Source organism: Nylanderia fulva, unplaced genomic scaffold (genome assembly GCF_048542155.1).
Source record: "Nylanderia fulva isolate GAGA-0341 unplaced genomic scaffold, ASM4854215v1 Scaffold47, whole genome shotgun sequence".
Taxonomy (NCBI): Eukaryota; Metazoa; Arthropoda; class Insecta; order Hymenoptera; family Formicidae; genus Nylanderia; species Nylanderia fulva.
The window spans coordinates 1,500,663-1,572,751 of NW_028190554.1; the positions used below are offsets into that span (position 1 = coordinate 1,500,663).

General features: G+C 34.1%; 4 protein-coding genes and 1 long non-coding RNA gene across 5 annotated transcripts; 1 reads left to right on the forward strand and 4 right to left on the reverse strand.

Moving 5' to 3' along the window:
* Window positions 1-10,855: 10,855 nt before the first annotated feature.
* LOC146721473 (dynein light chain roadblock-type 2-like) lies at window positions 10,856-12,773 on the reverse strand. The gene is made up of 4 exons (XM_085486698.1): window positions 12,337-12,773; window positions 11,955-12,110; window positions 11,496-11,830; window positions 10,856-11,422 (listed from the first exon to the last, which is right to left on the reverse strand). Exons 3-4 carry the CDS (start codon window positions 11,551-11,553, stop codon window positions 11,211-11,213), a joined length of 270 nt encoding a protein of 89 aa, XP_085342824.1. The 5' UTR covers window positions 11,554-11,830; window positions 11,955-12,110; window positions 12,337-12,773; the 3' UTR covers window positions 10,856-11,210.
* Window positions 12,774-39,921: 27,148 nt separating this feature from the next.
* Window positions 39,922-40,434, reverse strand: LOC114945792 (uncharacterized). Its single transcript, XM_029322098.1, has one exon. It carries the CDS (start codon window positions 40,432-40,434, stop codon window positions 39,922-39,924), a length of 513 nt encoding a protein of 170 aa, XP_029177931.1.
* Window positions 40,435-42,286: 1,852 nt separating this feature from the next.
* On the reverse strand, window positions 42,287-43,147 carry LOC114945793 (uncharacterized). The gene has a single exon (XM_029322099.1). The coding sequence runs from the start codon at window positions 43,145-43,147 to the stop codon at window positions 42,287-42,289; it is 861 nt and encodes a 286-aa protein (XP_029177932.1).
* A 16,612-nt stretch (window positions 43,148-59,759) lies between these two features.
* LOC114930328 (uncharacterized) lies at window positions 59,760-63,325 on the reverse strand. The gene is made up of 5 exons (XM_085486695.1): window positions 62,444-63,325; window positions 62,018-62,050; window positions 61,852-61,942; window positions 61,019-61,087; window positions 59,760-59,959 (listed from the first exon to the last, which is right to left on the reverse strand). The coding sequence occupies exons 2-5, from the start codon at window positions 62,048-62,050 to the stop codon at window positions 59,808-59,810; spliced, it is 345 nt and encodes a 114-aa protein (XP_085342821.1). The 5' UTR covers window positions 62,444-63,325; the 3' UTR covers window positions 59,760-59,807.
* LOC146721474 (uncharacterized) lies at window positions 62,438-66,536 on the forward strand. The gene is made up of 3 exons (XR_014925649.1): window positions 62,438-62,653; window positions 63,464-63,545; window positions 66,484-66,536. It is a non-coding gene; the product is annotated as an uncharacterized LOC146721474 (long non-coding RNA).
* The last annotated feature ends 5,553 nt before the right edge of the window (window positions 66,537-72,089 follow it).

Genomic DNA, 72,089 nt, shown 5'->3' on the forward strand with positions numbered 1-72,089 from the left:
TCGCCACTCACCAATATCGATGCGTAACAGTGGAATTTTATAGTACGATATTGATCAGTAAAATATAAATAAATTCAAATTAAAATAATGTTAAAAGTAATTAATATTTTCAATTTAATTACACGCAGTTTTTTTATTTGTTTAAAATCAGATCTTTTCTGTTCTTAAATTAGATATTTGAAAAATTCTGGAAAAAATATTCTTAGATATAAATTAAAAAATTTTAATCTAATACAAGTAATACATAATTATACATGAAGCTATCTTTCTAAAAATCACGAGATGATGTTTCTTCCAAATTGTTCCGTTTAGTATGCATCATTTGATCACGAGATAATAATTGTATTAATCAATGTGATTTGACATTTTATGTCATGTCTTTGCTAATAATCGACATCATGTTAATTGTTACCGAAACGTTCCACGTGGTGCAATGAAATTCAGTCGGACGTGAAATGAGCCCTAACGTCTCTTCGTGAGTCTACCGTCCGCGAACGGTGTTTCCCGCTCGCACGAGCTCGTTAAGAGAGGAAAAACGCGGCGGAAGAAACTGGTCTCGGGCATTACTAAACACCTCACGGCGCAACACGACTTCTTTGGCGCTGACACGCGGTTAGGCGTTTTACCGCGCGCGCTCTCCTCTCGTCATTACGTAAAATTAAATAAACATAAATCGTCGAGAGCGAGCGAGTTGGAGAGCGAAACGCCGCACACGTCGACCGTAATCGAGCCGTCCAAAGAGAGTTTCGTAAAATAAGCAAATCAAGTATTTTAATCGCTAGTCTCTTTACCTAGGGAGAGAGAACTGAAATTTTCAAAAAATGCTGTACTTTGACAATTTAGAAATAAATTGTGACATTTTCACGGAAAATTAATTTTTTTAATTCTACAGAAATTTTATAGTCTCGATATATTAATCGATATGCGATATAATTAAAAAGGATCCATTTTCAAACTTTATATATTGCATCTTGTATAATAGGATTTATATTCCTTAATTAAATTATGTATTTTAAAAATATATAAATAAATTTTAAACAATCGAAAAGACATTTGGATAAAAGAGTCAGATATTTTCTAAGATATGTTTTGCGAACAATATTAAAAGTTTGAAATCATATCTCAAAGCATGACGAACATGAAGAACGCTAAACGGTTTGAAAACTACATTTCACAACAACAATAAATTAAATGTATGCATCGCAGATGAAAGAAAAAAGTATTGCGCATTCATGATCGGGAATGCTGAAAGCGAAAGGGTTAAATAATCCGGCTTATTCGGCTGGTCGCGAAATTCGCACGGCGATTTACTCTCGCTAGATGCTTGGGAATGATTAATGCTACGTGCGCGATAAATGCTCGTGCGATTACGCGAGATCGTCGCCGGTAGCGAGCGAGTTCCGACGCAGGTATATCGCGGTTCGATCGTATACGTCGCGTATATACGTATGCAATTAGGCTTGACGGACCGAACAATGGTGAACGCCGTCTGCAAACGTCAGGGATCGGTAATAACGGGAACAACCGGGTCGCGAAACCCACGCAAGGATTAGAATTTTTCAGCCACCAATCGTGATTTCGCTTTGATCGGATGATGGGACCGATTTTGCCCGATCGAGAGATCGGCGATCGAACGTGCGATCGGATATGTGACGCGTGGGATTAATAAGTTGCGGTATAATTGAATTGTTAAGTGATATTTACAGAGAATCTACATCGTGTTAGTGTCCGATGCTATCTCGTTCTATTAATAAATTATTTTCAATTATTGTGAGTCATCTAACAATAAGGAGCGACAAGAAATGTCTGTATTCGTCGCGAGACGATTGTAAAATTCTTTTAATGGTGAAGCGTTTAACTGTCATGAAATTAAAAAAAATAATAATTATTGAATTTTGAGATATATTCGCTAATATTTTACATTACAAAAATGTAAAGTTTCCGGATATCACGACTTACACATTAATTGCGATTTTTTCTTTTGAAAATCGATTTAAAATTTATTGGAAAGATCGGGAATTAAAAATACAAGTATATGAAATATCATGTATACATGGTACATAGATAACGATCAATACATTAATTAATAATAATGAAGACTTTTATTCGTATGCTCGTTCAAGGCGCACTTGAAGAGCCACGAAAAGCAGTCGACTTCCTACTGGGCTGCAGTATTCGTCGATTGCTTATTAACGATATAAACTCGATAGCCGTATATGGCAATGCATTTAATTATGCCGCAGCCGCGTTGCAACGGTTTGATTGACGATGAATGCAGCGCGGCGCGCCTCGATTTTATGACGCGATATTTATTCCCCGGATATATTCCGGATATATAAATACAGTCGCGGCTATCTTTCTATATACTTGCATACGGAACAACCGTATCGCGCAATGGCATTTCCGTTTTGCATCCTGGTCGTTTATTGTTCGGAACACTCTGGTTCTCGTGGGCGACACTTGTACGACGTCGATTTAGTGATATCCCGGCACGTTTGTCTCGACAACTCTTTATATATTCCATTGATAAGAAATGCGATAGTTTGTCTAAGTAAATACAATAGAAAAAGATTGATTTGTTCCTTTTACCCGATCAAAACTTTCAGCACCACAGTATCTGATGATAAAGCATTTTCTCTTTACATAGTGATTTTATTTTTGAGAGATATATTAAATAAAATGTCTTATTATTATTATATTAAATGGTTCATTTTTATATTTATATTTATAGAATATATAGACTTGGAATATTTTATTCGAAGAAATGAATATTATTTTAAAATTTAAAGAAGGAAATATACTTATTTCTCATAATTGGAAAAAATGATTTATTACAAGGCTTCACATTTAAAATGTTTGAACGACAATCTCGACTTTTGAACCAATTTTTGGAGCTAATAAATTTAAATTTTATTTTTGTTACATAAATTATATTTTGAAAATAAAAAAATCATCTTTCTATTAATAATACGCTCACTCTCTGTGGATACGCAGAAATCGCAGATGCGGAAGAATGAGCAGATCGGTGCGAGCAGAGCCAAGTAATAATAATGAGAAAAAGAAAAGAGAAGAGACACACGAGATGCGGAAATGAGGAGCCTTGAGGCTACCCTTTTTGGGACGAGTCCTCGTATCGCTCCGTATAAAGCGCGCCACTCCATCGATCGAATTTGCGCGCGATCGATCGATGCATGCGCGCGTAAACACGGCTCTGTCAAAGCTACAATTGCGAGTAATTTGATAGCGAGCCATAAATCGTCGGCGTCGGCGTACGAGAACGACGCGAGTCATGAATAAACATTATCGCGATGCAACATGAAAAAAATCGTTTGCGAATAATATAGAAAAATTCGATGTAACTCAAACGCGAACGCGGGACAAATCGCGAATTTTGATTTTCTGGATCTCACTTTGCGATTTTGCGATTCGATCGATTCAATCGCACGTCTACCGTTAAGTTTCGCTTTAAACGTCCGGCGATTTCTATGCAGATTCGATATTGTCTCGCCATAAACGGATACGACTCCTTGCATTGAGCGATCTATACACGATGACAAATAATCTTTGACGTGATTTGTAAAAGCTATGTTTCTTTTGGGATCCTTTCTATAAAAGGAAAAATGATAATAAATTTTATTTTATTTTTATCCATTGATTTTAATTTAGCGTTTATATTTATTTATAAAAAAAAATACACTTGAGATATTAATTTTGCAAACTATAATTTAACGTCATACTTGAATATTGTCTGAGAAGACACGCGGGACAAATATCTTTTATGTTGCTTTGAAAAAAAAATGTATCTGATGTGCTTTGATAATGATTCTTCACGGAATATAACGGAGTAATAATGCGAATGTAAGTCTGAATCGTGCGTTATTCTGTCGCAAACCGCACGATCCGCGAGCGTGACTAGCATTTCGGCGGTGGTGAACACTTTTAGAATCGGCTGATTTACGCAGACACGCGAGGGAGCAGATACCTATGCTTTCTCAAGAGCGAGAGATGTGACTCATGCTGGGATAGACGCGCGCCGCTTTTAGAATGAGGATGAATGAAGTCTGGGATCGTGAAAGAATCATATTATATTATCCTGGGAATAAGGGTAAAGCGAGCGCATTATTGAGTCTTAGTCCGAAGCGAGTATCGACGTGCCACTTTTTTAAAATGGTCCAACAACCTTGCGGAAACATATAAGGCCCGACACGCGTATCGACGCATATAACCCAGCAGAAATCGATAATAATGGTTATTTTGTGTGCTGCCAGTACTGGGAATAAAACTCCTTTATAATGACGGAATTTATTTCAAGAGAGAAAAATATATACTGTCATCATAGATTCATTTCTTCAAATAAATGTCTTCCTTTTATAATAATTATCTATTTAAGTGTGTCCTATCTTTTTTGATAATTATAATATTTTAATTTTTACAAGAAATAGCATATATGCTTCCTCAGAGTTAAATGAGTAAATAGAATTAGAGCGCATGAAAGCTAAGGACTGCGAAGGCTCCGCAAGCTTTCGTGGAATGTAAAGAGTCACGCTTTGGCCTGCTTTCGCGATTCTCTCTCTCTCTGATTTTAGTTGCTCCGCATACGCCGCAGGTCGAAAGTTCGTACGATCGACGTCGATTATTTTCAACCCGGAACAAACACAGTTTTAGCATACCGAGGTGGATAATCGTGTGTAATGTGTGACATATCCATCCTAATAATAGAACGTTAGATGTTTAGTCAAGTCAAATCATTTCGTATATTATTAATTCTCAAATAAAATCGTGTAGTCTGTATGTTTATTAAGCATTTGATAGCTCAATGACAAACGTCAATTCTTGAGAATAAGTTTAAAAAAATTTCGAAGCCGTTTTTTTAAATTTACATTGACAATAAGAAAAAGTTGTCGTATATAATATTAATAAGAGACGAGACAATAATGATCGAAATAATTAAAATAATAATATAACGGAAATAAAAAAATAATGGGAGATACATATATGAGAACACTTAATGATATATACACACCTCGTGTGTAGGGTAGAGGGAAAAAGCAAAGGTCGCCGTATAAATAGCCGTAATATCTGCATGAAATAGTAAAACCGGGTTTACCGTAATGGCGTTGTTATTCGCATTCATACATAAGGACATACCGAGGATTTTTGTCCAACGGATTCTGACAAGTCGCGCCTAACATTAAGGATATGTTCGGAGATCGTGCATTTCCGGTTACGAGCGTTGTCACCTTCGCGCACGACCCGACGATGTAAGGTGTCGGATTTTTGCGGATAATCGAGAAGGCGCGACGACGGTGTCACGAACCGCTTCTGAATGTTACTGGTGAGAAATTAATGATGCGCGATGCACGACGCGGCGTTTTCAGCTTCCTGCTGCTGCTCGCAAGAAGGGAAATTGAGATTGCGCGCGTTAAATGTGAAAGACATTTCCAGGAAAAGAGAGAGAGAGAGAGAGAGATGTCAAGTATTGATTATCTTGGACGATTTCATATAGAAATGCTTTTAATTATCGTGGTCTCAAGGATCTGCGGTTGACATAATGATTTAAACAGCTCATTTCTTTCAATCTATTTGCATTTGCTTACCATAATTATCGCAAGATGATCGCAATCTTCCTCTCTCTCCAGAACCTTCAACGTATAACGCTCGTATTTTTTTCACTTTTCAGCATATTAATTTGAAAGTCATTCGAGATCAAAGGAGGCTTGAAAATTATCTCAATTCATCATTGAATTAGAGAGAGAAAGAAATAGATATAAATTCACAAAGGAGCCAAAGTTGTCGTTCAATCGGCCGAGTCATCAGCATTGTCCTTCGTTGTCGAGTGCATGACTAATTTTAAGGTTCGCGCGGCGACTCTTTTGGGCCGAGAACGTTATAATACGACTTTATGCAGAACGCCGTGAACCCGTAGATGCGGCCGATCGCAGGGGTCCTTAGGACTCCCTTAGATGGCAAAACTTTTTATTCGGAATTATTCGACGGAGGCCGCGCGAGAACGGATCACCCGGGCAAGGATACACTTCCTATTAGCGCCACCGTGACTCGCCGTATATGGCTTACCGGTCGCAACGAGATTCGCAGCATCCCAAGGTCACTTCCGAAATATCTGGCTTGTTGATTTCGAAACGGAAAAAAAAGCAAACCACTTCGATTCGCGAGTTCTCGTATCCCTGAAGGGCTTTCGAACACGTTCGTTTATATCAAGAGTCTTGTAATGTTGCAGATTATTAAATAGTTGCTGCCTATTTTACGAGTCTCTCTAATTCGAGTAATTTGGACGCCACATATTTAATTCTTTACATTAAATTTACTTGAGTTTTACATTAGAGACGCCCACATAATTTCTTAATTATATAATTAATTATTATTAAAGAAGCGAAAAAATTGTTCTTATATTATATTATATTAAATATTTTTCTTATATTGTCTCGTTTAGGAATAAAGATGAAAACATAATGTATTTTGTATTTCTTAAAATCATTCGTTCTTTCTAATATACATAATTGAACAGCTTTCATAGAAAAGAAATCAAATTCGCCCTTTAATATTGTCGAAGCTAAGAGATTGATGGAATTCTTTGTTTACCTTTTCACAAGCTGTACTTTCGCCGATACCAATCATATGTCGCTGATCATCATTGATTATTGGCACTTTGATTTTCATCGTAGTGCTCGTCTTCGGGTATCATTCATTCGCGCGTAACGCCATGATTATCCGCTCGCTCTGTTATTATCTCTTCGCTAAACTCTGCAATTTCGACTGGAACAGTCCACCATAATCGCTTTAAATAAGAATAAGAATACAAAACTGCATATATGCGGCTGCGAAATACTCGCTGCAAGTGATTACTGTACAAATGGCTGAGCGCACCATGTATTTGTCCTTCGTTGCATCGGTTTTTCCTATCAAGTCGAAAAATTTCGATATTATAATATTCGAGTAGTAGAAAAAGCATTTTCAAAGAATAAATAAAAAAATTCGGCAAAAGTTTCTGAGACAAATTGTGTGATTGAGCTAATTTCTGTTTCCGAATAATACTTTTTATAGTACGAATATATATATATATATATATATATATATATATATATATATTACATCAAAAGAATTTACCTACAAATTTTAGAATGAAAAAAATCATTAAATATATAGTTAAAAATATTATTAGACATTTAAGATTTAGTTAATCAACTCGGCATCAAAAATTGGAATTACAAGAAATAATCTTTTGCAATAAAATTTCTGTAGAGAAACGACAATTATATTGTCAGTTTGTAAAAAATATATGATATCGTGCGTCTCTTCTTCCGCCTTTGCGGATGAGCGCGCGCAATTTTGTGGCTTTCTTTCGAACTTTTCCACCGGAAGCTATTAGAATTTCTTCTTCGTCACGAGAGGAAAATTGCTGTAAAAACGTCGCGATGTATTTTTCATACGCGTGCCTGGAAGTAGCGTTACATTTTCCTCGGAGGGCCTCCACCGACTCGAACGTAATCGCGCGGCCCGAGCATCGCAACGAATCGATGCACTCGATTATTACGATAAACCGCGTCATCCGGCAGAGAGCCGGAAGCGGCACGAAACTGACTGCCACGTGCGTGTCACCGTGCTGTTGGCGTGCGAGTAAGATTGTCTTCCGCGTGCGTGTTATAAGGCCAATTAACTCGCCACTCGACGGAAGATCATCCGCTTTAATCCCGTATCGGTGGCTCTCGGAAAGGTGCGCGCCAGCTTCTTCGGCCACCATTCGTGGGAGGTCCTGAGATCGCACCCTTCAATCACGCTTGTGGGTTTCAACTCTTTGTAATTACTGCAGTGAACCGTACGTGTATTTTTAAAACATGTATGCATCTATATTTTGGAATACATTACACATTTCTGCGCACGAGCGTAAATTCAAGAGGATTTAACGAGATTTTTTGAAAGCCAAGCTCATATTTTTAGAATAAATTAGCTCAAGTTCAATTTTGATAGTTTTACATATTTTTTAATAAATTATATCATATATATTTTTTCTACAATTATTTCACAATGAAAAATAAATATAATTAACTTGTATATTTTGAAAATAAGTTTCCCTAATACAACACAATCTTTAACATTGTAAAATTATAAGTCAAGGGTGTGTTTTATGAAATATGAAAATATGAAAATATGAATGTACGAAACATTAGCAGATTTTTTAATTCACAAGTCCATTTCTCATTTATAATCTACACAGAAAGAATTTTCTCTTAGAATTTACCCTAAAAATTATCGGTAATCGTGGGACAATATGGAAGAATTTTATAAAAGTTTCTTTGTGTGTGATTAATGTTAACTACAATAAAAACATTAATATGTACATAGTAAATAGTAAAATTAATCGAACATATTTTATATCTTATTGTGGTAGATATTAATACTAAAAACTCACCTTTAAAAAAAGGTAAAAAAAGGCGACCAGTTAAGGGCACGCCATTAACAAAAATTATCCATTGCAAACCCATGTACAATAGAATTGTATGAAAAATTATCGATTATAAACCTATGTACAATCGTAACAAAAGTAATGAAATAAAAAAAAAATTGCGCCAAGTGAAAGTAGAAACTTGTACCAGTGGAAAATTAAAGTTGCAGACATATACAGTATAGAGTCGTATAATGAATCAATAAAAATTTAAATTTGCAAATGTAGAATTGTACCATAAAAAAACTTATCTTATAAAAAAAAAGATAAACAAGAAGCCAAGTCCATGCGTCATGTGAAAAAGTGTTAAACAAAAAAGTATTTTTAAATAAAAAAATCTATCAATTGACAAAAATTTATGTTCTAAAATTAATATCTCTACAAAAAGTAATGTCCAATTATTGCGCGAATAAATAAACATTTTTATAAAAAATTAAAATTTAAAAACTTATGCAAATTTAAAATTAATATAAAATAAAAAGAAATAAAAAAATTTTAGTTAAAAAAACTGGGCGCGCTGCTAAATAATATTCTAATGATATTAAAATTAAATTGTTACTTTTAAACTCATTGCAGCGCGCCCAGTTTTTTTAACTAAAATTTTTTTATTTCTTTTTATTTTATGTTAATTTTAAATTTGCATAAGTTTTTAAATTTTAATTTTTTATAAAAATGTTTATTTATTCGCGCAATAATTGGACATTACTTTTTGTAGAGATATTAATTTTAGAACATAAATTTTTGTCAATTGATAGATTTTTTTACTTAAAAATACTTTTTTGTTTAACACTTTTTCACATGACGCATGGACTTGGCATCTTGTTTATCTTTTTTTTTATAAGATAAGTTTTTTTATGGTACAATTCTACATTTGCAAATTTAAATTTTTATTGATTCATTATACGACTCTATATATGTCTGCAACTTTAATTTTCCACTGGTACAAGTTTCTACTTTCACTTGGCGCAATTTTTTTTTTATTTCATTACTTTTGTTACGATTGTACATGGCTTTATAATCGATAATTTTTCATACAATTCTATTGTACATGGGTTTGCAATGGATAATTTTTGTTAATGGCGTGCCCTTAACTGGTCGCCTTTTTTTACCTTTTTTTAAAGGTGAGTTTTTAGAGATTATATCATTCATTTTTGTATATGATAAGCATCTTTAAATAAATAAGCAAATTCAATTTTTCTAGCATTTTCTTATTTTAGGTACATATATATCCAATAATTAATATACAAAATTAAATATTATTCATCACACAATTTGTATCAAAATAATATATTTTTAAAAATTTATTTTAAATTTATTTAATCATTTTTATCATTGTGATTGTAGTGGCAAGGATTTTATTGCTCAGTGTCATTGCAAGCATCTGGCCTGTATATATCATAATATATTGTGTAATACATTGGCTAAGTATGACAATATGGATTTTGATAGATTCCCATGGAATATTGGAATTTTGTCGGACTTGCAGTCATCCACCACATATGCAGCCTACAATTAAAGAACGCATTTATTCCATATTATTTGCTTCCGTTATTGGCATAGTGCACATTTTTATATATCTCAATGCTGTAGATAGCAAAACATTTTGAAAACATCTATCTTTCAATGTTATCTGCTTTTTTGAAAATATTGCAGCAAATTTATTATGGCAATATGCTTGTCCTCCTGCAGTTAAAGAGGCTTAGTACTTTAATATAATCTTTATTATTTGTATCATTTCCTTTTTCTTGGGAATTACAGCAATGCTTTTGTACTATATTGTCTTGCATCCCTCAAAAAGACAACATACTTCAAACGCACCAGTTCAAGCAATGTAACTTTGATATTTATTTACTTTAAAAAATGAGAGATAAACTATACAATATGCAATTAACCTTATCTTATGACTTTTATAAATCTTATGATAAAATCTAACTCTCTCTTAATCTTTATTATGAAAAGAATCTCGGTATTATATGAAATAATTTCATTGTAATTAATAGTTTAACTTTCAAAAATTTTGCAAAATAAAATAACTCATACATTGTATTTCTACCATATATATAAAAAAAAGATAGGTAAATATAAATAAATAAATATATATTTATGATATACAATAAATAAATATATATTTATATATATATATATATATATAAAATGTTGGATTTTTATTATATATATATAATTTTAAAAAATCTTTTTTATATGCTATTGAATTTTAATACATACAATTTTGATTATATGTATTTTAATTGATTATATTTATAAGTATTTTTATATTATCTTAAAAAGACTGCATAGAATTATTTGTGCGACACTCTTATATGTATGTATAATTAATAGGGACCAACTACACATTTTTTTTCCACTGAATAAAAACAATCCCAATATTAAAATTAAATTATAAAAAAGATACTGTGATATTTTATTGATGAGAAATGTACATTTATAATTGTATTAAATACAAAAATAAACATGCCATGAATTACTATATATACATATTTTCATAATTATCAAACTTAAAAATATAATATTGTTACCAAAGAAGAAAGCACTATTTAAAAACTCTAAAAGTTCATAATTTGTTAAATTAGTAATTAAATACTGCATTTTGTATAATTTTTAAGCTTTATTCTTTTATTTTTCTTTATTTAATTGAATAGATATTAACATCCAATGTAGCATACAGATTAAATTAACAATCAAAAAAATAAATCTTAACTTTGAAATATATTTTTGTTTCTTTTAAATATCAATCAACTGGATTTTGTACTACTATTAATATGAATTCTTTATCTGGTGCCATCATAATTTTATGTTTTTTGCTACGTATGCGCAAGAAAGTTAAATCATTTGTTGGATTCAAGTCACGTACGACAGAACGAGCTTTATCTGACAATTGACTTATCAAACCTGCGTATTGAACTGTTGTCGTATTATCTAATGTTGACTTTATAGGAATACCTAAAACAAATATAATTTTATAAATTTTTGTTTACAACTACAAGTAAATCATGTCAATGATCTCATGTAATACCTTCTGCATTCACCACTATTGTTCCAACTACCCTTTTATGAGACTGAATTTGTTTCATAGTTTCTTCAACCTCTTATAAATTATTTCATCGAAATTTATTAATAAAATTTTTATTTTAAATATTCCAATAACGGAAGCAAATCATATGGAATAAATGCGTTCTTTAATTGTAGGCTGCATATGTGGTGGATGACTGTAAGTCCGACAAAATTCCAATATTCCATGGGAATCCATCAAAATCTATATTGTCATACTTATCCAATGTATTACACAATATATTATGGTATATATAGGCCAGATGCTTGCAATGACACTGAGCAATAAGATCCTTGCCACTACAATCACAATGATAAAAATGATTAAATAAATTTAAATAATTTAAAAAATATATTATTTTGATACAAAGTGTGTGATGAATAATATTTAATTTTGTATATTAATTATTGGATATATATGTACCTGCAATAAGAAAATGCCAGAAAAATTGTAAAATGGTTCCTATAGCACTGATATTAGATTTATCTTGTTAAGCTAATCGAATGCGGCGATGATAACTAGCCATTGCCCAACCCATGCTCACAAGTGAGCTGATAATGCTACCTGCTTGATGTACAACTGAAAAAAATATAGAAGCTAATTAAGAAAATTATTAAAAATATATGCATACTCATACATAGGCATTTATATATAATAATTGAAATATTATTGAAATAATAGCAAAATATCTGATTTTGTATCACAGACTGTAAACTTGCACATAAATTATTATGACAATAAATTTGCAAATAATAACATTAAAATTGAATGTAAAAATTGAAATTGAAAATTGAAAATATCTAACCCCGCACGCTGTCAATATAGCGGAGGGCAACTATCGCCGTCTGTTGTAAAACGTGCGAGATGGACATTTCCAATACATGCATCTATTCATGTGTTGTGTACGTGTAATACAGGTATATGTGTGCGCATGTGTTGTATACGTGTGAATACGTGTAGCACGATACTACTATGTTTGCGTGGTCGATGATGATAATAATGATGACGGGGACGTTTCTTAAAAGAAATTTTTCATATTTCGACTTTGCAATTATATATCTCTGCTTACAAATCACGTAGAGCAGAAATAAAGACACTTTTATTATATAATTCAAACTCAATCTATCGATTAAGTCTAGTATAAACTCGATTGCTTCAGCCGTTATTGAGAATTCGAAATATTATAAAGACTCAAATGTCCGACTCGCGTTAAGATACACGGTGTCTCGGCTACGCCCTTAACTGGTCGCGAGACACTACCGTGTCTCTTGATATTTTTATTGTGGTAAAAATATTAATTAGAGAACACTCATAAAATTTTACCAATACCATATTGTCCCACGGTTACTCTGAAAATCATGATAATCGTGGGACAATATGGTATTGGAAGAATTTTATAAGAGTTGCTTTGTGATTAATATTCACTACAACAAAAAATTTTAATAATGTACATAGTAAATTTTACTATACACATACTAAAATTAATTAAACATATCAATGTTTTTTACCGTGATAAAAATTAATCGAAGAAACTCATAAAATTCTTTCAACATTATCCCATAATTTTCCGAGTAAATTTGGCGAGGAAATTCTCTCTGTGCATGCATAGATATTTTCGGAATACAAGAGGGGATTAAGAAACTGGTCATCCTGCCTTTTCCGGAGCGCGCGATGCAACAGTACTGCGGACGGATTAATGGATACACACGGTCGTCATCATGACGCAGACAGACTATGCTGTACGGTCGAAAAATAAAAAAGGGAACATAAAAGAAGGGTGGATTGTATGTGCGCCTTCATGGGCAGGCTTCTCGTCGGGAGGATGCACAGCGATAATTGGCGATGCCTTTAAGCATCGCAATAGCTCCAGGGGTACTTATTATACCTACCGCGGCGCGTGCATTATGACGAATGAACGTGCACACGAGGAGGACTCGTCTGTCTCGGTCCTCTCTTTTCTCCCGTCTCTTTTCCTACGCTATCCCCCTGGTACAAGTCTACTTTCGTACTACTATTGTATACGCAAAGTTATATGTCTAGATGGTTACATCGCGCGAGCGCACTCTCTCTGTCGAATCTTTCACGGGGATTAAAAGTAACGCTTGTCTGATCAACTATTCTTTCTTGGAATTTTTATCTTTTTAGCTAATGATTGAAGAAATAGTACTAATTTCTTCAACTCCAGCTTTTTTGTATACTAGAAAGTTGAGTCTCTATTCTCTCTTTTTCGTCTTTATTTAAAATAAATATTTGCGTTATAAATGATATTCCTGATTTATGATTACATTATATTGCAATTGTAATTATTGTATTATTTTAATAACTTTGTTGCCAAGAGAAAACTATGTGTTTCGTTCTTGGACGATATATAGGACAGATTGCAGCAGAATAATCCTCGACTGTTGATACAATGCACATAACCGTGTGTTTAGTGTCAAATGTTAAAATGCCATCGATCGTCATCTCGACTTGATCGCAACGTCTACCGACTTGTTACCTTGAAGTCCGGGACTTGGAGGTAGAATTTCAGAAGGACGACTCTTCCGGATGGGACTACCACTAAGTTTTTGATCCCTCCCTAAAGGGTTAAACGTATCGCGAGAAAAACAAGACCTCCGCGCACGCGATGATGTTGGGACGAATGCAGGCAGGATGCCGATAAGCGAAACCGGAGTGTTTGCACGAATAAACTTTCCGATGCGTCCTCATTTAATTAATCTCATTTAGCTCGCTCGTTAGCGGTACAAGCGAGAACTCGGGAACAGGCGCAAGTTCGCTCGCGGCGCGTTGCTCTCGCCGGCGAGCGAGAAATTTTTCCAGGCCCGATAGCGGCGTGTTTTTTTTTTAAAGATAGATTATTTCTTTTTCACATGGCGCATGGACTTGGCATCTTGTTTATCTTTTTTTTTAAAGATAAGTTTTTTTATGGTACGATTCTACATTTGCAAATTTAAATTTTTACTGATTCATTATACGACTCTATATATGTCTGCAACTTTAATTTTCCACTGGTACAAGTTTCTACTTTCACTTGGCGCAATTTTTTTTTTTTCATTACTTTTGTTACGATTGTACATGGGTTTATAATCGATAATTTTTCATACAATTCTATTGTACATGGGTTTGCAATGTAGGATTCTACATAAGTTTGCAATGGATAATTTTTAATACAATTCTACATGGGTTTGCAATGGTTAATTTTTCATAGGATTCTACATGAGTTTGCAATGGTTAATTTTTCATAGGATTCTACATAGGTTTGCAATGGGTACGATTCTACATGAGTTTGCAATGGTTAATTTTGCCTAGGATTCTACATGGGTTTGCAATGATTAATTTTTCATAGGATTCTACATGGGTTTGCAATAGGATAGGATTCTACATGGGTTTGCAATGGATAATTTTTGTTAATGGCGTGCCCTTAACTGGTCGCCTTTTTTTACCTTTTTTTAAAGGTGAGTTTTTAGAGTATATTTTACATGTATAATAAGTTCTGTCTTTCCAAATTATTTAATTTATTGACATGTTAGCAAAGCGATATTTGTATTGATAAAGACTGTCGTACAGTTGAAACGTTTACTAATTATCATTTGTATTATTTCATGACGTAGAATAAAAAAATTTTTAACACCTAATTAATTAGCTCGTTAAGTTGGCCTTTTAATTTATTACTTATTTTATTTTAATTTTTGTCAGGTATGTTTTAATGTTTATACACGGTTTAATGAGCGTTTGTGTTATGCGGTTTATGTAATATTTTAAATGACTATTATATAAATTGTCGCTCTATGATTTATATTATTTCGTAAATATAATACATATTTTTTTTGTAATTTTTATACTTGAGAAGGACCCAAACCAAGGGTCGAAACGTCGTCCTTAATTTTAATTGATGTCTAATTAACAATAAAGATATTTTTTATGCTACTTGGGTCGTTAAAAATTATTTGATCTATTTTTTATTGTTATGTTATTTACATTCATTAGAGGACATTAGGATATACGTACGTAGAAGGAGACGATGGTATGCGACTTGGTTTTTTGTTGCATGTTTTGTAAAATATATAGTAATATTATTAATAAAAATGTTAACTTCATGATGTAGAAATAATTGGATGGAGCATATAAAAGAGGAAGTGAAACCAGAGACATGAAACGGGAATTGCCAACCAATGGGAGCTACAAAGATTAAACGAGTAAATGGTTTTTGAATGCCGTTATACATATATTTCAATAAAAACGCAGATACTTGAGAACCGCCAGACAGAACCTAAAAAAAGGTAAGAATCTTCTCTCGACCGTACTGGCAAATATTATTTATTCAATCACGTTTCGACCCTTCTTTGAGTCCTTATCAAGTGATCTAGATATACATAGACAGAGATTAATACAATAAAAAACAATATTACAAAATGATAAAAAAAAGCGAAACATACTTGTAAAAATAAAAATAAAATTATAATTTTAAGATGTCAACAGAGGCGTAGCGAGAGAGTGTGGCGCCCGGGGACATTTCAATGTATTTGCGCCCTCTATCCGTTAGACCTCTATAGCTAATTCCAAAGATTTTTGGCATGCTGATTCGCTGAATTCAAGTCCAACCGTGACCTAAATCGCTCCATTACCATTATCAGGTTCCCGAGATATTCTAACTTAAATGTGTCCAGAAAGATGAAATGAAAAAATCTATCAAAATCAATTGGTACATCCAATAAATTAAAAAAAGCTGCGTACTCTCGTGCTAAACTTTTTCATCTTAGTATGTTTTACAGTTAATACATAATATTACTTTCAATTATTGAACAATATACAATATAACCGCTCTCAGCTAAACCCAGAGTCACGAATCGAGGACGTGGCGGTTATCGACTCCATTTTTCGTTTTTTGTATTTTTCTTTTTTTAAGTTTTTTTTGCATTTTTCTTTTTTTAATTTTTTTGTGTTTTTCTTTTTTAAGTTTTTTTTGCATTTTTTTAATTTTTATAGAAGCGAGCTTTCTCGAAATATTAAATATTAATTTTTCTGGCCTTCGTAATCGCAAATTTATCAATTACTTCATTGAAATCCACCAGATCTAATGTTTCTTTCTCTATGCTGAGTAGAGCAAGATCACTTAAGCGATTTTGTCCCATTGATGTACGTAGATACGAAAGAATTAATTTTAATTTGCTGAAAGAGCGTTCACAACTGGCAATTGAAACAGCAATTGTGAGAAGAATTTGCAAGGCAACGCACAAGTTGGGAAACACGTCATCACCGTATGATATTATAAATGAAAGAAGCTTCATCGGAGTATCTGGTAATGTATCGCCGCAAGTATGAAGTAACATCTTGGCGTCACAGATCTCACTATAGAGTTCATTTCCGTCAACATCAATGTTAAAAAATTCACCGAAATTAGAACAATGTTGACGAAGATTATTCGTGTTTTTTTCATGAAGTAACTCTGTAACATTAAGTAAAAACCCAAATTTTGAATTTAAATCTTCCAGGCGAGTAAATCTCGTGATTATTTCTTGTTGAAGCCGATCTAAAACGCTTTTCATAACGCGCATTATCTCTTCACTTGCTGATAATCCTACATCTGTTGTTACTTTCCCAGGCATCTTTCGCCGTCTTCTTATGCGTCGTTCAATATCTATATCCCAACTTTCACATTTCATCTTCCCATATTCAACAGCATCTTGACAAAATTCATCTCTCAAATTATTGATGTCAATTTTTAGGGATTTCAAATCACAAGCTGCATCCCAGAAGTTCATCGTGTGATCTTGAAGACGTTTCTGTACGCGATCAAATCGTCTTAGGATGTTATTCCAGAAATGCAACAGAACTAAGAAGTTGAAATTTAAAATATTTTCTAGTAAACATTCTGCCTCACTTCTTGTCTCATTTGTATTATTCGAGTCACCTGACATTTTCTCCAATAGGTTCACTAGTGCATCGAGCCCATCAAAAAGAGCATTAACAGCTTCATACCTCGCACTCCATCGGGTTTCGGATTTACGCTTTACTGTTTTCTTCACGGCTTTCTTTAATTCTTCCCATCGCAGAGTCGATCGCGAAAAAAACAAATAAATATTCTCCAATTTACCAAAAAATGTAACGACAAGTGGATCTTGCTTAGCTGAATGTACACCTACTAAATTTAAACTGTGGTTATTACAATTAACAAACAAAGCTCGATGATTTCTCTCACAGATCCTTTGTTGAACTCCAGATATATATCCAGCCATCACAGCCGCGTTATCATAGCATTGTGACCTGCAAGTATCTAAAGATATGTTGTCAGAATTCAATTTCTCCACAATCACTTTTTCTATAGAAGCTGCATTTTTAGCGTGCAACTCTATAAATCCTAAAAAGGATTCTTTAATGACAACTGTTTTATTAACAAAATCGATATCTACGTATCTGATAACTTCAGACAGTTGCTCTCGATGTGCGAGATCTGGAGTCGAGTCAAGCAAAATGCCATAATATTTATTTTTTTTTTATGTCGTTTACCAATTTGTTCCTGACAGCAGAGGAAAGAAGATGAATAAATTCATTCTGAATTTGCGGAGATAAGTAGGATGTAGAGTGTGGATTCTCGATAGCATAGTTGAGATGGTTTTTTAAAAGTGGGTCGTACCGAGCTATTAGTTTTAGAAGAGATAGGAAGTTTCCCAAATTTTTACCATCGTCATGACTTAAGCTTTCTGAATGGCCACGCAATGGCAAATTTTGAGTGGCAAAATACTTTATGCAAGCAAGTAATCTATCTAACACATCTCGCCATCGTTGTTTCTCAGATGCAATCTGAGCTTCTAGTTCAGCATCAAGTATTTTTCCTTTAATTAATCTTCGTTCCGTTTCTTTCCAACTAGTAAACGATTTACGGTGACTAGGACTATTTTCATGCGCTGACAATTTTTCTGGCTTCTTCCAGTTACTAAATCCAGTAGCCAATTCAAAAGATGATCTCGTATTGGGCTTGGACGAAGGAAATAATAAGCAAGAAAAACAATAAGCCGCCTTTTTCGATGGTGAATAAAGTAGCCACGATCTATTTACTTCATTTCCTTTTTGATTAGCAAGTCGCCGTTTAAACCATGACACAGTCATTGACCGTCCACCTGACGGTACAAATGGACCAGATTTGTTCTGGAAATATTCTGAGCCTCGATTAATCATCTCAGTACGAAGCTGCTGCGATATTTTTGGCAAGTGCGATGTTTCGTCAAATTCTAAATATGCAATATCGTGGTATTTAAATATATCAAGAATTACTTTCGATAGATCTGATTGTTCTAATTCATCGGAATAACTAGATTTTTCAAACTGATCTTCGTCATTGTTTTCTTTTACGTTTTTGGTTTCATCAGTATTTATTTCCTCTGAAATATTTGATTGATTGGCATCATCATCTTGGTCCTCATTATTTTTATTTAATTGGGCGTTCTGCACACCTGAAATATTAGGCTCATTCTGATAATTATTAATACAGTCATCTCTTGCCTCTGCATCCGAATCTACTTCCTCATATGCTATCGACTGATTTGTTTTTAAAAATCCAGCCATTAATTTTCTGGATTTCGTATCTTCTTTTTCATATTCTACCTTTCTTTTCCGACGCTGAAAGCCACTAAGTTTCTTTCCCGACATTATTATATAATTATTAAAAAATAATACTTTTTTTAAGTTAAATTATGTACCATATATCGTATATTTTAATCATACATAAGTACATAAACTTTTAAATCTCGTATCCTCATCAGAGGTATCTACCCTTTTGGCGCGCCTCTATATTTTTTCTATCTCGCGTAGGTAGCAAAAGAACGCGATCTCGCAGAAGTGGGGAGTGGAGATGCGCTGATTGTCCAGACTGACGTTCTTATGTCCCTTAACTCCCACGCGACTGCAGGTTGAAGCGCCGGGGCTATGGGTGGGAGTAGAGTAGAGTGGGGGTAATTCGCAGAGGCGCAGGCCGCGCCGTGCGCTTCTACAAGTTATCCCCACTCTACTTTCACCCGTAGCCCCGGGCCCGGCGCCCCGTTCAGTCGGCACACTGGCGTCGACTCCCCGCGTGTCCCAAAATTTGTCATCAATTCTAAAGGACCATTTGGCGCCCCCTCATCATCGGCGCCCGGGGACACGTGCCCCCATCTGCCTCCCCATCGCTACGCCTCTGGATGTCAAGAACGAACATAGTGTCGGTTTGACAACACGTCAAGACTCTTAGAAGAGTTATTGGAGACTAAAACGACCTTTATTATTTTGTCGTAAATATTACTTAGATTGTCGGTATCCTTTTGTAAATTAATAGCGTTATTATTTTTCTTAATAAAAAACATTTCAGCGATTTCTTACGTGTTTTTCACTGTGCAAAATAACAGGCGAAGTCCAGTCAAAATCGTGATCGAATTCAATTTTATGTTTGCTGATAACTGATAAATTACTCGAATGCATTTTGATGTTGCTGAAATGTTCCTTTACACGTCTACATAGATGTTTCTTTGTTTGTCCGATGTATGACACATTGCAATCATTACAATTAATTTTGTAAACTACTTCAGTCTTTTTATCTGTAGGCAGTCTATCCTTGCCGAATGTAATTAAATGATTTGGTTTTTTAGGAACATTATGAACAACATTAAATCCGATATTTTTAAAAATTCGATCGATATTGCCTAAGCTATTAACATAAGGTAGTGAAATGAAAGGAGACTTATTAACAACATTTCGCTCATTACTCGATTCATTCATGTTTCTGTGTTTTAAAAAATTAATCCTTCCATTAACCCAACGATCAATTACATGTTTAGGAAAGCAGTTATTAAATAAAATCTGTTTTACGATATTAATATTCTCGTCGTGAAACTGGTCATTAGATAAGAGAATCGCGTGATCTACAAGATTAAAAATTGTGTTTATTTTATATTTAAAAGGGTGATTGGAAAAGAAATTCATATATCTGTTCGAACACGTTTCCTTCCTGTACCAATTTGTTACAAGCTTTCCACTAGACCGAGAGATCGTTGTATTCAAAAAATTAATACATCCGTCTGATTCCGTCTCATATGTAAAGGTAAACGGTGGTGATAATTATTAAAGGTACTAATTATTTCGTGGATTTTTGTCTTTGGAATAATAGCGTTTTACTAATAAATAATAGCGTACTATTGTTAATGAAGTAATTTTGTTTTTTATTGTATTAATCTCTGTCTATGTATATCTAGATCACTTGATAAGGACTCAAAGAAGGGTCGAAACGTTGTGATTGAATAAATAATATTTGCCAGTACGGTCGAGAGAAGATTCTTACCTTTTTATATATTTCAATATTCAGAAAGTAAAGGCTCGCATAAATTCAAAATTAATAAAAGTAACTTAATAGGCCAACAATCGAGCAAAAATTAGGTGTAAATAAAAACTTTTTCTTTATTATTAATATCCTTCACATGTAAACGTTTCGACCTCACTAAGGTTTTTTTCAATATAAAATTTAAAAATTAATAAAACATTAAAACATGATATAAAATTATGATATAAAAAAACATGATGTAATGTAGTATCGAAAGTATTTAATTAGAGAAAGCTATGTCAATTCGAAACTCGGATATTGCCAATACAGTAAAATGTTCTAAACAATTTTGTACAAGTCGTTCAAAAAAAAACCTTTGGCATAATTCTTCGTTGATAGGCAAAGGAAAAGATGGTTAGAGTTTCTTTATGAGTCATTGTCTTAAAAAATCCGCACAGTCAAAAGTTGGAATTTAAGGAGTTTCGTAATAATCTGCACTACACAACTACATAAGTTATTAGTACTGAGAAAATTTAACAAAAGATATTTTATCGTAACGTGATAAATTACTCACTTCTATGTCCATATGTTGAAACAATTAATCGATAAATTAATTAAAATATCACAAGAGTCACAAACATTTTATATAATTGTTGTTATACGATTGAAAGTCAAAGTTAAAATGGGAAATGAACGTCGGTGTAAATTAATGTCTATACTGTTATATTTATTTGTCATGACTAAGATAATTTATCGAGAATGTCAAAATAACTGCTATCAAGCAACTCAGTGTCCTTGTTTAAGTTAATGCTATTTTTGTGTTTTTTAATATGTAGCATTTCAGATATAAGCCTTTTTTGGTAATTTTTCTCAATGTCCAGGACTTTTACATTTTTTCAATCAAATGAATGTCCTTCGTTTATAATGTGTTCAGAAATCACTGAGTGTCTCGTAGAGTCTAATTTAACGTTATTCATACGTTCTTTAATTCTGGTGCTCAATTGTCTCTTAGTCTAACTTATGTATGTCGCATCGCAATCGTTGCAGTTTATTTTATAGATGACGTTAGAATCATAAGGTCGCTCATTCTTGTCCTTCTGTACTTTTATAAAACAAGAGTTTCTTAATGCAACGGTATCCTACCTTTAAGTCAGATTTTTTTATCGCAGATGCAACAAATTCTGAGATCGTCTCGATGTAAGGAAAAACAATATATTTTTTATTATCTTCAGTGTTATTATTATTGATTCCTATATTCTTTGTTTTAGTTTTATTGAAATTATTGATAGTGAAATTTTTTAATCTGCGTTTTATTTCTATAAAAATTACATCAAGAGGGTATCTGTTAAAAATTGTTAATAACACATTACTGTCTAACGCGAGCGGACATGTCACACACGCACACACACTATTGCGCTACAAAAAACAGATTATATTACCAAAATGAAAGGTTTACTTAATGACACTAGTACATACAAACATTTAAAAAAAGATCCGATTAATTCTTTGATAAATTGTTTAAAGTCTCTCCTTGGAAGCAAGGAAATTTTATCGATGATAACACGTATAGATTTTTAAATTGTAGCAAAGGTAATTTACCTCGAGCTTATGGTCTGCCGAAAGTGCATAAATCTGACTGTCCACTGAGAATCATTATTTCCTCTATAAATAGCCCACACTATAATTTAGCCAACTTTCTTCACGAGTTAATATATAATAGTATCCCGAAACCTAATTCACATGTGACCAATAGTTGTGCATTGGTGAATAGATTGAATTGCATAAGATTGGAACCAAACTATAAATTGGTTTCACTTGATGTGGTCTCTTTGTTCACTAATATACCAATAGACAGGCCATTTCTAGTTTAACAAAAAGATGGGAGTACATAAAAGACAACACTTGCATTACTCAAGATGAGTTTATGAGAGGCATACAGTTTGTGTTATCTTCGAGTTTTTTCAAATTTGATAATTGTTATTACAAACAGATTTTCGGTACTCCTATGGGTTCACCACTCTCTACCATTATTGCGGATATTACCTTACAAAATATTGAGAAATTAGCTATTGAAAAATTACCGTTTAACATTCCGTTTTATTTCCGTTACGTAGATGACATTTTATTGGCAGTACCAGAGGACTCGTATGAAATAGTGACTAATATTTTCAATTTTTGTCACACAAGAATCAAATTCACGATAGAGGTGGGTTTAAATGATAAAATCAGTTTTTTAAATTTGACGATTATGAAAGAGGATAAATTAATAGTTAATTGGTACCAAAAACCATCCTATTCTGGGAGATATTTAAATTTCTACTCTCAGAATCCTTTAACACATAAAAAAGGCACCATGATTAGTTTAGTAGATAAAGTTATCAAATTATCCCATCCTTGCTTTTATCAAGAAAATTTGGAAAAGTTATACACATTTTATTGGATAACTGCTTTCCTTTGGATTTTATTTTTCAGACAATTAAGGACAGACTTTTTTATTTATTCTATTTATCTGACAATAATAATAAGGAGTTATCTGATAATAATAATAAAGATGCATAAACCTAACCTTATTTCGTGTTTCTTTATGCTCACTCAGTGGAAAATAAATTTAATTTAATAACAAAAAGTTTTGGATATAGAACTGCATTTCCAAAAGCCAAGAATCTCAATAACATCATAAAAATACACAAAGATAAGTTGGAACATACTAATGCGTGTGATGTCGTTTATAGAATCTTCTGCGGTAATGCTACTTATGTAGGCCAAACGAAGAGAAAACTAAAAACTAGAGTCAGAGGACATCGGTCTGATATTCTCAGAAATGCAGCATCTCCGTCTGTAATATCTGTACACCGCGTGAACAATCATAAATTTGATTGGGACGGTGTACAAATTTTAGATGTTGAACATCGTTACAAAAAAACTGATTTCTGAGATGTTGCACATTAAGGGACAAAAGAATAGCTTAAATAAACAAAGTGACACCGAACTTTTCCCTGACGCCTACTCCTCAATTATCAATTCCTTATCCATCATTTAATTTTACCCGTTTTCCTTTTCTCTTTCCTTTCCCTCTCCCCTTTTGACTCCCCTCTCTTCTAGTTTTGTCGGTGCCTCGAAATATAATTGTTTTCATCGAGTGACTTTTATTCCGTTTGATATGTCGAGATAGATCGTTGTTTTTTGACTGATATCACTGCTATTCTAAAAGTATAATAAATATTCTTATTTATCCAATTATTTGTTAATATTAATTATTGTATTTAATTTGTCACTGAAGATGGTTAAATAATAACCGAAACGTTTGACAATTGATTGCTGTTATTAGATTAGATATTTCTTTATTGTTCCCAATTTGGGTTACAATTTTCCATACAAAATTTTCTTAAAATTAACCCTACGCCGCACACACACACATCGCCTACTTATCTGCTTTACACTATTTCTTATACCATTATTATCCTACCTTTCTTATACTATTTCTTATCCTACTTGTCTTATGCTACTATTTCTTATATTACTAAATACCGCTTATTGCTTATTTCTATTTTTTGGACCTTCGCTTCCGGTTTATGCTTTGCTTCTTACTCTCTGTTACTTTTCTCTCCCCTCATACTCACCCTTCTCCCTCTCTCTCTCACTCACACTCCTCTCTCTCTCTCACCTTCTCCTTCTCCTTCCCTCTCCCTTTCTTTCACCTCCCTCTCTCTTTCCTCCCTTCTCCACCCTTCTATCTCTAACAGCCATTCTTCTCCTTCTCCCTCTTCCCCCAGAATTTTCTCCATCTTCTCCTGCCAGCTCTCCCTGTTCCCCTCTTCTCCCCTTCTGCACCTTTCTATCACATGCTCCCATGTCTCCTCCTCTCCTCCACATACTCTGCATTTTCTTTTTTCTTCCTCCTCCCAATAGTTGCTCTCTTTTAATTCATTCCCTAACCTATATCTTGCTAGTCTCCTCCATCTCTCTTCCGACCATCCTTTCTTTAGGTATTTTGGGATTCCTTCTCCTTTTATCATCCTGTACCATTTATTGTATTTAGATTCCCTTATCTTCTGCCATCTTTCTCTTCTTTGTATTTCCTTTTCTTTTCCTTCTACTACCTTAAACTCTACCATTCCCTCTTTTCTCTTCCATACTATCCCCTCTTTCCAAGCACCTCTCTCTTCGAAGAAGCTTTTTCTTTCTTTTTCCCATTCTGTTAGCCTCCTGTCCTCCTCTGCTCTCTCTTTTATCTCTTCTAAGCATCTTTTGGCTAGCCCCCCTCCTTTTCCTTCTTCTAATCTTTTTTCAAAATTCCATGCTCTTCTTGCTGCCCTTCCTCTTAGTTTATCTCTTTGCATTTCCTCTCTTACTAGGTATTCTGGTGTTCTCCAGTCCACTCCTATCACCCATCTCAAGTATCTTTCTTCTACCTTTTCTATCTCCTTTCTGTTCCCCCATCCCCATATTTCCGCTCCGTATCCCAACACCGTCCAGATCAATGTGTCGAACAGCCATATTCGTCTATTTATATTCCTTCCGAATTTCCTTTTTCCAATCCCCCATACGCTTCCTGCAACTCCCATTGCCTTTCTGATTCTGTCCTTTATGTGCTCTTCCTGTCTGCCGTTTCTCTGTAGTGTGTATCCTAAGTATTTGAACGCTTTTATTTCTTCTATCCTTTTTCCTTCCCATCTCCAACTTGTTTTCTTACTTCTGCCCCCTCTCTTTTTAAATACCATTACCTTCGTTTTATCCGTATTCAATTCTAGTTTCTTTTTTCCCATATATTGTTCCATTTTTCCTAACATTGCCCTCATTTCTTGTTCCTCCTCTGCTAAAATCACTACGTCATCTGCGTACGCTAACGAGTATATTTTGTTCTTTCCTAGTTTTACTCCTCCCCATCCCCCTTTTCTCAATTCTTCCTCCAGGTCAGCCATTAGTAGGTTGAACAGCATCGGGCTCAGCGGGCATCCCTGTCTTACCCCTTTTGCCATCCAAAATTCCTTCCCTATTTTTCCCCCTACTTTTACCCCACTTCTTGTTTCTCTTAATACTTCCTCTATTCTTTCTATTAAATCCTCTCCTATTTCTCTTTCCTTCAATGCTTTTATTAGCGTTTTTCTGTCTACAGAGTCGAACGCCGCCTTCAAATCCACAAAGCATGCTATCAATTTTCCTTTTTGTTTTCCAAGCTGTCTTTGTACTAGGTAGTTTAATACGTATACATTGTCCATCACTCCTTTTCCCTTCCTGAATCCCATCTGGTTCTCCGGTAGCTTTCCCTTTCTTTCGACCTCTTCTGTTAACCTGTTTGTTATTATTGATACGTATATTTTATATAGTGTCGGCATCAGTGTCACTCCTCTGTAATCTTCTACTTTTTTTCCTTCTCCTTTTTTCCTTATCGGCACGATCACTCCATCCTTCCACCCTTCTGGCCATCCTTCTCCTCTCCATACTCTCTCGCATATTCTTCTTACCCACTTTTCTATTTCTTCCCCTCCATATTTCCAGACTTCATTTGGAATTCCATCTTTTCCCATTGCTTTGTTGTCTTTCATTTTGCTTATCACCTTTCTCACCTCCTCTTTTCCTATTTCTCTTCCTTCTTCCTTTCTTCCTTCTTTTCCTGCCCCATTTATAACCTTCTGCTCCACTCCTCCTAGGATATTCATAAAATATTCCCTCCATTCTTCTTCTTCTATCTCCTCATTTACTTTCTTTCTTTTCCTCCTTTCTCTATTCACTATTTCTCATACCTGTTTGTCTGTTCTTGCTTCTCCTATTTCCCTTATTAATCTTTCCTCTTCCTCTTTTTTCCTCTCCTCGCATTTTTCCCTGAATGCTTTCTTTAGTTCTTTATATTCCTCTTCCTCTCCTTTTCCCTTTCTCCATTTCCTTAGGCTTTTTCTCATTGTCTTTTTCATTTTTGCGCAGTCTGTATTCCACCATTTTCTACTCTTCTTTTCTCTTCTTTCACTTGTCTCCACCCCCATCTCCAAAGCCTCTCTTATTCTTTTGTTCATACTCTCGATCTCATCTTGCATCTCTCTCTCTCCTCTTCCTTAATCTCCCCTAGTTTCTCCTTAAATTTCTTTCTTCCTTCCTCGTCCCAAATTCCTCTTCTTTCCTTTTTTTGTCTTTTCTCCTTCTTTTCTTCCGTTTCTCCTTCTATCCATGCAACTATCGGATGGTGATCTGAATCCACCTTATCTCCTACTTCCATTCTCTCAATCTTTTCCTTTGTTTCTCTTGAAACTATTATATAGTCTATCATCGAATTTCCTCTTGCCCCTGTATATGTATACTCTCCCTCCTCATCTCCCTTTCCTCCTCCATTCAGTACTCCCCAGCCTCTTTCTCCCAAGAAATTTTTCAGTATCTTTCCTTCCTTATTTACCTTTTTGTCCTTTGAAATTCTATTTCTTTTATACTCTTCTTCTTCTTCCTCTTCCTCTTTCCACCATCCTCCTTCCTCCCCCATTTTGCATTGAAATCCCCTCCTATTATTATTCTCTCCTCATCTTCTCTCTCTTCCATCCATGCTTTTATACTATTCAATTTATTCTCTAGATCTCCATTAACATATACTCCAACTATACGCCATTTTTCCCCTCCTAAACTAATCTTGCTCTCCATTATTCCCTCTTTTCCCGTCTCTATTGCTTCCCCTTTTTTTCTCAAATCCTTTTTTACTCCCATCACCATTCCTCCCATCGCTCTACCTTTTTTATTCTTTCTTCTCGCGTATTGCACTTCCCATATAAAATTTTCTAGCAGCTTATATCTAACATTATCCCGCCCCTTCTTGTCTAGCCATGTTTCTATGAATACCATTACATCCCATTCCTTAATCTCTTTCCAAAATTCCGTATCTTTGTTTCTCATCCCCGCCACGTTCCAAAATGCAATTTTCCAACCTTTGAATTTTTTCCTATCCTTCTCTCTCCCTTCCTCTACCCCCTCTTTTTGATCTTCCTCCTCTTCACTTCGATCCTTTTCATTTTCTGTCCCCCGCCTCTCTCTCTCTTCACTTAGTCCTCTCTCTTCTCTTTTGATTTTCCCCTTCTCCCCTTCACTCCCTTCCCTTATTTCCCGTTTCCCAACTCTTCTTCCTTTTCCTCCCCCTTTTCATTTTCCAACTTCTCCTTTTCTTCGTTCCAGAACCACCATTTTCCTTCTATATTCATCTTTCCTCTCCTTATCCATACATTTTTCTTTCTCTTCTTTCTCTTCTTGCAATCTCCCTCAAGTTCCATCTTGTTCTTCTTTCTTCCCATGAGATGTCATCCTCAATTATTTCCTTTCTCCCCTTCAGTCTTCTCTTGTTTTCTAGGATCTCTTTTTTCTGCTCCCAGCTGTCTAGAGGTACTAGCAATATGTTGTTTCCTTCTTTATTTGGATTTCCTACCTTTTTTACTCTTTTTATCCCTGCCTTTACTTTTATTCTTTCTATCAATTCTTCTATCTTCTCTTTTCCTCCTTCTTTTCCACTTTCTATCCTTTTCACTATTATATTGAGTTTTCTTTCTTCTCTCTCCGTTTTCTCCCATTTTATCTCTAAGTTCTTTATAATCTCATTGCTAATCTCTCTTTTCTATCCTTCTTGTTTTCTTCCTTTTCCTCCTCCGCTTCTCTCTTTTCTACTTCTAATTCCTTCACTTTTCCTTCTAGAAATTTAATTCTATCGTTTGTCTCCTTTCTTTCCTCCTCCCATTTTCTTTCTTTCTCTTTGAATTCCTCTCTCAGGTCTTCCTTCAGTCTATCTAATTTGTTCATTATATTCTCTCCTACTTTCTTTTCTATTTCCTCCGCTATTTTTGTCTTAATCTCCTCCCCTATTTCTTTGAATTCTTTTATTAATACTCTTTTTAAATTTTCTATACTCTCCCCATCTTCTTCCTTTCTTTCCTCTCTCATCTTCCCCCGGCGATCTTACTATCTTCTTACTTTTTTGGAATATCCATTCTCCCTTCTCCTCCATTTCGTCTTTTTCCTCTCTTTCTCTTTTCCTTACCATCTCGTCTACTATATTCCCTGTACTGCCACGTCTTTCCTCACCTTTTAGCTTATGTTTGATCATGTTTGTTTCCTCTCTATTCTTTCTATTTTATCTCTGCCTTACTGCTCATCGCCACCTGCCTCTCTGTCCCTAGATTCCCCTATCTCCACCTGTTCTCTTCCACCTGCTACTCTCTGCACTCGCCCTCCCGTCTCACCCCACGCTTCCGACTCTAACCTCACTTTCTTTTACCTCTCAATGTTTATCTACTCTCTTACCTTTCCCTGAGCTCCCTTCACTCACTCCACCTTACCTTACCCTCCTCTTTCACCTTCACTCACACCGCTACTCTCTCTCTCTCCTTCTCACTCACTCTCACCCCTATTTTTCGCTCTCTCTACCCACCGACCGCTCTCCTTCACACCGGAAACGAAAGTCTGATTGCTGTTATTATTTTATTACAACTTTACACCAAGATCGTGTACGTGCTCTTTGCCCATTTGTTACTCTTTAATTATTATTAATATTGTTACGTCCTGGTTTTTCATCCCCTGAACGTCTTCAACCCCCTGAACATAATCGCTAGGAGAGTTGTTTATTAACAACCGGTGTGCGGATGTTTTCCGGCGTCATGATTAAATTTGATCTAATTTTCGCAACGAGCGGACGTATATCTCGAGACGAGAGCTTCTTTGCATTATAAATGCACTTATTATATTTCATTGGTTTCGTGTATTAGGTCTTTATATTAAAATTCATCTCCTTATTACGCGAGTGAGTGCGTGTGAGTGAGCGAGAGATGCTTTTGCGGGATATTACAAAAGCCATCCCGAGGACGTAATATTTTGGGGGCTCGTCCGGGATTGAACAGTGTTACGTTCTCGTTCGTCCGTTTTTGGGTCAGTATATTAAAATACTTTACCCGGGAGTTGGACGGGTTGTGTGTACTTGGTTTTCAGCGCCGAATAGGAATCTTAATTTATAAACTTTATAACGCGGATCAGTTTTGTTAATACGGCGATAGTCGGGATAGTCAGGCTCGACGTTAATAGGAGTTAGTCGGTAAGGAATAGTAGGAGATTTCTTGATTTGGGTGTTTGCTTCTAAATCTTGGAGTTTTTGCGTGAGGTGAAAGAAATCTTGTTGTGAATTAATCGCTTGTTTTATCTGGTATCTGAGCCGTTTGAGCTGTACCCGTTTACCTGCCCTTTTCTTCATGAGAATGTTAAATACGACGGAAGCTCCCAAAATGAACTTAAGGTCGCTACGCAAGGCAGCGACCAGTCCGATTCGCTACGCTCTTCGGCAGCGAAAGGGTGAGCTCGATTTGAGAGTAATGGTAGATAACCTCGTACACCAAGAGCAGTGTTCGTAGGCGCTACGCTCTTCGGCAGCGCCGGTTACCAATTCGCTACACTCTTGGTCAGCGAAAAGGCCGTTACCCGCTCTCGGAGATGTCTTATGTTATATGTAAATTTTAATCAAAACTCGGATCAGATTCCAAATGACTAAGCTTATAGTGGTATTATCAATTACCTTTTATTCTATAACTGGTCACAAAATTACAAGTCTAAAGTACTGAATTAGTCGTAACGTAAGAATAAAGAAAACGAAGGATGACAGTTGAAGTTCGGGGAGAACTATAGCTACGACAAAGGTTTCGTTAAGATTTCAACTGCGATGCACAGCGTTTTTCCAGGCCTATTTATACTCAAAATTTTACCACCTCCATCTATGAATTTTGAAGGAGGGAGGCCCTTATCTCGGTTTGTTTATAAGGTTTATAAACAACCCTGGCGATCCTGCATATCGGATGTTAATTTAGGATCAACTGAGAGCGATGAAAGTTTGTCAATACGTGACGATAAGCAAATTCTAGCGATCCCGCGTATTGGATGTTAGTTTGAGTTAAGATAAATCTAACCGAGAGTGATGAGAATTTGTCGGTACGTGACAACAGCAACGAGCTACGAAAGATTGTGAAACGTGCCGAGAATCATCGCAGAAAATCAATATGCTGCATTCTCCGAGAAGTACCCGATCACAGGCCTCGTCTCGAGTAACTGTGAGTAAGGAGCCGACAGAAGCAGACGTATTGCAGACTGCATTAGATGAGATTCGGCAGCTGCGAGAGAAGCGTCTCCAGCAGCAGATACGTTTTGAGGCCGAATTACAGCAACGGGACGAGGAGTTGCGCCGTTTACAACAAAAGATCTCCGCACGGGATACCCAGCTAAGTTTTTCCGATAATAGAACTTGCGGAGAATTTTCCAAAAACAGAGCTTTTGCTTATATAATTCCCGATAACGATCTTTGCATAAAAATGAGCTTCAAGTTAAAGCCTGATACATTTGACGGAAAAGTTTCGCTGTGAGAGTTTCTCTCGCAATTTCTTTTGATCGCGCGCGCAAATAAATGGGACGAATCGACAAAAACGGTTGCTTTAGCCGCGACTCTTAGGGGGAAAGCGCAGACGGTTTTGGGAAATATAGAAAATTTTGATAACCTAAATTTCATCGAATTAAAATTGAAATTAAAACTTTTATTCGGTAAGGGAAACCTAACCCAGAATTATTATTCATTATTTACAAATCGTAAACAAAAGTTTGGAAAAGATTTAGCTTCATTTGATGCCGAATTAGAACGGTTGTCACGCCTAGCTTATCCGGAATGTTCCTTCGTGGTGAGAGACAAAATCGCGTGCACACAATTCGTTTTAGCTTTGTCTGATGGTTTCTTAAGGAGGACTCTCCAATTAGAGGGAATAACTTTCTTGAATTTGGCCATTGAGAGAGCAAAAACGGTGAAAATAATTTAGAGAGAAAATTTTGAAAAAAGAAAAAAAATTTTGGAAAATTTAACAGAAATTTTGAGAAATCGAATTTTTATCAGAAGGTGGAGAGAAACAGCGCGCGGAACGAAAACGAAAAGAACGAGAATGACACACGGAAAGATAACGGAAAGAAAAATTCTTTGGGAGGGAAATGGCGAGGAAATTTTTCCTCGAAAGGAAAAGAATGTTGAACGTGCGGGAAGACAGGACATTTTCGGAATGTCCTGAAGAAAAGGGAAACGCGTCTAATCTAGTTGAGCTGCGCGGGATGCGCTCAACTTGCTCACAAACCCCCAAAAATCGTTTAGTAGAATTTAGTGTCGCTAGAATAAGGAATAATGATTTTTATTATTATGGAAAAGTAGATGGTAGAGAATGTTCTTTAAAGATAGACACGGGCTCTGATATTTCCATTTTAAATAAAAAGTTGATAAATAACGATATGAAAAGGATTAGAATTAAAAATTGCAATCTTAGATAGTTTACAGGAGAAAAAGTAATTATCGAATTTTAAGGTAGTAGTGAGGTTAAGGTAGTAAAAGTTAGAAAATAATCTATTATGATTCCTATGTTTGTTGCTAAAATAAATAATAATTGCCTATTAGAAGCGATTTTCTTAAAAAAATTAATGTACAGAATATTTTGGATAATGAATTCAATGATAAGGAAATAAATAAAGAAATTTATAATTGCTTTCGAATTGAAAATTCTTTTGAAATTCCATCTATCTTAAAAGAACTTTTTCAGAATAATTCAATCAATTTACAAAATACACAAAGAAATTTTCATCAACTTTTTGAATGATTTTTGCAATGTATTTTCAGAAACTATTGTGGCTGGCAATTGCAATGTAATCAAACATGTTATCAATGTGAAAGACTTTCTCTTCATAAAACAGGTACCTCGTCGAATTCCGATTTACTTAAGGAAAAAGGTAGATAAAATAATTGAAGATATGAAGGAACAAGGAGTTATTGAAAAATTACAAAGTCCCTGGCTTTCTCCGGCCGTGATGATGAGAAAAAAAGACAATTTGAGATTTTGTGTTGATTACCAGAAGTTAAACAATGTCACGGTAAAAGATTCTTATCCTCTTCTCAGGATCAATGACATTTTAGATCAGCTTTCAGGTAATTGTTGGTTTTTTATATTAGATTTGAAAAGTGGTTATTAAGTTTAAAGTCCGACCGGAAGACAAAGAAAAGACGGCCTTCTCGATCGGCAGAGGTCTTTGGGAATTCACGGTAATGCCGTTCGGTTTATGCAACGCTCCCGCGTTTGAGCGGCTCATGGAGAAAGTTTTACACGGTTTATTGTCAAAAATATGTTTAGTATATTTGGATAACGTAATAATTTTTGGAAAAAGTTTTGAAGCAATGTTCAGAAATTTAAATTTAGTATTTTCGCAATTAAAAAAAGCGAATTTGAAAATTAATCCAAAGAAATTTGTTTTCTTTCAAAATTACGTGAAATATTTGGGGCGTGAAATATATAATTTCTGAAAAAGGTGTAGCTGCAGATCCGGAAAAGATTGTTGCCGTGAGAGATTGGCCAATCCCTCATACAAAGAAACAGTTAAGAAGTTTCTTAGGATTTTGTTCGTATTATAGGAAATTTGTGAAAGAATTTTCCTCTTTGGCAAAACCTCTTTACATGTTAACGGAAAATCAATTGTCAAATCCAACTGTCTACATTATTAATACAATGACTTTCAAGATCATCTATAACCATATCAGCCATGATTGATGATAACGAGGACCCCATTGGACATTCGTGTTCATAGTACTTCTTGAGAGTTATTGTATTAATAATTTGGACTTTATTATTCTAGTTTTTGGATATGTGGACGACATATTCTTGATGGCTACTGAGCCAGAAATGAAACTAATTTTAGAAAGTTTTAATGGTTACCATGAACGTCTCAAATTCACGCTCAAAATTGAGAAGAATGGGTCCTTAAATTTTTTGGATATGACAGTGATAAATAATAGTGGTAAATTATATACATACTGATATAGAAAACCTACTTTTTCAGTTAGATATCTTAATTTTTACTCCAACCAGCCACTTAATTATAAGATTAACACCATCAAAACTTTATTAGATCGAGCAATTTTATTATCAGATGTTAGGTTCCATGAAAATAATATTAAAATTGTTAAAAAGATTTTAGTTAACAATGGTTTTCCGAAACAACTTATAGGTACACATGTACAGAGTAGAATTAAGGCATTGAAATTCAGAAATACGTCGGAAAGTGATTATGAGCGACTTGAGAAAAAGTTTGATACGAAATCCACGATGTCTTTGCCTTATGTAAAATATTTGAGTGAGAATTTAAACATAGCTCTGAACAAGGTTGGCATCAAAGTTGGCATCAAAGTTGTACACACCATTCCGAAAAGTTTTAATAGTTTAATTATCAAAGGCAAGGACAGGGTGGACATCGGCTGTAAAACAGACGTAGTTTATAAGTTAAAATGTAACAACTGTGAAGCAACATATACGGGACAAACGAAGAGACAATTAGCTACACGTGTTAAGGAACATTATAATGACATAAAAAAACAGTAATTACAATGTGGTCAGTAAACATCGTGCTTTACATGGTCATGATTTTAATTAGAAAGACCCTAAAATATTACATTGTGAAAAAATAATTTTACAAAAAGATACAGAAAATTTAAGCCTGATATATGATTTATTGATACAGAGAGTATAAGTTATAGTTTGTTGTTTGTTTTATCGTCATTTATTTATTGCTTTTCTCTGTGTGCTTTATTTATTTGGTGGTATGTTTTATGTACAATACTGTCTTTTTGTGATTATCATCGTTATAATTTGTTATGTACCTCGGGTAAGGCACAAAGGGTCGCGCCAAATTAAGATGAGGATCCGGGGCGTCAGGGCTTGAATCGAAATGGTTGTACAAATGCACTTCACGTTTCACTATTAAAAACTCTTTATTTGAATTAAACACTTGGCGTTATCTTTATTTCCACAATGTTACACTTTGTAGTTACTTATAATAACTAATCAAGCGAAATCGGTTACGATTTCGTGACTCGCGCGCGCGACTGCGATAAGGTGTTATAGACCGCACGCGGTTAGCGAGGTTACTCTTAAGTATCAACTCGAGAGCGACTCTCGGGCGCGTCTCCTGCTCCGTTTTTATAGTTTCGCTTTTTGGAAGTTCCTTGATCAGAAGGGGTGTCTGGCAACGGGCCCCTTCGGTGTTGTATGCGAACATAGCGTAGGGAATCCACTCGTCCCAGTCTGTCTGGTCATTATTTATGTAATGTCTTAGATATTTGGCTAGAGTACGATGGGATCACTCTAGCGCTCCGTTGCTTTCCGGATGATACGCGGTGGTTTGGATCTTATCGATTTTGAGTAGCTTGCACGTATTTTTGAATATGTCGCTTATGAAATTAGTTCCTTGATCGGTTAATATTTTTTCAGGAATTCCATGCTCGCAAATTATTTTCGTGGTAAATTCTTTTGCGATTGTATTTGCTTCCTGATTCATGATTGGTATCGCTTTACTAAATTTTGTCAGGTTATCCTGAAATGTCAGTAAATATCTGTCCGTTATTAGTAATTGTCAACGGTCCGAGAATATCTAGTGCGCATTTCTCGAAAGGTTTTTTCGGCGTATCGGTTGTGACGAAGGGCATTTTTACTCGTCGCGCTAGTTTATTTTTTTTGGCAGGATTCGCATTTTGAAATATATCGCTTGACATCTTTGGTTAATCCTGGCCAATTGTGATTTAAGCGAATGCGTCTAATCGTTCGTTCGATTCCTTGGTGCCCGCCTATCAGGGAATCGTAATATTTGTGGAGCAATTGTTGTTTTTCCTCTTCCGTATATACTTTAATTTCATCGACGGATTCTTCTTCTTCTAGTTTGAAAATTTCTTTTTCTTTTTCTAGTGTGGAGATTTCTTCTTCTCTCCTTTCTTCTTTCGTGTCCCGCATTATGTTACGACTCAGGGCGTCGGCATTTGTGTTTGCTCGTCCGGCCTTGTGGATAATCTCGTAGTCATATTCTTCTAATTTTAGTCTCCAACGTGTTAATCGGGATCCGGGATCTGTCACGTTAAATAACCATATTAGTGGTTTATGGTCTGTGACTATTTTAAATTTTGTCCCGTATATGTACGGTCGAAAATGTTTGACAATCCATACGATGGCTAGTAATTCTTTCTCTGTCGTGTTGTAATTTTGCTCTGCCCGAGATAACACTCTGCTGGCGTAAGCAATGGGCCCGTCGTTGCCTATCGGCCCTTGCGAGAGCACGGCTCCGATAGCATAATCGGATGCGTCTGTTGTTATATTGAATCCTTCTGTAAAATCGGGATATCTTAATACGGGAGCTGTTGTTAATTTTTCTTTTAATGTATTGAACGCATTTTTTGTTCATTGGTCCATTCAAATTATTCATTCTTCTTTGTTAGTTTAGTTAGAGGTTTTGCGATTCGCGAGAAGTTTTCGATAAATTTTCAGTAATAGCCCGCTAGCCCTATGAAGGATTATATATCCTTGATTTTTGTTGGCGTCGGAAAATTTCTTACTGCTTCTAATTTCGAAGGATCTGGCATTATTTCGCTTTCCGATATGATGTGGCCTAGATAAGTTATTTCCTTCCGCAGAAACTCGCATTTGTCCGGTTGTAACTTGAGATTATGTTTTCGTAGTCTTTGTAGTACTTTGACGAGTCTTCTATTGTGATCTTCCAAGCTGGATCCATAGATGACAATGTCGTCTAGGTAAACTAAACATTTTAGCCCTTGTATCCCTGTTAAGACAGAATTCATTAATCGTTGGAAAGTGGCTGGCGCGTTTTTCAATCCAAACGGCATTCGGTTGAACTCATAGTGTCCATAGGGAGTAGAAAATGCGGTTTTACTTTTATCGTTCTCGGCCATAGGTATCTGATGGTATCCTAAGGCCAGATCTAACGTAGTGAAATACTTTGCGTTCCCTAGCTGGTCCAATATGTCGGTGATATTTGGCAGTGGAAACGAGTCGCCTATCGTTAGATTATTTAATCGTCGAAAATCTACGACTATTCTTAATCTGGGTTGTCCAGAAGCATCTGCCTTCTTCGGTACTACCAATAATGGCGCGTTCCATTGGCTAGTACTCATTTGAATTATTCCGTCCTTCAACATCTCCTGTACCTGTTTATTAATCTCCGCCTTGTGTTTCTCTGGAAGGCGATAGGGTCTCACGTTCACGGGGAGGCTGTCGGCCTGTGTATGTATCTCGTGTTCTACGGTTGCGGTGCAGATAATAGTTGTCTAGAAAATATAAAGTTTCTAATAAGAGATGGACATATATAATTAAGAGAGATAAGGAAAAAAAGTATGTTTGACATTTTAAATAAAAAGACAGAAAGATATAATCGTTGATGGCAGTACATAAAGTATATCGTAATTGATCGGTATAATATAATTACTCTCTACANCAAGAAGTTACTTGTCGTATTCCGCGAGCTGTACTTGGGGCGGAGAACCCCTGCGACTCAACAATTTTGCGTGTTTTCGGAGGTCGGGGGCGAGCGCAACGAAAGAATTTCTTAGACGATGTCCCGGCGATAGAAATTATTACCGGAGGTTTGATCACACCTCGACAATGAATTTCTAAACATACGCTGACAATCCCCTTGCTCTCACCCGCGATTCCGAACAATGTACGCGCGATTTAGGCACTTAAAAGCAGCCGTATAATGGCGAGAAACGCCTTCTCGACGTCGTCGGTTCGTTTTCTCAATAATTCGACGATAATACGCGCAAGTAATTCCGCAGGATGGTGAACGCCAACAATTTCCTTATTTCGTAATTTACAATAATCTTCGCGCGCGAAATCGGCAGTGCGGGCCACCAGGTATCATGTTTCATGCCGCGCGCACGTGATCCGCGCGGTATGCGCGACAACAAACGAGGACACTTTAAGGGCGCGCACGCTATTTCACGCAGAACATTTTAATAATTTATGATTTAAATTTATGATAATTTTAATAATTATTGTTTCTTGACATCTGAAAAAGCAGTTTTAATATGACCACACAAATAGTAAAATACTATATACGTTCAATATAGTGAGAATATTTAAATGTAAATTGAAGAACTATATTATAATGTATTCAAAAGAACGATTTACAGAAGAGACACAAAAGACACGGCAAGAAAGGAACAAAAAAAGACAACTAGATAAAACAGTAGCATAAATTGGTAAGAGTCAGTTGGTAAAAGCAGTCGCCCGGTTAGCGGAAGCTCGGGTTCGATTCCCGATTTAGCCGGCTTTTTCGGTATATTTTTCTCGTCTACATTAATTTTAGAGGGGTAACGGGAAAAGGAATTTAAATCTTGATTTGAGATTAAATCTTGATTTGTTCCTCGTCTTAGCAAATTGCTAAGTATTATATTTGGCTCTTCACAGCGATACATTCTCTATCCTTGTTATTAACGATAAGAGCGTTCTAGCCATATTATTGTTAGTAGCATAAATGTTTTATTGAATGTTCTGAAATATTGCTATCTTCGATATAACGTCTAGAACACATTCTTCTAACACCTCCTCTTGTTCATGACGTCATCTTCAGGATCTCGAGATATGTTGACATTTTTATCCATAATATACTCTTCGTAAGCAAGTCAGCTACTTGTTCATTTGTTGAGATGTAGCTAACAGTTACATTTCCTGCTTCTTGCTCTTGTCTAATATGATGAAAACGTACTCCAATATGCTTAGTTTTCTTGTGGAACTCCGGATTCTTTGACCTCGCTATCGCTGCTTGATTATCTACTTTCAGTTCAGTCTCTTTTGCTTGTTTTAAACCGAGATTTCAGTAATGGTCGTAACCACAAAAGTTCCTTCAATGCTTCCGAAATTGATATATATATTCTGCTTCTGACGATGAGAGAGCTGTAATTCGTTGTAGACTTGATGACCAGGCTATTGGTCCTCCGTGTAAAACAAATATATATTTAGATGTTGATTTTTTCTTTATCAAATCTCCAGCATAATTAGAATCGCAATATTCAATTATTCCATCTTCTATTTTTTATTGTAGCACAAAAAAAATTAATCGTGTTCTTGAGATATTTCATAACATGTTTAACTGTTTTCCGAATGAATGCAGTTTAGATGGATTATTCGAAAATCGAGCAAGTGTATTCACAGCATATGAAATGTCTGGCTTTGATATTAATGCTATATCAGACAGCTCACAGCTTTTTGATAAGGAAATCTCTTCTCACTGAATTCTTCTTTATTCTTCAGCTCCGATAATTTAACAGAACAATTCATTGGTGAAGTTGTCGTTTTACTGTTTTCCATTCCAAAACGACACAGCATCCGAGAAATATATCCTTGTTGATCAATGTAGAGTGTCTTCATTTTTCGATCACGTTTTATTTCTATGTCGACATAACATGATGGTTCATGAAATGTAATTTTAAATTTTCTTTTTAATGAGGAAATAAAATCCTTTAATAATTTTTTATTTTTGCATGCTATGAGTCCATCATCAACATACTTTGCGGTATTATATGATGCGCGTGTGCTTGTTCGGTAATTAATGTTTTGCCAATATCGCGAATCGGAAGAGGATATTTTAGACGGAATAATAATTTGATGTTGTACAGTATATTGTATTTTACTGCGTTTATTCGAGTCACACAAAGAATATAAACTCTTTACTCTCCACCGAGGAAAACCGTGTATCGCGAACGCGAGTCAAATTCTATCTGCCTCTTTGAGGCCGCGCATTGTCTCGTTTCTCTCGATCATTCCACGACCTTATTTTTATTTTTAGGTGATTAGACTATATTATTCTCAGGTACTTTCGCTTTTTATTATGTACAAAAATTGACATTTATTTTCGTTATATTAGACGCTTATTGTTTATTTATTATTTTGTGTCACCGGTCGCGATATCCTTAACACTCGTCGCTTGTAATATATTTTAATTTTGTATGAATTTTACTTTATATATATTTTCATTTCGTAATATTTTATATGCTTGTGGCATTTATCGCCACAGTACCCCCCTTCTAGTGGTTTTCTAATTTTCGACCTCGTGTTATTGCACAATTATTTTATTACCGCCTATTCGTCGATTCGAGTCGTCATTAGTCACCGCGTCAATGTATAATCTCGCGTGGAGAGATAAAAAAAAAATTAAAATTAATAATAATATAAATTAAAAAATTTTGTCCGACACGCCGCGTTACATTGTATATCGATCCGGGAATTGGACCCTTCGACCGCTTCTTGTTCATGTGTCTCGTCCTTCACTCGCTGGCTGCGCCTCATTTGGCTGCTCCGGGTCCAGTCTCGTCTCTCTGTCTCCAGGAGTCCTTGCCGTCGGCGACGCTTCGTCATTCTGTTTCTTTGTAATCAAATATGCTGGTTTTAAACGATCGATGGATATCGTTTGCTCTTTCCCGTGCATACGCACGACAAAGGTTTTCTCTCCTCGTCGAACCACCGTGTAGGACCCATCGTACGGCATTTGCAATTGTGTTTTCAGCCCGTCGTGCTGAACAAACACACTCTCCGTGGTTCCCAGCTGCTTAAATACAAACGGGCGTCGTTCTCCGTGCTGCGTGATTTCGACCGGCCGGACCTCCTCGAAATGACGTCGCAACTCCTTGACGAAATTGCTGGCGTCTCTCTCCTCGCCGGACTGCTTATTTAAGAATTGTCCTGGCAGTCTGAGCGCCTCTCCATACACCAGCTCGGCCGTCGTCGCCTGCAGATCGTCCTTCCACGCCGCTCTTATGCCCATCAGAACTGTCGGCAGCACATCTGTCCACCGGTCCTTCTAATGGCACTTGATCTATGCTTTTAATTGGCGGTGCCATCGTTCTACCATGCCGTTGGCCTGGGGGTGATAGGCAGTCGTCCTCAGGTGGTTAGATCCTAGCAATCCGCTCAACTCCTTGAAGAGGTGCGCCTCGAATTGCCGTCCCTGGTTGGTTGTTATCCTCAACGGCACGCCGAATCTGCTTATCCAGCCGTGGTAGAACGTCCTCGCAACTGTTTCTGCCTCCTGGTTCTCCATGGAAAACGCCTCCGGCCAGCGCGTGAATCGGTCGATGCAGGTCAAACAATATTTGTTTCCGTCCGATATCAGCATATTAATAATATCCACGTGCACATGCTCAAACCTTTGACTCGGTTACTCAAAAATGCCTCTCGGTGATTTTACGTGGCGTGTAATCTTTGCTCGCTGGCACTCGATGCATGCGCGTGCCCATGTACTGCAATCATTTTTTATTGACGGTCAGACGTAACGCTGTGTCACTATCTTCACCGTCGCTCGTATCCCCGGGTGTGCCAGTCCATGTAGTATGTTGAATGCGGCCCTTCGAAAAGGCCTTGTCAAAAATGGTCTCAGAATCTTTGTCGTCGTATCGCACCATATCGTAGTGCCTGCGCCTGGAATTTCTATTTTTTTTAATTTGAGTCCGCTCGTGCCCTCGATGTATTCGTTGTACTCCGCATCGTCCTCCTGCGATCTCGCGAGTGCCTCGTAATCGAGCGGTGTTTTTACTTCCTCGATGCGCGATAGCGTGTCCGCCACTACGTTCTCTTCTCCTCTCATGTGCCGTACGTCCGTCGTGAATTGCCCGACAAAATCCAGATGCCGAAATTGTCGCGGCGTGCATTTTTTAGGCTTTCTTTGAAATGCATACGTGAGAGGTTTGTGGTCCGTATAAATTGCGAAGGTCCGTGCTTTGACCATGTGGCGGAAGTATTTGATTGCTAAATAAATCGCCAAAAGCTCCCGATCAAATGCGCTGTATTTAGCTTCCGTCGGGCTTAATTTTTTCGAGAAGAAGCCCAGTGGTTCTCACTCTTCTTCCGCTCGCTGCTGCAGTACGGCTCCCACGCTGCTGTCTGATGCGTCGGTGAATAGGGCAAGCTCCGCGTTCACTTTCGGGTGCGATATCAGAATAGCTCGCACCAAACTACTTTTTGCGTCCTTGAACGCCTGTTTCGCTGCCAGCGTCCACTTAACGAGCGCCTTCCCTCTGATATTGCCATGAAGCAACTTGTTTAATGGCGCCTGAATTTCCGCGGCTCTTGGCAGACATCTCCTGTAGAAATTGATCATGCCAAGATACCGCCTCAATTCCTTCGCTGTCTTCGGCTCCTCGAACTTCTCGATCGCCCGTACGCGCGCCGGCAATGGTCGCGTGCCGTGTCCGCTCACTTTGTATCCGAGGAATTTCACTTCCGTTTGTCCGAACACGCACTTTCCCGGGTTAATCACAACGCCATATGTTTGTAATCGCTCGAACAATATTTTAAGATGTTCACTATGCTCTTTGGCTGTCGTTGACGCGATCAGAATGTCGTCAATGTACGCGTAACAAAAGTCGAGTCCGCGCAAGACCTCGTCAATAAACCGTTGGAAAGTCTGCGCCGCGTTTCTCAATTCAAACGACATATACGGAAACTCGAACATGCCGAACGGCGTAGTGATTGCGGTCTTCGGAATATCACTCTCCGCCACCGGTATCTGGTGGTATGCGCGCACTAGGTCAATCGTCGAGAACACCCGTTTGTCTCTTAGTTCCGCATCGAAGTTACGAATAGACGGCGCGAATTCTGGCCTTGATCACCGGCCGTCATCAGTGACAGGCCATCACGTTTCCCTGCGGCTGTCCGGCACACGGGGGCTCACATCTTCGTGCGTCCGGTCCGAATCTCCAATGGAAATAACAGAGATTGTTCGACGCATGACCCCGGACGCGAGAGCGCGATCGCGAACGCTCCCGCCTGCGACGACTACCGCCGTCGCTCCGGCGAGGTTCTCGCTCACCCAATACCTCGATGCATTTCCACAAGCCGGTCATTTGTTCCGCGAACTTTTGCTGCATGGCCATCCGCATCTGCGTCATCTGCACGTTGATCCTGGCTTCTAATGCAGCTATTCCGTTTGCTTCGGCACCCGCGAATGCCGTCGGCCGAGCCGCTTCCGCGACGTGCACCGCGGGTGCTCTCGTTGCTTCCACGATCGCGTCCGCCATATCCGCGAGCGTCTCCAGCGAATCTCCCACACGCGTTACAAGATGCGGCTGCAAGTACACGGGTAGTCGGCTCAACCATATGGTTCGCAGGACCTCGTCCCCGACGACATTACCGGCGAGACCTCGAAGGTGCCGCAAAAATTGTGTCGGTTTGCGGTCGCCTATTTCCTCGTGCTCCAGGAGCCGACGCGTCTTGTGCTCCTGCGACAAGCTTAATCTTTTGATCAGCTCGCATCTTAAAGTTTCGTACGCTCGTTCCGCTGGCGGATTCATAATTATGTCGCGTACCTCCATCGCGTGTCGCGGACCGATCGCCGTAAGTACGTAACCGAATTTGGTCGCGTCCGTCGTAATTCCAGCGGCCCGGAAGCTCCGATCTATTATCTTAAACCATAGTTCCGGATCCCCAGAAGTAAATTCCGGCATTCTCATGCCTACGCGATTTACCTCGGCGCCCGCCATTAACAGGCAAGGTCGTTCTACTCTCGATCATTCCACGACCTTATTTTTATTTTTAGGTGATTAAATATAGGTGATTAAATAATTTTAGGTGATTATATTATTCTCAGGTACTTTCGCTTTTTATTATGTACGAAAATCGACATTTACTTTCGTTATGTTAGACGCTTATTGTTTATTTATTATTTTGTGTCACCGGTCGCGAAATCCTTAACACTCGTAGCTTGTAATATATTTTAATTTCGTATGAATTTTACTTTATATATATTTTCATTTCGTAATATTTTATATGCTTGTGGCATTTATCGCCACAATACAAACATAGAATCATCCAGTCATCCGTATTAGCATCTCTTGTAAAAATGCATGGATCCGAGTCCGATTGTATTAAATTATCTTGGCAAACTTGATTTCGATGTAACTAGCAATTTTATTTAATTCTTTCACGACGTTTCAACCATTTGGTTGTGGTCCTTATCAAGTGAAAATTCTATAACATAATATTACACAATCGTTTTTACCAATGTTGAAACATACAAGAAACTATCTAAATGTTAAGTTAATAATATAAATATAAATTTTATAAACATACCCAATAATTAAACTGAGATTAACGCAACATCACACCGGTCTTATTTAAAACTAATAGTTAAAAGTTAAAAGAGGAACACGTCCCATCGTTATGATGTTTCATCAACGACTAACTTTGAAACGCGACACTAAACAATCTTTATTATTTTGTCGTAAACATTTGTCAAATTCTCAGTGTCTTTCTGTAGATTAACCGTATTATCATGCTTCTTTATGAAGAACATTTCAGCAATCTCTCTCTTTCTTACATGTTTCTCATTATGTAAAATGGTCGGTGATTTCCAATCAAAGTTATGTCCAAAATCACATCTGTGTTTACTCAAAACCGAATGATTAGACTCATGTAATTTAATATTGTTGGCATGTTCCTTCACTCTAGTGCATAAATGTCTCTTAGTTTGTCCAATGTATGAGGCATTACAATTTTCACAATTGATTTTGTATACTACATTCGTTTTTATATCATTAGTTATCAAATTTTTACCTCGTTTTATCAATCTATTCAATTTTTTTGGCAAACTATAAACGACATTTAAGTTAGCATTTTTAAGTGACCTTTTAATACTGTCGCTGACGTCTTTAACATATGGAAGTGGAAATACATAATTCTTATCTTGAGCCGAATTCACATTATCGTTATTATCCAAATCATTACTCAAATTGTCGTTATTATCCGCATTGTGACGGTTAACATTCCTATTGTTATTTAGTACATTAATTCTTTTATTTACATATTTATTAATAATACGATCCGGAAAGCAATTATAAATTAAAATGTTCTTTACAATCTCAATATTCGTATTATGAAATTGTTCGTTTGACAGTAAAATTGCATGGTCTACTAAATTGTAAATCGTATTAATTTTATATTTAATAGGATGACTTGAAAGAAAATTGATGTATCTACCAGAACATGTAGGTTTCCTAAACCAATTAGTTGTCAATTAATTTCCATTGCGGATAACTGTAGAATTTAAAAAATTAATATTATTATATTTATGTTGTATTAAATTATGTTCCATTACAAATTTTTTGAAATGAATATTCCAATTTCTTGATGCCTGTTTGAGTCCGTAAAGATCTTTTGCAGATGACAAATATGATCAGTTCCATCCTCATATCCTCAGGCTATTGCATGTAAATATCTTCATGAAGTGGACCATTATGAAAAGCTGTCTTTATATTAAATTGAATTATTTCCATATCATACTTTGCAACTATTGACAAAACAGTTTTTACAGATTCATAACGAACTACAAGTGAAAAAGTTTCAAAATAGTATATTCCTCTAGTTTGACTAAAACCTTATGCAACTAATCTTGCTTTATAACGTTCAATTGTTCCATTAGTTTTTAATTTTGTTTTAAAAACCCACTTATATGTAACTGCAGATCGATCTTTCGGCAATTCTTCTAACTTCCATGTTTTATTCTTTATTAATGACATTTCTTCATCCATTGCCTTTTTCCAAAGCTCAACATCTTCTCTGGAAATTGCATCTACATAAGAGATTGGATCTATTGATGTCTTCATTGCGGCAATAATGCTGTTTCATTTGATCTGTTTCTTAATTGTCTGTCTGTTGGAGGAGCTAATTTTTTAAAATTCTTTGAACCAAACGGTGGTCCTTTTTTTTCTTTAGGTGAAAATTCTTCAATTGAGTCATCTAATGCCTGCACAAAAACATCATCATTACTTGAGTTTACTTCAGCTTTATCATTACCTGAAAATGATGGTTCAACAAGTGATTCAACAGGTTCAACAGATTCAACAGATTCTTCAAGATCCTCCTTTTGCTCATAATTCTCTTCTTGTTCGTCGAATGGTGTAGGAAATAACACTTGATTGTTTACATCCATCGTGTCTTGTATTATAACATTAGAAACTCTTTCTACAACCTTCTTTATAGGATCAAAAACTCGAAAAATTTTATCTGTCAATTGATCATATCCAGCAAAAATTGTCTTCTTAGCTTTAGGATCCATCTTCTGCCTAAATAAACTAGGAATATGTACAAAAGCCTTTGCACCGAAAACTCGAAGATGTTTAATATTAGGCTTCTTCCATACCATTCATTATATGAAGTTGTCACTCATAAGTCCTTGATTTGGCACTTTATTTCGAAGATACGCTGCCGTTCCAACAGCTTCTGTCCAAAGTAAATGACGATCCGTTCTTGATAAATCCGTGTTAAATAATAACGATTGAGCAGTATCACATAAAGTCCGATTTTCTCGTTCTGCTATTCTGTTACATTGCTTAACATTGGGCGGTGATAATTCATGAATAATGCTCATAGATTTAAGAACTTCTTTCGCTTTTTCATTTACATATTCAATTCCATTATTCGTTCTTAAAGAAATTGCTTTTCTTCCTGTTTCTTTTTCTGCGTCAATTAAAAACTGCTTCAAAATATCCGATACTTCTTCTTTCGTTCTCATGAAAAATACTCTGCGATAACTAGATGCTTCATCTTTTATCGTAAAAAATATTTGCATTTATTCCATAACATTATCCCAATATGACAAACATCTGAATGAAGACGCTGATCTGGCAAACAATCTCATTTTCCTCGAATAGGATGCACATTAATTGTTTGTTTTCCAAAGAGACATGAATTGCAATTATTTCTTTCTGTAAAAATTACTTCAAGTCCTTCTGTAAAATTATTTTTCGACATTGCTCGTATTACTTTATCACTTACGTGACCAAGACGTTGGTGCCATAATTCAATCGATTAAGCTACCTTTGCAGAGATCGATGGTGGTTTGATTTGCATGAAAGGAACATACTGATTACCAATCCTTTTTGCACCTAACACAGTTTTTTGTCCAATCATTAAACGCATGATCCCATTTTCATGATAAAAGTCATAACTTTTGTTGTTTCTATAAACGTTGTCGAAAACAACGATTCACTACTCATATCCTTTGAATAGTATACATTTTCTCATATTCGTTTTTCCCATCGCTTGCTATTAACTGATTTCTCAATTTTAATATTATCAACGTGAGTTGCCCATAACGTTTTGCCGTTTGCAACACTCAAAACTATTGGTAAAGTAAACTTGCGCAATGATGAAAACCATTCTATATTTCTTGTCAAATGAACGCTGGCTCCGGAATCTGCAATAATACAATCATTTGCATTTATTTTAAAAACAAATGATGCCGACAAATTACTTTCATTCTTCTGATCTTTTGACGTTTTCTTTTCTTCAGAAGTTTCAGGTTTTTCCAATTTTTCCGATTTTGACCAACAGTCTCGCTGCATGTGTCCTATTTTATCACATTTGTGACACTTACCTTGAAACTTCTTGTTAAATGTTTTCTTTTGATTATTTGTTTGATTATTCATTGACTTCGATTTTGCCTTAAAAGCTTCATGCGCTGAATCATCTGTTTGTTCCGTAATCGCTCGTTCCGTAATACTTCTTTCCGCATTTGAGAGCTTTTCCAAGAAAGATTTCAGCGAAACATTTTCTAATAACAGTGACCAACTCGTGACAAACTTATCAAAATCTTTAGGTAAACATCCTAAAATTTTTGCCATTAGAAGTTTTTCATTAAAATTTCTACCGAAATCTTCTGATTCTAAAGCTTCAATTCTACGAGTAATAACTTTAAGTCCCGCTACAAATGTACCAACAGTACTATCCGGCTTCCATGAATAAATAAAGAACTCTCGTAATAGTTCTAATAAGACGTTTAATGTTTTTGGTTCATAAACAATCTTAATTCTTTTTATGATATCTGCCGATGATTCACAATCACATACCTGATCAAACGTCGTATCATCTAAAGTTGACCGAATAATTGAGCGAGCTTTGCTGTCTTTTACTTTCCAGTCTTCTATTGTATATCTTCATTATTTACGATAACACAAGAGTAATTACTCTTTCACTTTACAACGATGTTATCGTAAATAATAAGGAAAAATCTGCTTCTTCCGGCTTGACAGTAATATCGCCAGCGACTCCCCAAATTCGATGACTTTCGAGAGCGTCTCGAATTTCAATCTTCCAGGAACTATACGTTGCCTTTGAAAGCTTTGTGACTCGAATTTCTCTAATAAAATTTTTGTTAGCCATAGTTCTTCAGAAACGTTATTAGTGAACCGGTTTCATTTAATAACTCTCAATCTTGCAATTATATTTCTGCAAAATATCTCATTATAACCTTAGAACATATGTGTGTCAATTATACAAGCACTTTAAGTCTCATAATCTGTTGAGCAGTTTTAATATAACCACACAAATAGTAAAATACTATATACGTTCAATATAGTGAGAATATACAAATGTAAATAAAACTATATTAATGTATTCAGAACAACGATTTACAGAAGACACAAAAAACATGGCAAGAAAGGAACAAAAAAAGACAACTAGATAAAACAGTAGCATAAATGTTTTATCGAATGTCCTGAAATAGCGCTATCTTTGATATAACGTCTAGAACACATTCTTCTAACATCATTAGCTAAACAATATTACAATAGATTAATAATCTTATGAGCTCACCGTTCAGATAGATCCTTTCTTTGGACTCGCGACAACAAAATTACGCTAAGACAATTAATTATTTGCAAGGACTGTCGACGCGGAAGAGAGAGTATTCGTAAACGCGAAAAAGTGGATAGGCCGTGGTCACAGTATAACCAGTAGCGGCACTCCGTGTCAGTCCCTTTGATGTTAGTGTCCGCGATCACGTAATATGTCGCCATAATCTTAATAGTAATAGCGCGCTAATATTTAAATGATGAAAAAGCTGAAAACAACTATAAAAAATATTTTCATGTTATTCAAGAGAGAGTGACTGCAATGATTCTGATGCATTGATATTTTCTGAAATATTGCAAATTTGCACATGTAATAATTAAGTAACGCAAGTAATTATACAAAAATGAATGAACAATAAAATTATTGAATAATAATATAAAATATAAAAATATAAAATGTGTTAATAAACCGACCACAACTGGCAATGTTATTCTTTAGTTATTTATTCAAAATTCAGACAACGTTTCGACCTTAGTTCAGGTCCTTATCAAGTCTACAATCAAAAAGTAATAATTATAAATGTTGATAAATTATTAATAAAAAGCACATTTTTAAAAAATGATAAATAGCGTAAACCAATGTATATAAATTAATTAAATAAAAATCATATGTATAATTGTAGACTTGATAAGGACCTGAACTAAGGTCGAAACGTTGTCTGAATTTTGAATAAATAACTAAAGAATAACATTGCCAGTTGTGGTCGGTCTATTAACACATTTTATATTTTTATTTTTATTTCACTGGCGACTCATAAATTACTCGTAATATAAAATATATATTGTATTATATAATTTATGTGTATAAATATATATGTGTGTATGTGTAAGTGTATATTGTATTATATTATGTATTATAGAATATTATTTGTTTTTATAATAATAATAAACATAAGTAACATTTATCATTTTTATTTTATTTATAAGCAAATTAATATTTATTTTGATTTTTATTGACAATTGAAATATGTATAATATATCAAATTATGATATAAATTCTCGACTAATTCTTGACTTGATTCAAATTTTGTTCAGTTTATCAAAAATAAATAAAAAATTTTATAATATATACAATTGATAATAAAGAAATATGTAAAATTGTTTACACATGCAGACTATAATTTACAATTTAATATGATAATCATTGCACACATAAAACCATCAACAATTACACGTTGCATTTTGAAAACTGCAAAACTAAAAATTATAAATTAAGAGTTTAACAAGGCTCTGTAATATAAATATAAATTTAAAGTGTAAGACAGGCAATAAGAGCCAAATCGCGGATGACAGTGCGTTATTCCAACGAAACTAAAATTTTTTTGTTAGAATTAAATATCTGTGCACAAGGCACCAAATTATACTTGGTCACGGCCAAGATTTAAAATTGGAATAATCTCTACAAGAGATTTAATTTCATGCATCCTCTTTTCCCCCCTAAGGAAATAAATGCGAGAGAAAAATATAGATTCGAAAGTCGCTGAATCGGGAATCGAACCCGAGACGTTTTGCTTGCCGAGCGACTGCTCTTCTAACTGAGCTATTCAGATCCATTCGATTCTATACTTTTCTCTGCTAAATATATAATAATGTTAGTAAACAAACGCCTTTAAGCCAGCGTATATAAATTAAGAGTTTAACAAGGCTCTGTAAGGCTTCTTGTTAAACTCTTAATTTATATACGCTGGCTTAAGTATCGAATGGATCTGAATAGCTCAGTTAGAAGAGCAGTCGTCCGGCAAAAAGCAAAAGGTCTCGGGTTCGATTCCTGATTCAGCGACTTTTGAATCTATATTTTTCTCTCGCATTTATTTCCTTAGGGGGGAAGAGGAGATGTATAAAATTAAATCTCTTAGAAATTATTCCAATTTTAAGTCTTGGCCGTGACCAAGTAAAATTTGGTGCCTTGTTAATAATTTTGATTTGAATATATGTTTTTTAAGGTTGATTAGATCATTACAGTCAACACTGGATATATTCAACACAGTATTTATTTTTGATTATTGCGATATTTTATGATTACAGTACTACTCCAATTTCTTTTTATACACGCACACTATGCCATCTTTTCTTTTCTTACTTCCTTTCTCTCCCCCCTACACTCTCCTTGCGTTCTCCGCGCACGCGCTCGCTCACACGCGCCGTGCACGCGTCTTACACTTTAAAATATAAAAATTATAAACATAAACATAACCACGTTATTGCAGCCACTTACGCCATATTGTCGATAGTAATGCAACGCATGCGCTGTAGCATTTCTCCGACGCTATTTCCACCAAGTGACGCTACTAGTTATTAGTATACTGTGGTGACAGGCAACAAACAACCAAGGACAAAAGTTAGATAGAAAGGCAGCAACAGTGAAAACGAAAAAAAAGGCACGGAGTATAGAATAGACAGAGGGGAAACAGACAAGGGAAAGTAAGTAAGTAGGAGTAATATATAAAAAGGAAACTAGAAAGGAAAAGGAGGGAGGACAGATAGGATGGCAGAGGAAAAGAAAATAGGATGGAAGATAAGAAAAGAACGAATGAAAAGGGAAAGAAGAAGTAGTACGGGAAGTATAGATGAGTTTTTAAAAAGGAAAAGAGAGGTAGTGGAAAAAGCAGAAGAGGGATATGGGAGGGAGAGAAACTACCAGAGGGAGAAGGGAAAAAGAAACAGATAATCAGAGAAGAAACAAAGGCACAGATAGAGACGCAAGGAGACACAGGAGAAAAGAAGGGAAGAAAGGAGAGATGGTGGAGGGAGATAAAGGAAGAGTGGAGAAAAGAAATGAAAGAAGGATCCAGGGAAATGAAAGTAATAATGAAGAAAGAGTGGAAGAAGAATATAAGAGAAATAAAAGGGGAGATGGAGAAATTGGTAGACAGAAGGATAGATGAAAGAGAGGAAAAATGGAGAACAGAAAGAATGGAATTAGAGGAAAAACAAAGCAATTAGAGGAAGAACTGAAAGGAAAAAGAAAAGAGAAGGAAAAGGAGAAAAAGAAGAGGATCGAGGAATAAAAGGAGGAGAAAGGGAGATTAGAGTAAAAAAGATGGAAAAATGGATAGAGAAAAAGGAAAGAGAAGAGAGGAGGAAGAACATACTGGTGAGAGAAACGAAAAGAGAAGAAAAAGATCTAGAGAAGAAAATGGAAGAGATGATAAAAAAGTTAAGTATAAAAGAGGACATAGAAGAAAAAAAATTTATAGGAAGGAGGAATAGAGAAGAAAAGAAAATGGTGATAATAAAATTAAAAAGCGTAAGAAAAAAGATGGAAGATGTAACGATGCATCCCCTCCATCGTTCCTGACTGCATGTCAGAAGGCTGCGCCCGGCCGAGCAATGCAGCGGGCGCATACGCGCCACCCTAATCTCTCACATAATAATCGCTGAACCGACTTGTAATTCGTACACGGCACCGGGTATCCGTATACGACACGCAGTATAGACAGGCGTATACATGTACATACTATGTGCACGGCACATACTGTAGATACGCGTAATATCGACACGCAATATAGCTACGCGTATACATATACATACGGCACGTATTATAGATACGCGTACACGAACAGCCGAAGTCGCCCGACGATTGACGGAGACAACCGAATAACGCCGGCGGCAAAAATCCCGTTACATCTCCCACATTATAATAAATTAATTTCGAGTCGCCAAATAATCTGCCGCAAAGTCGAGGTATAAATAGAGTCGGAAAACCGATCAAGAGGATTCCAATTCCTGACTCCGACCGATCCTGATCAGCGGAACGAAATATAAGAAAATCTGAGGTCGAACATACTCGGTCTCCTTCGGGGCCGACTATCTCTCTCTCCCTCTTCCTCTCTGCCTTCCGATCCACGTTGCACCGACTTCTCGGGGAAAGCTGATGTCCCTTGTGCTGCTGAGTTGCAGCAGGTCGGTGCATCCCCCTGCCCGCAGGATTACGGTGGCACGTGTCCTGCACGCAATTTGAGATAAAACTTTCTCGCGCGTGCTCTCTCGTACGCGCCGCCCACCCGCTCTCGCCGCGAGATCGTGGGGATTCACCGTCGCGTGAAACGCGCCCCGTACGCGTTCCGCCCCCCGAAACTTCTTATATTCACAAAGCTCCGTTACCCCCGAAAGTGGCCCCGCGGCCATTTGTTCCAAGCCTCACCTGCGCCGAAATACCTATCCGCCTTGACACCTGTCAAAAATAGATTCCGGCCGTCGGAAAAAATGCGCCTACCCGTCAATTTACCCGTGTGTCGCTTATATTATTTTGTATTCTATCTTGTATACTCCGTTTTATTATATATCTTATATATATTATACACGTGCCGCTTATATTATGTTGTATTATATCGCGTATACTCCGTTTTCATTATATTATATCGCTTATATTATTTTGCATTGTATCGCATATGTTTCTTGTATTATATCTTTCGTGATTTGTTATAATTATCCGCGTTCTGATTACCCGCGTGCCGCTTATATTACTTTGTATTATTATATCGTATGTTTCGTTTGTATTATATCTTTTATGTAATTGTCCGCATTCTGATTATCCGCGGGCCGCTTATATTACTTTGCATTATATCTCGTATATAATTTTTGTAATAAATTTATTTTATTTTTAATATCAAAAACTGTGGAGTTCTGTTGACCCTTTCTCGAGCCCTGATCCCGACTGCGCTGTCCGACACTCGCGAAAAACGGCTGTTACAAAGTAATGAAAAAGAGGAGGAAGATAATGGAGTACGAAGTTAGGTTAGAAGACGATTTAACATGGAAAGAGAGAAAAATGAAATGGAATATGGAAGGAATAGCAGGGAGAGAAAGAGAAAAGGGTGTGGGTAAAATATGGGAAAATGGCAATAGAGGGAAAATGGTGGAGATGGGATGAGGAGAAAGAGAGTCTGATAGATGGGGAAGGAAGAATATGGAAAGAATAGGGGAAAGTACAGGAAAGGGCATAAGAGAGGCAGGAATAGAAGTAGAAAGAAGGGAGAGTAGGAGGGAAGGGGACACATGGAGTATAACGTTTTGGAATGTAGCAGGTATACGAAATAAAGATAAAGATTTTTGCGAAAGGTTAAAAAGAAAAATGGGATGTGCTAATTCTAATGGAAACATGGATAGAAACTAAGAGATGGGAAGAATTAAAGGATAGGTTACCGAGCGGATACACATGGAAAATACAGAAGGCGGGAAAAAAGAATAAAAAGGGAAGGACAATAGGTGGAATTTTACTGGGGGTGAAAAAGGATATAGAAATTATAGAGATGTATGAAGAGGAGGAGGAAAGAAAAATAACATGTAAGTTGAGAAGGTGGAAAAGGAGAAATGGAGAATAATAGGAATATATGTGAATGGGGACTTGGACAAGAAGTTAGAAGGAATAAAGGAATAGATGGAAAAAGGAGAGATAGGAGTTAAAACGATAATAGGAGGAGATTTCAATGCACGAACAGGCGAAGAAGGAGGCTAAAAGGAAGAAGAAGTAGTAGAGGAAGAGGAGGAGGAAGAAGATCCAAGGACAAGAAGATAAACAGAGAGGGAAGGAAACTAATAGGATTCCTGGAAGAAAAGGGGTGGTGCATATTTAATGGAAGTGTAGAGGAAAAAAAGAGAGAGGAGGGGAACAGGAGGAAAAAGAACTAAAATGGGAAGAAGTGTGAAAAATAATAAAGATGATGAAAGATGGAAAAGCAATGGAGAAGAACAAGATACCAAACGAGATATGGAAATATGGAGGAGAAGACCTGAGTAGGTGGGCATAGAGGGTTTATAATAAGATATGGAGGGAAAAAGGATGGCCTGAGGATTGGAAGGAGGGGATAATTATATCGATTAAAAAGAAGAGAAAGGAGGAAAAAATGGAGGATTATAGAGGGATGGCACTAATGCTCTTATTGTATAAGATATATACAACGGTTTGGGGGAGAAAATAAGGAAGAAGATAGAAGAGAAAGGGATACTCTCGAAAAGTCAAGCGGGATTCAGAAAAGGCATGGGGACTATGAATCAGATATATGCGCTAAATTACCTGATAAACAGACAGTTAGGGAAGAAAGGGGGGAAACTGACTACAGTATTTATAGATCTCAGGGCAGCGTTTGACTCAGTGGAAAGGAAGAAGATAATAAAGGCAATGAGAGAGAGAGGAGTAAGGGAAGGACTGGTGGAAAGAATGAAGGAGATGATGAAGGAAACAAAGAACAAAGTGAGGGTAAAGGAAAGAATAAGAACGGAGTTTTGGACAGCAAAAGGAGTGAGACAAGGATGTCCGCTGAGCCCAATGCTGTTCAACATTCTATTAGCAGATTTTTCATCATCTTTATTATTTTTCACACTTCTTCCCATTTTAGTTCTTTTTCCTCCTGTTCCTCTTAGAAAAGGAGATGAGAAGAGGGAGCTGGGGAGGAATAAAGGTAGGAGAGGAGAAAATATATTCCTTGACGTATGCGGATGACATAGTGGTACTGGCGGAGGAGGAACAGGTTATGAGAGCAATGTTGAGTAGACTGGAAGGATATCTGGAGAAGAAAGGACTAAGTTTGAATGAAGAGAAGACGAAGGTAATGAGGTTCAGAAAGGGAGGGGAAAAGATAAAAAAATAGACTGGAGATGGAAAGGTAAGAGATTAGAAGAGGTTAAAAAAATCAAATACTTAGGATATATAATTCAGAGAAATGGAGGACAGAAGGAATAGGTGAGAGAAAGAGGGAAAAAAGCAGCACTAGTAATGAGAGAAGTATGGGGAATAGGCAAGAAAATATGGGGGAAAGATTGGGAAAGAAGGATGTGGTTGTATGATACATTAGTTTGGACGGTAATGGGATATGGAAATTTGGGGATGGAAGCAGGAAAGAAGAGGAATAGAGGGAGTACATGAAAGATATATGAAATGGATAATGGGTTTAGATAGGAGAACACCAGGATACATGGTAAGGGAGGAATTGGGAAGAAGAATGATGAGAGGGAGAGCAGGAAAGAGAGTATGAAATTTCGAGAAAAGATTGGAAGAAGGGAAAGGAGGAGAGGTAGCAAGGGAAATGTTGGGAAGAGATAAGAGAGAGATGGGAAAGAGGGAAAATAATTGGGAAATGAGAAAGGGAAAGGAAAGAGTTTCTAGAAGAGAGAGGAGTAATAGTGAGAGAAAAGGGAAGGATACCATACGAAGAATTAAAAGAGGGAGAAACGAGAAAACAGAGAGGAGAGAAGGAAAAAATAGAGGAATTAAAATATAACAAATATTATAAGGAAATAAGAGGAGAGAGGACACCGAAATATTTGAAAAAAGGATGGATAGAAAAGAGGTGGAGATTGATTATAAGATTTAGACTGGGAAATGAAATGAGGGAGGGGTGGGTACTGGGAAGGAGAAGAGAAGAGAAGAGAAGATGTAGGTTATGTGAAGGGAAGGAGAAAACATAGGAGCATGTATGGGAGAGATGCAGGGGCGGAGGAGAAGAGAAGGAAGAGAGTTGGCAGGAAAGCGAAAAGAAGAATATTAGGGAAAGAAGAAGGAGAGAAATAGTTGAGAGAACTAAAAGTAGTAAGAAAAAGAAGAGAAGAGAAGGAGGAGAGAGAAAGTAAGGGAGGAAAAGGAGGTGTGTGAAAGGGAGAGAGAGTGAGTGTGTGAAAGGAAAAGAGAGAAAGAGAAGAAAAAAAGGACAATAATTGTACAACGGAAGCGGAAGTCCAAAATAGGAAAATAGGAAATAAGACAAAAGTAGCGATAAGAGTAGTTATAAAAGTAGATATAAGTTCAAATGTAAAAATAAGATTAAGAATAATTAAGAATAGGATAATTTAAGATAAGAAAAGTAAGATAAGGGAAAGTAGCAAAATGGCAAAAAAAGCGAAAAGAGAGAAAAGAGAGAGAAGAGTGAGGAGAAGAGAGTGTAATTGGTTCAGACAGGGCAGATAGGAATGGAGGGAAGCATGAGAAAAAAAGAAAAGAGCGAGAGAGAGGTCACAGCGGCGAATAGTAGGAAAGCGAGCGTAGAAATAAGTAGAATGTAAGTAGAAATAAGAGAAGAATAATGTAAATGATATTATAACCTCATAGGGGATCAATAAAGACATCTTACATATATCAGGAGACGCGGTAGTGTCTCCGGCCATGTTCAAACCCTAAAAGACCTTAAAAGACACTACAAGTCTCCTTATCCTGCACCATCAAAGTCCATTTTTTGGGGGTGTAGAACTACTAAAATATAAAAAATTTTGAATTGCACGTAACATAACCTGAAAGGCGGCATCGCCACGAGTAATTTGAGCCAAGAAAAAATAAAATCGGTCAAGCCGTTCCGGAGATACAAGCGGTCAAAAAGTGACGTTTTTCATGAAAAATTAAGAAACGTCGTCTTCTTCTTCTTCTTCTTCTTCTTCTTCTTCTTCTTCTTCTTCTCTGTCCGCGTCCGCTGACGTCATCAGGATTATATATATATATAAATCTCTTCTCACCTTTCACTCACACCTCCCTCAACTTCCACCCACCCCTTTCCCTCCCACATCCCGCCCCCACCCCCACCCCCACTCCCACCCCTCTTTCGCCCTAACTCACCCTCTTTCGTCCTATTTTTTCAGTCTTTTTGTTCTCTCTCACCCTCTGTTGTCCTCTTTCACCCTCTTTCACCCTCTTTCGTCCTCTTTCACCATCTTTCGCCTCTTTCACCCTCTTTCGTCCTCTTTCGTCCTCTTTCGTCCTTTTTCACCATCTGTCGCCTCTTTCACCCTCTTTCGTCCTCTCTCACCCTCTTTCATTCTCTCTCACTCTTTCACTCTCTTTCGCCCTCTTTCACCCTCTTTCGTCCTCTCACCCTCTTTCGTCCTCTTTCACCCTCTTTCGTCCTCTCTCACCCTCTTTCGTCCTCTTTCACCCTCTTTCGTCTTTTTTCACCATCTTTCGCCTCTTTCACCCTCTTTCGTCCTCTCTCACCCTCTTTCATTCTCTCTCACTCTTTCATCCTCTTTCACTCTCTTTCGTCCTCTTTCACCCTCTTTCGCCCTCTTTCACCCTCTTTCGTCCTCTTTCGTCCTCTCACCCTCTTTCACCCTCTTTCGTCCTCTCTCACCCTCTTTCGTCCTCTTTCACCCTATTTCGCCCTCTTTCACCCTCTTTCGTCCTCTTTCGTCCTCTTTCACCCTCTTTCGTCCTCTCTCACCCTTTTTCGACCTCTTTCACACCCTTTTTCGTCCTCTTTCACTCTCCTTTGTCTTCTCTCACTCTCTTTCATTTTTTTTCACCCTATTTCATTCTCTTTCACCCTCTTTCGTCCTCTTTCACTCTCCTTCGTCCTCTCTCACCCTCTTTCATTCTGTCTCACCCTCTTTCATTCTGTCTAACCCTCTTTCATTCCCTCTCACCCTCTTTCGCCCTCTTTCACCCTCTTTCGTCCTCTTTCACCCTCTTTCGTCCTCTCTCACCCTTTTTCGACCTCTTTCACCCTCTTTCGTCCTCTTTCACTCTCCTTTGTCTTCTCTCACTCTCTTTCATTTTTTTTCACCCTATTTCATTTTCTTTCACCCTCTTTCGTCCTCTTTCACTCTCCTTCGTCCTCTCACCCTCTTTTATTCTCTTTCACCCTCTTTCGTCCTCTCTCACTCTCTCTCACCTCTTTCACCCTCGTACGTCCTTTCTCACCCTCTTTCGTCCTCTTTCACCCTTTTTCGTCCTCTTTCACCCTCTTTCGCCCTCTTTCGTCCTCTTTCACCCTCTTTCGTCCTCTCTCACCCTTTTTCATTCCCTCTCATCCTCTTTCACTCTGTTTCGTCGTCTTTCACCCTCTTTCATTCCCTCTCACCCTCTTTCGTCCTCTTTCACTTTCTTTCGTCCTCTCTAACCCTCTTTCATTCTTTCTCCCCCCTTTTAATTGCAATGAGTTTAAAAGTAACAATTTAATTTTAATATCATTAGAATATTATTTAGCAGCGCGCCCAGTTTTTTTAACTAAAATTTTATTATTTCTTTTTATTTTATATTAATTTTAAATTTGCATAAGTTTTTAAATTTTAATTTTTGACTTGGCATCTTGCATTTTAGAGCAGATAAATTTTCCAATTTTTGCTGTATCAAATAATTTTACTTTTTTTTTTAACTTTATCGGTGTGTACACACAAAACATTTCTTTGAGTAACATAATTTTATATTATTTAATTTTCTTTCTAAAATATTTATAGCTGATTTCATAAAAATTTTAGATCAGCTTTGACATAGCTTATACATCTTTTTTCGGACAATGATTTATAAATCGCTTTTTTTATTTACTCTTATTAAAAGTACATTTATTTTAGTAGTAATAAGAAACTACAAATTAAGTAGAATATAAAAGTGGCCTCCTCTGATATTATTAATGCAGAATAATCATGTTTCTCTTGTTACATAACATGTCAAAATATCAAAATTGATAATTTATATATGCCTCCTTAAATGTGTAATAGAGCATATTATAACTTCTACATACATTTCTAAATATAAGAATTAATATTTCAATGAGAAAAACTGCTGGTCAAAAATAAACTCTTCAAGTTTTTTTGCTTTACTCTAAATATAAGAATTAATATTTCAATGAGAAAAACTGCTGGTCAAAAATAAACTCTTCAAGTTTTTTTGCATTACTTACAATAAATTGATATACATCTCGTTCAAAGTCAACATTTGGTAAATCTGACATCATGTGAACTATCATCACTTTGAAGACTTTAAATATTCTGATGTATTCGTATATTATGTGATATATTTTTTATATTATATATAATTACATATATGCAGTATTGCATATCACATGTTTAGTATATCATAAACATATTCTTTTATAAATATATATTTATATAATGATATTTGCAACTTCTTGATATTTATTAAATACTTTTATTATGTTACGTTATCATTTTATTTATACTATTTTTTCATAATAATTTTCTGCAACGCTACCATTGTACTACATCTTTCATAAGTATATAAATAATTATTATTGGTAAAGATCGCTTCCTTATTTTACATCAATAATTATGCAGGTACTTATAAAAAAAGGAATAGTAGGATGGTAGTGTAGCAAGAAAGTAATTATTTTTATAAAAGAAATAGTTTAAAATGATAACGTATCAATATTTATTTTATACCCCGCACGTCAATATTTATTATTTTTTTTACATAACCCCGCACGCTGCCAATATCGCGGAGCACTACTAACGCCGTCTGTTGTAAAACGTGCGAGATGGACAAAATTACCACTACATGCATCTTGCATGTGTTGTGTACGTGTGATATATGTGTGCGCATGTGTTGTATACGTGTGAATACGTGTATCGATTAAATCTAGTATAAACTCGATTGCTTTTGCCGTTATTGAGGATTCAAAATATTATAAAGACTCAAATGTCCGACTCGCGTTAAGATATACGGTGTCTCGGCTATGCCCTTACCTGGTCGCGTTACACTACCGTGTCTCTTGATAGGGTTTTTATTTAAATAAAATGAAGAATGTATATATATGTATATTTATTTATGTATATATAATGTATGTATATGCTATTAGGCGTTTCGCCGTCCCCGTCCTCGTCCGCCTTCTCGTCCGCCCCTCCTCGGCCTGTTGCCCCAATAATAATTCGGCGAGAACAGTTTCATGAGGAAGCGCATAAAGCGCTCCTCTTGGACGCGAACTCCGGCGCGTCTTCCTCTGTAAACTGTAATTAAAAAAGAAATTATTTTTAGTAATTAGATAATATGGTATATTTAGGTATATCTAGGTATGGTATAAAATAATAAATGTATAATATGTTCTACTACCATGTACTCCTACTCTCAGGTTCATCTTTCTCTCCACTCTATCCCTATTTTCTTCCTTCGCCTCTCTTTCCTCCCTCTTCTCCCTTTCTTCTCCCTCCTTTCTTTCCTTCCTCCTTCCTTCTTTCTTCCCCTCCTCCCCTCTTTCTCTCTCGCGCCCTCGCGTCTTCCTTCTTCCTCCCTTTTCCTCTCTTCTCTCTTCCTCCTTCTTCTCCTCTTTCCGCCCTCTTTCTTCCTTCTTCCTTCTTTCTCTCTCTCCCTCTCTCTCCTCTTTCTTTTTTCCTCCCTCTCTCCTTTCCCTGTTTCTTCCCTTTCCTCCCCCTTTCCCTTCTCTCTTGCTTCCCCCCTCCCTGCGTTCGCTCCCTCTGCCCCCTTCGTTCCTGCGCTCGTCCCTGTCCTCTTTCTTTTTTCCTCCCTCTCTCCTTTCCCTGTTTCTTCCCTTTCCTCCTTCCTTGCTCCTTCTCCTTCTGCTACTCTCATTATTCTTTGTGCCATGATCTCAACATGAGAAAATATAATTCTATATTAACACAAATGTTACCGTCAATTTCATCAACTTTAAACTTTCCTGACTGAAATTTGAATGCGAGATAGATAGAGAATCGTACACCGCGTAACGGTTAAAGAAGAAATTAGCAATTATTGCATAACTGTGACGTATCGTTTATGTCAATAACGTAATCTATAATTGTTATATAAAATTGTTATGTAATTTTGGCGTTACTTTATTATATATGTATTTATGTATTATGGTTAATGTAAATGTGTATACTCTAAAAGTTTCGTAAATACTACGTATAATAATACAATTTTAAAACAAGACCATTTATATAAATATTTATATACAACGTATTCTAATTATGTTATTCAATATTTTTCAATATTTCTCTTTAATAATTTATTTATAATAAATAAACACAATTTGAATGTAATATGTAAAAACATTGTGAAATGGTTACCTAGTTGATTGCAGAAATGTTCTCCAGAAGGAAACTGTATGGTTACACTTCGTTGTATTACCAAACTTCCTGCAATATTTATTGATTAATAATTTTGAATTATAATATATATTGTATATATGTACAACACATTTTATTATAACATATTATACATTTATTATTTTAGAACAAATGAAAAAAAATTCGAGAAGTATATATTAACATTAAATATAATTAAATTAAATATAATAAAATGTATAATGAATTGAAAATGTTCTGAATAAAAATATGGTTTAAAAAACGTAAATTATTTATTATTTATATTGTAACTATTACGTACAATAACTTTGCTAGAACCAAGGAAAAGATATATATTATTTAAATTCAGTCATATTAATATCATCAATCAAACATCTTCTATTAAAATTTAAATTGTATTAATCGTTACACATTGTTAATTAATGGAAATAGAGAAATTATATCGATTTTCTTAAGTCAATCATTAATGGAAGAGATTCGCATTAAATTTGCTATATTTAATCGTCAATTAAATATTTTTTAATTGTTTCTGCTCAAATCAATTGTCAACTGAATTGTCTTCGATTGAATCTGTTTTTTTCAATCGTCAATTAAAAAACTTCTAATTAAAATTAACTCATATTAATCGTTAATTAAAAAACTTTTAATTAAATTAGCTTGTATTAATTGTTAATCGATCGTTCTCCGATTAATTTCGTTTATATCAATTGTCAATTAAATAATCTTTAATTGATTTCGATCATATTAATTGTTAATTAAACGATCTTCGATTAATCTAGCTTATATCAATTTAATTAAATTAAAATATAACTAACCTCTACGATAGTCGGCGGCGACGGGGCCGGCGGCGACGGGGCCGGCGGCGACGGGCTCGGCGGCGACGTGGTCGGCTTCATTCATCGGTATCTGAAATGTATAAAGAGTATTAGTTTTTTATAATAAAAAATAATAGTATTTTATAATGAAAAATAAAATACTTACATCTCTCTCTGCCATTTCGGTGTTTGAGTACATCTGGAATTATAATAAAATGAAATAAGATCTGGATATTTCGAACACCTGATATAACGAGTCGATGCGCGTAAACAAGTTTTTATGCGCGAACGACAAGAGTAACATTAAAGCACGTCCGAAATATATCTATTGCAAAACTATATGTAAAATCATAATTATAATCACGGAACCAATAAATAAGATGCGAATATCTCAAAAATTCACGAAAAGATCCCGAAAAGTTTATAAAAATGACAATGTTCCGTCGCTTAATGCTAGTCGTTCTCGCGAAATAAATTATTAATAATAAACGAACTTAATTGCTGACTACTAATTAAGTGATTCTACATTTCATTAAAGACGATGATGATGTTAGAACGATAGTTTACAGAATTTTATATGTATATGACTTACCGAAGTTAGTTGCTGAGATGTCAGTCTTCTCACGGCCACAAACTGATTAGACCGCAGGCTGCGCGACAGGGGTGCGTAATCGTGCGGCTTGTATTTAGAATGATATGCTCGATGCCACGCGTTTCACACGTGTTGTTCTTGGCCGCGTGTTCATATCATCGATGTTTTCGACAATTTTCGGTGCGACGAAATAATCGCTGCTTTAATCAGGTAATAATTTTATAATTTGTGAATATGTTGATGAAGTTAATGTGTAAAGTTATAAGATAATTAATTCTTTACATATTTGGATTATAATTAAATATTAATTTTATAATAGTACAGACACACACACACACACACACACACACACTCTCACGCGCGCTTATGTCCGTGTGTTGATACGTATATCTATATTCTTTAATTAATATTTAAATTTATATTGTACATATGCAGAATATATATGCAGGATATCACAGAATTAGTAGTAAACCTGTTAATGGAAGATTCTTGAGATAATTGGGAGACGATTTTGCTTCTAACTATATTAATATATAAATTTATAAACTATATAGTTTTTTTCAAAAATTTTGATTTTTCTCAATATTTTATATACAAAATTTTTGAAACAAGATCGACGAAAAATTAATATTTTATGAGATACTTACGTTCATGCAAAATAATGTGTTAAAGATGTAAAATACCCTGTTAAATATTCTCTTTGTGATTATCTTATTCTTACAACTTATTGTTTTAATAATTATATTTCACTTTTACGCGATATTTTTATTCTTTTTATTATTCCCCTTATTTCTATATGTGTATATCGTCTATAATTCTTATAATTTCTTTTTTTTTAATTGCATCTTTTGCTATTTTTTATTTGTTTTCGAATTATTACCCTGTATACATATATATATATATATAATATTTCTTTATAAAATCAATAAAATCAATGTTTACAAGCAACTATTATAATAAATATATATATTTATATATTTAAAATACATCTAATATATATAATTTTGATTTAAATCGTAGCACCCTTTATACTGCGCATGATGCAACACGCCTTAACCGAACAAATATTTTGGAAAATCGTTCGTTTATATACAAACAGCAAGTGAGTAATATAGAATATAATATAAAAAAAATAAAATTACATAACTTAAATAATGTATAATAATAGAAGTTTTATAAAATGTCCCTTAATTTTCTTGCTTCTTCTGACATTATTTCATAATGGTGTTTTTTAGTTTTACAATTCCGCTATTTTTCTCGTTTTTCTACTAAATTTATTTTTAATTTCATTATTTTTACTATGAAAACCGCTTTTGTAGAAAGAAGTTGTTGATTTATCGTTGTCTCTCTTTCATATGCAGATTTATTGTTGTTTTGTTTATTTTTGTTTCATAATTTGTTATTTTTTGAAAATAATTTTTATTATTTCCCTTATTTATATATATGTATATTGTCCATAATTCTTATAATTTCTTTTCTTTTAATTGCATCTTTTGCTATTTTTTATTTGTTTTCTAATCTTTTTTAACAGGTTATTAAATATCTAACATCTCTTTTCCATTACATTCTCCATTTTTCATTATTCTTCTCTCGTAGATCTACCTACTTATTTTTCTGATTTTTTGTTTTGTCTTTATTTTCTTTTAATTTGTTTTGTTATTGTTCAAAATCATTTTATAACTCTCCCAATACTTTGTTCAAATATAATTTGTTTTAGTGCTTTAATGAAAAATTAAATAATATATTATTTAATTGCATTTAAAATTATGTTATATTCTTTATTATCATAATATAAATATAAGATATATAAATAGATATATAAATTTATAAAGAAAAATGCAATTTTATATTTTGTTTCTTAGTATTTATTAAAATGTTTTATAACATAAATATTACACAAACAATTTTTACGTATTTGTAATGTTTTTCTACATATTTTAAATTTTTTGTGAATTTAGCCAATTACATCGCCCAAGTTTTATTAATTTTATGAGGGAAATTGCAGAATCACAAACAGATGATGATCTACGTTACTTGCATAATTGGGATTTGAAAAAGCATTGTCCTCTCATAAAAATAATACGAGATTATAGTCATCCGCTGTACGAAACATTTTTCCGATGGTCCATAGAAAATATTAATGAATTAGAGATTGATTGCTTACCTATTACTTATATTACAGAAACATATCCCGATTTTTACGATTTTTTTATATTCCATGGTATGCGCAAATTCAAGCAGAAAATCAAAACTATTATTTTTTCAAGAGGATAGTTGGATGATATTCAATATGCAACAAATTGATAAATATCGATCATTGACTCATTATGACTTATTACTCGTCTTCATTTTACACACACATACACACAATTGATATTATTTTATATTTTTGTCTATTTTATTCATTATCGTATAAAAATCTGAAATATTCATTATATATAATTATAATAGTTTTAAAATGTTTTGTGTAATGTTCTGCATTATTTAATATATAATTAAGGTATACATCAGTGTTTTTTATATTATATCAATCAATATTAAAATTATATATTTATAAATATGTATTTTGTGCTAATAATAATAAAAATTATAAAAAAGTTAATTATATTTATAAAATTAATATAATAATAAGTGCAAAGTAACATACAATTTTCGTAACATTACATGTTACAGAAATTACACTGATTAATAAAAATAATTGTGAAGAAGTTAATCGGAATACAATTAGAAAATATGGTTGCAAAGTCAATGTAATAGCTATCAGATGTTTTAGTGAAATCAGCAGTGCACTGTCGAAGGAGATCATAAAATAAATAAGATTATTTTTGCCAAGTTATAGATTTTCTGCCTTAATACTAAATATCATATTTTAAATTATTACTGTGATGAAACCTAGACTGGTGATACCAAAAATTATTGTTACAATTAATTATGTTTAAAAATATTGGAAATTATGTATGAAAAATGTGTCATATTTCATGGTTTTTGAGAGAATGTGGATCATGTGCTGATTTTTTATTCTGAGCATTATAAAGAAGAATGTATACGTGTGTGTGTGTGTGTGTGTGTGTGTGTGTGTGTGTGTGTGTGTGTGTGTGTGTGGTAATACACTTTCCTTCTGGATAGCTGGATAGCGTTTATGTGTTCAAACATGTAACTATTTCACAATCTTTTTATACATTACATTCAAATAACGTTTATTTATTATAAATAAATCACATCTGTGCCTCACCTCATGTAATATATGTATATATATATATATATATGTATACATATGTATATATTCTTCATAATACTCACATTAAAAAATCAGCACATGATCCACGTTCATTCAAAAATCATGAAATATGACACATTTTTCATACATAATTGCCAATATTTTTAAACATAATTAATTGTAATAATAATTTTTAGTATCACCAGTCTAGGTTTAATCACATTAATAATTTAAAATATGATATTTGTTATTAAAGCTTGAAAATCTATAAGTTGACAAAAATAATCTAATTTATTTTATGGTCTGCTTCGACAGCGCAATGTTGATGTTACTAAAAGTTCTGATAGCTATTAAATTGATTGTGCAATGTATCCAACTATATTTTCTAATTATAATCCGCATAATCGTCCTTCAAAAAAAAGGAAATAAACGTTATTAACCATATAAATGTATTTTAACGCGCCACAATATGTTTATAACAATCTTTTCTGCTTATACTTAATATTTAATTTGATATGATTGGCTCAGACATATATAAGAATCTTTACTAGCTAATTATCATATAAAATCACATAATAAAAGTACTTGAATTTAAATTAATCATATTATTAACATTTATATGATGACCAAAAATGCTTGCTTATTTAAATAACTATATTTATTTATATGCAAATCTTACATATACATATTAACTGTCCTTCTGGATAATATTTTTGTGTCATCTTCTTGTACATGTGTATATATATATATGTGTGTGTGTGTGTGTATGTGTGTGTATACACATATATAATACAAAATTATTAATCTAATTTAAATATTGCAGGAAGTGTGTTAATATACTTTCGTTCTGGAGAGCATTTCTGCGTTCAACCAGGTAACTATTTCACACTCTTTTATATATTATATTTAAATAATATTTATTTATTATAAATAAATATATATATATTATATATATATATATATATATATATATATATATATATATAACCATTTCACAATGTTTTTACATATTACATTCAAATTGTATTTATTTATTATAAATAAATTATTAGAGAGAAATATTGAAAAATATTGAATAACATAATTAGAATACGTTGTATATAAATATTTATATAATTGGTCTTGTTTTAAAATTGTATTATTATTTAAATGCTTAGAATGTATATATTTTGTTATTATGTATTTATTTATATATTTATATTTTTTTTATATTGAAAAGATTCATTTTTCTTTTTCCTTTTTTTATATTAATAAATTTTATTAAATATTTGTTTGCCAATTAAACAAAAATGTAATCGTACACCAGCAATTACTTTTCAAAATATTATTTTTCTTGTGTGTGAATAGTTTCATATAATATCTGGATTGCAAATATATATTGTTAATAATAATAGTTTTGTTGCATATCTATTATGCATATAATTTGGAAATAATATAATTTAATAATTAAAAATTGCAAACAGAATAATATCTTCACATATTTATATTTATTATATTATATCTGCACATATTCATATTGATGAGATAATTGTTTATTATATAAAATCATGTGCGTGATAATTAAATATATTTTCTATGTAATCAAATTAATAAGGAATATAATGATTTAACATGATTATATTCTAAATCTGTTGGTGAAAACGTTACGTGTAACAAATATATACAATTTAAGTTATTAAAATTTTATTTTTGTAAAATATCATTTACTTTGTAGAATACTTTTTATTTCTTCTTGTCGCAAGTTTGTAATGTTTATATCTTTTTTGTCCCAAGTTTTAATGTCAGTATGTATTTTAAATTCATTATTTTTATAAGAAATTAAAACAACTATTTTGTGCAACTTTTTTAAATTAAAATATTTTAATAAGGTTTTATTTTTGCTTAGCGCAATTTTTAGATATGTTTTAAGATTCTGTAAGATTTTGAAGATATAGTTTTTGACGCGGACTTAACAACTTTTTTTACCTTTTTTAAAATGAAATTTTTTATACATATACAAAACATTTATGAGTTCTTTATAAAAAATTCCAAAGAAAACCAAAAAAAGCTTAGTGATAAATATAAGGCCAACTTATCGAGCTGAATATTCGAGATGTTCAGTCAACTACCATTTATTACATGTATAAATTATAAAACTACAGTCATTATATTAAAACTAACGCAAATTACAATCATTCTATAAACGTTTCGACCGCACGCGGTCTTCTTCAGTATAATTATTGAAATATAAATTCTTACAATTCACATAATATCGAAATTTATGTGAATTGTAAGAATTTATATTTCAATAATTATACTGAAGAAGACCGCGTGCGGTCGAAACGTTTATAGAATGATTGTAATTTGCGTTAGTTTTAATATAATGACTGTAGTTTTATAATTTATACATGTAATAAATGGTAGTTGACTGAACATCTCGAATATTCAGCTCGATAAGTTGGCCTTATATTTATCACTTTGTTTTCAATATACGAGCGACAATTGTATTAATTTATTTTCAAAAAAAGCTTGTTACATAAGATTCACTCTAAAACGATTTTTAATAATTATAAAGTGATAAAGTCAAATTGTATTTGCATTATGATAAGTAATGAACAAACTATCAATACGTTACCTTCAAGAAAATTGATAATCCTAACTCTTTGATTACTGTGGAATGTGAATGTCCAAAGCTCTTAGGTTATATTTCAGTCAATTAACAATCAAAGAGCCTTATCACAATAAGCGTAGACCTATAATATTTAATTACACGCTATGGTTAATAAGTCCAATATCAGAACACGATAAAATGTTTAATTTCCTTTATTAAATTTAATTAATTTTTTATTAAGAAATAGAATTGTAATATTTTCAAGTATTCTACAAAGTAAATGATATTTTACAAAAATAATAAAATTTTAATAACTTTAATTGTATATATTTGTTACACGTAACGTTTTCACCAACAGATTTAGAATATAATCATGTTAAATCATTATATTCCTTATTAATTTGATTGCATAGAAAAAATTTAATTATCACGTACATGATTTTATATAATAAACAATTATCTCATCAATATGAATATGTGCAGATATAATATAATATAAATATAAATATGTGAATATATTATTCTGTATAAATTCTGTATAAATATAAATATGTGAATATATTATTCTGTTTGCAATTTTTAATTATTAAGTTATATTATTTCCAAATTATATGCATAATAGATATGCAACAAAGTTATTATTATTAACAATATATTTGTAATCCAGCATAATTAATTGATACTTATCATTATGATAATCTCATTATTCTTTTTGACATGATCTCAACATGTGAAAATTTAATTCTATATTAACACAGATGTTACCGTCAATTTCATTAACTTTAAACTTTCCTGACTGAAATTTGAATGCGAGATAGATAGAGAATCGTACACCGCGTAACGGTTAAAGAAGAAGCTAGCAATTATTGCATAACTGTGACGTATCGTTTATGTCAATAACGTAATAAATCTATAATTGTTACATAAAATTGTTATGTAATTTTGGCGTTACTTTATTATATATGTATTTATGTATTTTGGTTAATGTAAATGTGTATACTCTAATAGTTTCGTAAATACTACGTAATTTTAATGACATAATTGTAACGTTAGGTTAAATACGTAACGTTTATGTATTTTGGTTAATGTAAATGTATATACTCTAAAAGTTTCGTAAATACTACGTAATTTTAATGACATAATTGTAACGTTATGTTAAATACGTAACATTATTTTGTTGACATCAATGTATACATTCTGTAAAAACTTTGTTATAATCATTACATACAGTATAATAACAAAATTGCGATATTTTTTTTATTTAATGTGACATCGCAATTTCGTTATTATAATTATATAATAGTTATAATAAGGTTCTTACAGAATGTATACATAGATATCAACAAAATAATATTAATGTTACATATTTAACATAACGTTACAATTATGTCATTAAAATTACGTAGTATTTACGAAACTTTTAGAGTATACACATTTATATTAACCAAAATACATAAATGTTACATAACAAAGTAACACCAAAATTGCATAACAAATTCATTACGTTATTGACATAAATGATACGTCATTGTTTTGTTTCGCCGATTTATAACATATACATATATAGATTATTATGTAATTGTTTCGTAAATGATCCCTTCGTGTTTACTGGGTATCAGAGATGGCAAAATATCAATTAAATTTTTTATAATTGAACAAATGATATGAACAGATTTAATTAAAATTTTTTTAATTGACGATTAATTTTAGAAAGATTAATTAGATTTCGTTACAATGACGATTGATATAAGCTAGATTAATCGAAGATCGTTTAATTAACAATTAATATGATCGAAGTCAATTAAAGATTATTTAATTGACAATTGATATAAACGAAATTAATCGGACAACGATCGATTAACAATTAATACAAGCTAATTTAAGTAAAAGTTTTTTAATTAACGATTAATATGAGTTAATTTTAATTAGAAGTACTTTAATTGACGATTGAAACAAACAGATTCAATCGAAGACAATTCAATTGACAATTGATTTGAGCAGAAACAATTAAAAAATATTTAATTGACGATTAAATATAGCAAATTTAATGCGAATCTCTTCCATTAATGATTGACTTAAAAAAATCGATATAATTTCTTTATTTCGATTAATTAACAATGTGTAACGATTAATACAATTTAAATTTTAATCGAAGATGTTTGATTGATGATATTAATATGACTGAATTTAAATAATATATATCTTTTCCTTGGTTCTAGCAAAGTTATTGTACGTAATAGTTACAATATAAATAATAAATAATTTACGTTTTTTAAACCATATTTTTATTCAGAACATTTTCAATTCATTATACATTTTATTATATTTAATTTAATTATATTTAATGTTAATATATATTTCTCGAATTTTTTTTCATTTGTTCTAAAATAATAAATGTATAATATGTTATAATAAAATGTGTTGTACATATATACAATATATATTATAATTCAAAATTATTAATCAAATGTAAATATTGCAGGAAGTTTGGTAATACAACGAAGTGTAACCATACAGTTTCCTTCTGGAGAACATTTCTGCATTCAATTAGGTAACCGTTTCACAATGTTTTTACATATTACATTCAAATTGTGTTTATTTATTATAAATAAATTATTAGAGAGAAATATTGGAAAATATTGAATAACATAATTAGAATACGTTGTATATAAATATTTATATAAATGGTCTTGTTTTAAAATTGTATTATTATTTAAATGCTTAGAATGTATATATTTTGTTATTATGTATTTATTTATATATTTATATTTTTTTATATTGAAAAGATTCATTTTTCTTTTTCCTTTTTTTAAATTAATAAATTTTATTAAATATTTGTTTGCCAATTAAACAAAAATGTAATCGTACACCAGCAATTACTTTTCAAAATATTATTTTTCTTGTGTGTGAATAGTTTTATATAATATCTGGATTGCAAATATATATTGTTAATAATAATTGTTTTGATGCATATCTATTATGCATATAATTTGGAAATAATATAATTTAATAATTAAAGATTGCAAACAGAATAATATATTCACATATTTATATTTATTATATTATATCTGCACATATTCATATTGATGAGATAATTGTTTATTATATAAAATCATGTGCGTGATAATTAAATATTTTCTATGCAATCAAATTAATAAGGAATATAGTGATTTAACATGATTATATTCTAAATCTGTTGGTGAAAACGTTACGTGTAACAAATATATACAATTTAAGTTATTAAAATTTTATTTTTGTAAAATATCATTTACTTTGTAGAATACTTGAAAATATTACAATTCTATTTCTTAATAATAAATTAATTAAATTTAATAAAGGAAATAAAACATTTTATCGTGTTCTGATATTGGACTTATTAACCATAGCGTGTAATTAAATATTATAGGTCTACGCTTATTGTGATAAAGCTCTTTGATTGTTAATTGACTGAAATATAACCTAAGAGCTTTGGACATTCACATTCCACAGTAATCAAAGAGTTAGGATTATCAATTTTCTTGAAGGTAACGTATTGATAGTTTGTTCATTACTTGTCATAATGCAAATACAATTTGACTTTATCACTTTATAATTATTAAAAATCGTTTTAGAGTGAATCTTATGTAACAAGCTTTTTTTGGTTTTCTTCGGAATTTTTTATAAAGAACTCATAAATGTTTTGTATATGTATAAAAAATTTTATTTTAAAAAAGGTAAATAAAGTTGTTAAGTCCGCGTCAAAAACTATATCTCCAAAATCTTACAGAATCTTAAAACATATCTAAAAATTGCGCTAAGCATAAATAAAACCTTATTAAAATATTTTAATTTAAAAAAGT

Coding starts and splice junctions, on each gene's coding strand:
- LOC146721473 (XM_085486698.1), bottom strand. CDS start 11,553: ATGAAACAAATTCAGTCTCATAAAAGGGTAGTTGGAACAATAGTGGTG. Junction 11,423..11,495: donor AATAGTGGTGAATGCAGAAG/GTATTACATGAG, acceptor TATTTGTTTTAG/GTATTCCTATAAAGTCAACA.
- LOC114930328 (XM_085486695.1), bottom strand. CDS start 62,050: ATGTACTCAAACACCGAAATGGCAGAGAGAGAT. Junction 61,943..62,017: donor CCGAAATGGCAGAGAGAGAT/GTAAGTATTTTA, acceptor TATACATTTCAG/ATACCGATGAATGAAGCCGA. Junction 59,960..61,018: donor ACATTTCTGCAATCAACTAG/GTAACCATTTCA, acceptor TTTTAATTACAG/TTTACAGAGGAAGACGCGCC.
- LOC114945793 (XM_029322099.1), bottom strand. CDS start 43,147: ATGGCGGGCGCCGAGGTAAATCGCGTAGGCATGAGAATGCCGGAATTT.
- LOC114945792 (XM_029322098.1), bottom strand. CDS start 40,434: ATGGGCATAAGAGCGGCGTGGAAGGACGATCTGCAGGCGACGACGGCC.